The sequence below is a fragment of the Neofelis nebulosa genome, chromosome 1 (genome assembly GCF_028018385.1).
Source record: "Neofelis nebulosa isolate mNeoNeb1 chromosome 1, mNeoNeb1.pri, whole genome shotgun sequence".
NCBI classification, from domain to species: domain Eukaryota; kingdom Metazoa; phylum Chordata; class Mammalia; order Carnivora; family Felidae; genus Neofelis; species Neofelis nebulosa.
The window spans coordinates 78,324,330-78,396,418 of NC_080782.1; the positions used below are offsets into that span (position 1 = coordinate 78,324,330).

The 72,089-nt window shown below is 36.7% G+C and overlaps 1 protein-coding gene across 2 annotated transcripts; it reads right to left on the reverse strand.

Annotated features, from left to right (window-relative positions):
• Nucleotides 1-16,943: 16,943 nt before the first annotated feature.
• On the reverse strand, nt 16,944-55,294 carry FAM174A (family with sequence similarity 174 member A). Of its 2 annotated transcripts, XM_058726239.1 has the most exons (3): nt 54,663-55,257; nt 31,327-31,461; nt 16,944-17,595 (listed from the first exon to the last, which is right to left on the reverse strand). In XM_058726239.1, exons 1-3 carry the CDS (start codon nt 55,100-55,102, stop codon nt 17,592-17,594), a joined length of 579 nt encoding a protein of 192 aa, XP_058582222.1. In that variant the 5' UTR covers nt 55,103-55,257; the 3' UTR covers nt 16,944-17,591. The 2 variants fall into 2 exon arrangements, with proteins under 2 accessions (XP_058582222.1, XP_058582231.1); XM_058726248.1 differs by lacking the exon at nt 16,944-17,595 and having other exon boundaries at nt 31,323-31,461; nt 54,663-55,294.
• Nucleotides 55,295-72,089: the final 16,795 nt, after the last annotated feature.

Consider the following 72,089-nt stretch of genomic DNA (forward strand, 5'->3'; position numbering starts at 1 on the left):
ACAAAAGAAACAAATAGAAAACAAAATTTAGATATCCACTAAGGAACCCAACTTATTACCAACTTCTTAAAGGTTCCTTCGTGATATCTGGGCAAGTATATATCATCCTTCACTATTTTAAATTCTCTTTAATTAATCAAAAATTTTGGCTAAGGTATTCATTTGTTAAATGCAACGTATTGGCGATAAACTACAAAATAGATCCAAGAAGTCCAAGGTAATTTCTTTATGTACCATTTTTATGTCTGCAAAAGATAAACATTTTGCACACATTCTATATTTCATATCTTTTTATTTTAGTATTCTCCCATGAAATATATATTTATTCCTCACCATTATTAACTGAGATACCTCTGAAGCCTTAATGAATTGCATTTTAGTAGTGATATCAACTCTTTAATAGTTAAAACTTGTCTTTAAGCCCAATTTTTGTAACCTATAGAAAAAAATAGTCTTGGATCCTATGACTCATGTTTTGAATCCACATTCTATCATAATAAGATAAATTTTGAATAATTAACCAGAATAAATGCCAGAAAGCCTACCATCCTCATAATCATAATTTCAAATATTTTATATTCCCAAACTATTTTCCATCTGGAAAGCTTACTCTTAATAACATTCCCATCACTTATGGAATACTTTTATTTCTTCAAGATCACCAACCCATTGATCTCTTCAGTTGTTTACAATCCATCAAGGCTGTCATGTTTTCAGATCTCTCATTGTCTAGTTTAGATTCCATTGCTAATCATTTTAATATTCACTTGCAAATACTCTCAAATGCCTTGCCTTCTATTTTTTCTTTTGCAATCACTTGGCAAAATCTAAACCCAGTTCCATCTATCATATAAATAGCTGAATACCTAAAATAATAATTATTCCCTATTCTCTTTCAAACAGAAGTCCGTTACATTTTTTCCTTATACCCATACTACTCATCATGACCAGGTAATTTAGGAAAGGCTGACTCAACCCCAGATGTAAATTCTGATTAGACTAAGCCGACTATATATATATATGTGTGTGTGTATGTATGTGTGTGTGTGTGTGTATGTGTGTGTGTGTGTGTATGGTCAAGTTAGCTAACATGCAGTGTAGTTAGTCTTGGTTTCAGGAGTAGATTTCTGTGATTCATTACTTACATATAACACCCAGTGCTCATCCCAACAAGTACCCTCCTCAGTGCCCATGACCCACCTTCTCCACCACACCCAACCCCCCACCCTCATCAACCCTCAGTTTGTTCTCTGTATTTAAGAGTCTCTTATGGTTTGCCTCCCTCTCTTTGTAACTTATTTTTCCTTCCCTTTCCCTATGGTCTTCTGTTAAGTTTCTCAAATTCCACATATAAGTGAAATCATAGGATATCTTTTTCTGACTTATTTCACTTAGGATAATACCCTCCAGTTCCAACCATGTTGTTGCAAATGGCAAGATTTCATTCCTTTTCATTGTCAAGAAGTATTTCATTGAATGTATGTATGTATATGTGTGTGTGTGTGTGTGTGTGTGTGTGTGTGTGTGTATACACCACATCTTCTTTATCCATTCGTCAGTTGATGGGCATTTGGGCTCTTCCCATAATTTGGCTATTGTTGATAGTGGTGCTATAAACATTGGGGACCATGTTTTCTCATTCTACTTGTTGGGGAGTGGTTGAAGCATGTAATTATGACAGAATTTGGGGCAATGAAAGAAGTTTCCTAAGTGGCTTCTAGAAACAGTTTTATTATTATTAACAGTTACAAAGAAATAATGGTGTTATAGTCTACCTTCTTTGGCTAGATGTCTGCATATGGCTCTAAAGCTTCGGCAACCATTTTACATCCATAAGGGAGGCTGGTCTAAGAAAAGGTCAAAAACTTGGAGAATAGCCAAGGAAAGTTGCAAGAACTTTGGTTACTGCGACCCATTGACATAACTGGAATAATGAAACTTGAGACATCTTACTTGATAAAATAATTCCCCCTTACTGGTTAAATTGATTTGGGATTTTGTCTTACTTATAAGCAAAAGTATTCTGAGAAATGTGGTTAAGTTGATTTGGGATTTTGTCTTACTTGTAAGCAAAAGTATTCTGAGAAATGATACTAATTAGCAAGTTAATCACATACCTGGTTTCCCTTTTAAATTATGATCAATTACTCTGCATAGACACTGTATACCACTGAGCACCGAGCAATCCCATATCCTTCCTAGTAATTTTACTTTTCTACTGATTGAAAATGCTATTTTATACCATCCCCCCCCTTTTTTTTTAAGATTTCCTTATCACTTTAATTCCATTCTTACTGATCATCTTATCAAAATCACAATTTTTTCATTCCTAATGTTTCAATCTTAGTGTCTGCATCCTACTTCTCCTTCCCTCTTGTTACATCTGAAGAAAACTTTATGCTTCTATAAAGTACCAAGCCCTCCGTTGAATTCTAAATCTCCATCACCCTTGGTCTCTAAAGGACTTAGATTCCCTAAGTCTTGTTTCTTCACTCCTGTTTTCTGTAAGAAAAAAATTGTTTTCTGTATTGCTCCTATTTGATCTCAAATTCAGTCTTAAACTTATTTTTTCTGGGTTAAGTCTCCACCATTTAATTAAGACCAATTTAGCAAAGCATTCAATAAATTTCATGTTTCTCAACTCAATATATGCTTTTATGTCATGTTATTAAAAACTTTCAACAGTATCTGATAGAATCAGTTGACCACTCCATCTTTCCCAAAACATTTTCCATTTCCCTTTCTCAGCCATGGTGTCAGCCTATAATTTTTCTTCTATTTCCATGGTAATTCTTCTTCTTCTTCTTTTAATTCTTTTGCATATCTGTCTCCACTAAACCTTTAAAAGTTCAAGTTTCTCAGAGCTCAGTCTGGGGTCCTCTTCTCTGCTGAATGGACATGCTCTCCTATGTGACTGGGAACCCCCCTTCATTCTCATAACGTTTTCCCCCAAATCAAATATTACACACACAGACACATCCATATACATTTTCCGTAATCTATAATAAGTCAAGAACAGACAGGAGAATTCTTCACAAACTCTGGACATTGAGGTTTCTCAGATGATGATCTTATGACTTCTCCTCCCTAAATCTATATAATCTACCCAGGTAATTTCATTTTTACCCCATGGTAAATACTGTCTTATGTTGATAATGCACAGTATCTTTACCTCCGTTCAAGAGCCATAGACTTAGATACCAACGCTTTGTGGCATTACTCAAATGTATACTTCACCTCCTTTGCCTTCCTGACCCATACCCAACTATCTACTTGATATCCTTACTTGCTCATCTCACTGAAATCTTACAATGGAAATCTTGATATATTGGTCATCCCCAGAAAATACTTATCTCAAACATAATCTTTTGTCAATCTGCCCTATCTCAGAATACGACAACTAACCCAATTACTGAAGAAAGGAAATGGGGAGTCATTTTGACTTCTTTTTCTTTATCTCCCCAACCCAATCCATCAGTAGCTCCAACTGGTTTGTTGTGTGTATAAATTGTATTACATTTCATACACTTAGATCCATTTCACCTCTTACCACCTTACTCCTGCACACCACCTATTTATTTCAAAAGCCTTCTAACTAGTTTCTCTAATTTTCTCTGAACTCGCTCCAATGTAGTCTCCATATAACAGCCAGAGGGATCTTTTTAACACAAATTAGATTAAATCACTCTCTATTTTAATCCTTTCCGTAGCTTCCCATTTGCATTTCAGTTATAACAAAACCCAAATTTCTTGCCAGGCCTTTGTAACTGCGCAATCTGGCCCACGTTGGCTTTCTAACAGTGTACTAGTCTCTCCCACTAGCTCACTCAACCCCAGGCATTCTGGTGTTCTCTCAGTTTCTCTAATGGCTCAAATTAGTTTCTGTTTAGGAAGCTTTGAGAATGTAATTCCCTGGAATGCTCTCCCACTGGTTTTTCACACATAGATCTCTTTTCATTCCTCCAGGTCTCAATTTAAATGTACCTTCTTGGGGAAGAATTTCTTGAATCCTATGTAAAGGCGCTTACCCTGCCCCTACCAATACTTTTTTAATATAGCAACTACATGTTTCCTTCATAGTGCTTATCATAGTCAGTAATCATTTTATCTATGTTTGTGTACTGGTTTACTGTCTGTCTCCTTTACTGGAATATAAACTATATGTTTAGTTTACTCCACCACCTAGTGTGTGTGTGTGTGTGTGTGTGTGTGTGTGTGTGTGTGTGTATCCAGTCCTTTCACTTTTAGGCAGAGCGACTAACACACAGTATGTGCTTAAAAATTTTTCTGGAATTAGTGACTATATTAAGACTCAATAATATTATCCATAATTCAAAGAGAAATGTGGGGTATGATAAACTTTTTACAGAAGTCCTTTAGAACTCTCCCTGAAAAATCCTGAGATACTAAGTCTTAAATTTTCATGCAACCTTTTCAATACTTTAATATTCAGAATTATGTACATTTATTTAAGCCAAGTCTTATTCTAAAATTAAACTTCAAAATCCTAAAGTATCTTTCGAAAATATAGTAAAAATTCCAAATTGAGGAAAAAAAAAAAAAACTAAGGAAATTGCTTCAAAGTGGAACTAATGTATAACAGCAGTAACTATTACTTAGTGAGAAATGGTTTCACATAGACACTATGCTAACTATTTGCACTATCCTAAAACAGTCATCATACTGAGCTTATATTATCCCAGTTTTTCAAAATAGGAATACTGAGGTTTATGAAAATTAAGTAATGCCTATGACCACACAGCCAGTGGAGTGCGAATGCCACTAAGCCCGAGTGCTGAACCTACTATGTTGTATTTGCCACTATGATATTGTTGCTTCTCAACAAGGAAGGAAAAATGCAATAAAAACCAAGCGTGACAGATTGTACATATCTGCTTATTGATTACCCATTCTTACATGTTTTTTAGCTTGCCTTTCTGTAAAACAGACTGTAGAGCTGAAAACTGTCATCTCCAGACTGCTTTGCAGTATCAAGCAGAAGTTTGGCAATAAACTGGAACACAATCAGTCAGCCTTTGGGCAGGGACATCTGATCTGGCGTGTATAATCACAGAGGTATGTTTTTCTGGGGCAGCTGTAGCAGTTTGTTATCTAGCTCCTGGTGTCTTAAGTGTTAGGAGATGTTTCCCTTTGTACAGTTTTTCTCCGGACCTTCTGGGGATTTTATGAACTAACTGTTGCTAATTAAATTATTTAGAATGCATTGTTCATGCACCTAAGTACTGTGATTGGTTCAGTAATTGTTACTAGAAATAGGTTGCTATAAGTAACAGGAACTAAAATGTGGAATTGACTTAATGGATAGAGATGAAAATTCAGGTCTTAGATACTTGACACTAGAAAATAGGTCACACTTTATACACAATGGAAAATATTTGGTTGGACTGTCATCTGAGGAACTTTGCAAAGCAAACTATATACTGACTGAGTCCTGTTGGAAAGAGTGGGACTGATCAGAATGTTGGCTAGTGCTGATTCTATTACCACATTTAGGAAAATGAAGAGCTAGATGAACCCAGATGAAAGGTAGATAGCTTGGAGGCATGGATGAGAGGAAATGCCACTTCGGCAAGAGAAGGGCTCTCTTCTCACAGTCTGACATCTGTATTGCCAGAGAATCCTATATTTTGAACTCTTAGAAGCCCAAAACAAAACAAAACAAAACAAAAACCACACAATTCGCATCCTAAATAGAAGGCATTGTAAAGCAGCAAACTTAATCAGAGATAGGACTGGTAGGCAGCCAGGCAAATGCAGCCAGTATGAAGGCAAAAATGAAATAAAGGGATTAGCCTTCCCCCAAACATATGATTTTAAATTACACCATGGCAATAACCATTAAGTTAAAGCAAGAAGAGGGGGCAGAATGTAATGGCCAGGCAATAAAGACAATATCCACTGTTAAAAATATTGACTAGATCATATCTTTAGCTATAGTTATACCTACAGGATAGTGACTGGACCTGTATAACCTGCTAGTGTGTGACAGAATTGTACGGTGGCCAAACATCTAGTCTGGACTGTAAACTCGTGCAACTGTCATTGCTCCACTAAAAAGGTATGAAACTATTCCCAGGATCCCCCAACACACAATTGCATGTAATTATTTTTAGAAACTGTACAAGAGGCTGAACTATCAGATCTGTGTAGCCCCTCACAGGGCAGAGTTAGAGACCACAACAATGCAATGAGAGAATACAGAGTTGTCTGATCCAGAGCTTCCTCTACCCCAGTTCAGGAGGTCCCTGCTATACAGGGTCCCTGCAGTCAACAGGACTTGAAGATTGCTATGAATGCTAATTCTCTGGGTTTTTTTCTTAATCCTCTATTCCCAAATGGAGGTTTTAATAACAGGAAAAAAAAAAAAAAAAAGGACCCACATTTCCTAGTCTGCACTGTTTCTTTACCCAACTATGAAACAGTTCTGGTCAGTGAGAGAAATATACTAAGGATTTCTGGAAAATTTCATTTTCCTCAGGTCATAGATAGATAATTTCTAAGGATGGCCATGAAAATTCCTTCTTTTGCTTTATAGGCATGTTCCCTCACCCCCAAGAGGTGGAGGTTTAGTTCCTGTTTTCTTGAATCTGAGATGGCCTTAGTGATTGACTTGACTGACAGGATATAGAAGGGATATTCAGAATTTCTGAAAGTAGGGCATATGGAAACCTGTTAGCGGCACAAAGTTTAGTGATAGCATGCCAAAGTAATGTAGAAAATAGAAAATTGTCCTAATGAATAGATATATCAGGCTAAGAAAAATGCCAGGCAGAAAGCTGAACATGCCAATTGGTTTCTGTTAGATGCAGAAGATAAGATCTAGATAAAGAAAGAATGAGCTAAAAAAGACAATATTCAACATTTTATAGAGGAATTTAGAGGATAAATAAAAGAGTTAGGACTTATTGGGCTCAAAAATAGAGCTGTTTATCATGTCTAGTCTTTGCAACCTGCAAAAAGTTTCTCAAAATAAGAAACCACATCAGGGTAAAACTCAAACCCAGAATATTTCCGGTAACATGTAACAGGAGGGTAAAGTTCATTTTAGTGGTGCATTTGGAGCATCCTTCCCTGATACATAAGAAGCATTTATGACAAGCCTTCAACCGGATGAACAGGCTTCTATGAATATCACTGAATGTCTTATAGACTTTCCTAACTAAAAAATAGAGTTCCTAAGAATCCTAAAGATATGAACCCACACTATCAAGACTCTCAGACCAAAGTAGAGAGGAGCCTTTTGGGGGGGGTGGGGAGGGGGAGTGGGAATGTTGATTTTTTTTCTAATGGAGTGAACCCTAATAAAACTGGACTAAACAAAGCAGTTCAAAACTTAAAAGAGCCCTTGGAGGCTCCAGCCTTCTGAAGGCAGAAAGCAGCCTGAGAAGACTACTCAGCACAAACACAGGCCAGTTGTAAAGGAAAAGAAGGGAAGTCTTAAGAGTGCAGCACCAGAAACCCAGAGGGCAGACAACTGGCACACAGCCTCATTCTCAGGGAGCAGGACTCGCCCCCACTCAAGGAACTGTTGATTCCTGTGTGCTCAGGCAGACTTCAGACTTCCTGTGCATGAGCGACTGCTATGTCTGTCAGACCGGATTTCTTTTTCAAATTGGGAGTTGTTTTTTTTTTTTTTTTTTTTTTTTTTTAAATTGCAAATTCATACACATGCATCACCACTGTACTACTGAATGTGTCAGATAATTTATTGAGTTTACTGGGCAGACAACTTGTCTTTTTAGGCAAAAGGTTTCATTAGAGAGAAATCATGCTTGAGAAACTGCATTTGAGAAGTGAGACCCTCATCAACCCTTGATCCTGACTTAAATGATAAATCTTGGACTTTAAACCAATGTCATAATGCCTGCCACAACTTGGGAGACAGTGAAGGGCATGAGTCTACTTTGCATGTGGAAGGGACATGAATATTAGTAACCAGAGAGCAGATTGTAGTAGATACTCTCCAAAATTGGCCACCACTGATTCCTTGTCTCCATCTCCCTGTTGCTTCTCACATGATAAGCTAGGCTCTCATGACAAGCTTTCCTTCTCATGCATATGAGTACACCTTCTTTTCTAACCAAAATAATATGACTAGAAGTGGGACACGGGGGTGGTTCAATTGGTTAAGCATCCCACTCCTGATTTGGGTTCAGATCATGATCTCACAGTTTGTGAGTTTGAGCCCCGCATCGGGCTATGCGCTGACAGCATGGAGCCTGCTTGGAATTCTTTCTCTCCTTCTCTAACCCTCTCCTGCTCTTTCTCTCTCTCAAAAAATTAATAAACAAACAAACAATGTCACTAGAAGCAATGTTCTCAAACATCAGAGACCAGGTCATAAAAAGTCTTACTGCTTTGATTTTTAACACTTACTCTTGATATGCTTTCTCAGAATACAGCTGCCATGCTATGAGAAGCCAAAGCCATGTGTAGACATTTCAGCTGAGCTCCCAGACAACAGCCAGCATCAACTCAGCCATGAGTGTGTCACCTTGGATATTCAGATCTGTTAAGCCTAAGATGCCTCCAGTCCCAGCCACAATCTGACTGTAAACATGAGAAATACCAAGTAAAAATGGCCAATTGAGCCTAAATCATTACATAGAACCATAGGTGATGATACTAAATTATTTTAAGCTACTAAGTTTTGAGAACGTTTGATATGAAATAATAAATGGCAAGAACACCTGTTACCAAGACCAACTATTTTTTTCTGGTAATTTCTTCCTTCCTTTTGCAATCAAAGGCATGATTCCTACAGCTGTAACAATCATCTTGAGACCATGAAGGAAACACCAAGACATTTTTAGAGACTTTGGCCCTGAATTTCTTGATCTATAAAAGAAACACTAGCAACCACAAACCTCTTGACTTCGAGATAATGAAAAAAATAATCTATTTGGATTTTCAGTTACATGTAGCCATGCTAATAAACTGATACTCCAGGAATGAGATGAATACACAAAATGATACACCATAAGGTGCTGTACTTTGCTAAACAGGGGTTGCTGGTTCAGCTTCAAGTTTTATGGGCAAAGAAAAGTCAGTCATACAAATTACAAAATTGCCAGATTACATAAAATAAATATCCAACTAGCTGCTCAATGGTAACACAAATATTTCTGGTACTCAACTGAAGGAAATATTTATCATTTCCTTGTATAAAAACTGATGTGATGTGATGTCATATACAACTTACTCATTGTTAACAAGTTAAATGTAACCTTATCTTTCACAGCTAAAAATTTCATAATCTCTCTCTTCAGCAAAGGCATAATCCCAGATAGTCCAAAGTGATTCTACAAAATGAAAAACAAAAGCAATGAGGTACAGCTTTACAGGCTATTGGCAGTATGAATTAATCCAAGAATTGAATTCAAAGTGTAGAGGAATTGGTGGCCAGTGGTTTCTACTTCCAGTCTTCAAAAAAACTTCTTGCTAGTAAGATTTTGATGAATCAATATGATAATATCTAGTGCTGTAAATACTTTATTATTAAAGATAGATTCAAATGCTGATATGGAGACAGAGTTAACATTCTCTTATGGAAACTGAAGAGGCTAGTTAGGATATGTGCCTGGGTGGAAGACTGTAATTCAGTCCGCAGATTGGCCAAGATAGTAGTCAGTAACAGAATAAGGACTTTCTTGCAGAACATTTCTGTTCATTTTACAACAAAAATGGAAAACTGAGATATTAATAATCTAGCCCACAGAGTATAGGCCCCATAATTTTTTTATGCCCCATAATTTTAACTTGGAAAAATTAAATTTTGTACTGCCAAATGCTCTCTTTGATTATATGTATATGTGAACATGGTATTGACTAAATATGGCAGGTGAGGAAGATGCTAAGGAATTCTGGTTTGCATACTTAAGTGAATGCTGATGTCCTTCACTGAGAATTGGAACACAGAATAAGGCCTAGTTTGTGAGGACGATCATGAATTTGATGCCTCTACGGGCCATCCACATGGGGTGGGAAGTATATACAGGCGTTTAAATATATAGGTCTTAAATATCAGAGAAATTTAAGGAAATACACATCTGTGAATAACACACTGACCAAAATGGCCTTAACATTCTATTCCCCTTAACTTGACTAAAAAGAAAACTTCTTCCTAACTCATGATTCCTTACCTACCTTTTTGTTTATTTATTTATTTGAGAAAACATAATTGTAAATTCTCTCTCTGCCCCTTTGAGATGTAAATCTTTTTTTTTTTTTTTTTTTTTTTTTTCTTGTAATCTCCTGACAGTTTTACAACCCAGAATGTCTTTCTTAGGGACTTGGGAACCATCTGTTGGAAGCATAAGTAAACATCAAGGGAGATAGTACCCTTATCTCCCAGTTCTTGTGGGAGAGCAGGAGCCCAACTTTTCTGGGGTCAAGTTGCAAAACTATCATCATAACGATATGACAAGTTTATTTTTCATTTGGATAAAGTCAATTAGTAAACGTATATGGCCTATAACTTTACCAACATCCTCTAGTACTTTAGGGCTCAAGAACCTTTCTGATCTTTGTTTCAGTGGACTTTACATTTTGTTCTGGCCTCTATTCTTCTCTTTTTAAATAATTATTTATTATTTGGGGAGGGCAGGGACAGAGGGGGAGAGAGGAAGACAGGGAGAAGGAGGGATAGTGGGGGGAAGAGAGAGAGAGAGAGAGAGAGAGAGAATCTCAAGCAGACTCCACATGCAGTGTGGAGCCCAACACGGGCCTCATTCCCATGACCCTGGGATCATGATCTGAGCCGAAACTAAGAGCTGAATGCTCAACTGACTGAACCACCCAGGCGCCCTAATATTCTGTCCACTATTGTAACAGCCTTGAATGAAGTCTTCCTTGCCTGGTGCAATTTTTGATTTGACACTGTCTGTATGATAAGTGAAGTCATGAGTAGTTATGCCAAACTTATGCTTATAGCCTAAGGACAGATCAAAGTATGAAGAGGAGAAGATCTAAGAGAAACCTAAAAGTAAAAAGAACTACAAACAAAAGGAGAAAGAGAGGAGGAAAAGCAAACACATGTTGAAGAAGTGATTCCTTTTATAGGTTTTTTTAAAGAATATTTTGGTAAAGGCTGACTTAGATAACATTAAGACTTACCTTCCCGTTAGTATAAATCAGTAGATAGTTGCATAAAAACAGGATTATTTTGCTTTCCTGTGAAATTAATTTTACTGAATTATATTGGAGTGTGATGCCTACAGTCTATATTAAAAGACATTTTAAAAGATGTGCATGAGTTTATCATAAACATGTTGAAGAAAGAGTTATCAGAGGACCTTCATTATATTACTACTTGAGAACCCAGGAAAAGAAATTTCCTTCTAGTCCCTGTACTAGCAGTAACTGAATAGCTTTGCCATCCTCTTCAGTGACATTAATGGCACGCTTATAGCAAGGTATGGAATTTCATAGCATAGACATGAGATAATAAAATCATAGCATGACCTTATTTTCCTACCTATTCCTTCCCTGTATCTCAATTTTCTCACCTCTGCAAATTGATTTTATCTTTTTGTTGTATGTACGTTTACAAACAACCTAATCCTTTCTTTGGAAACAAAGTGAGATTTACATTAGTAAAAACAAATTTCTTGAACTTATATTCAGTAGACCGTTCTGCTACTTTCTAGCTCTTGGATTTGAAACAAATTTTCCAATCTTTCTAAGCCTTAGTATCCTTATCTGCAAAATTAGGATAATAATCTCTCTCTCAAAGAGTTAGTATAAGAATTGAATGTATTAACAAACCTAAAGCATTTAGCACACTAGTCATTCAGTTAGTATGAACTATTAGTTTTATGTGGAAAAGAGGAGACAGTGAAAAAAGAAATACTGGAGTTACTAAGAGGAAAATGATGGAACCAGAATTCAGTACAAGATCTGTTAGACTCTGAAGCTCTGTTCTCAATCACAATGTGATTCATCGTTAGACTGGAAAAGGATCTCAATCTGAGTTTACAAAAGAATTGCTCATGTACCTTTCTTTATTTTTTTTTTCCTTTTTCTTTTTAGTTTCTTTATTTTGAGAGAGAGTGTGAGCAGGGGAGGGGCAGAGAGAGAGAGAGAGAGAGAGAGACAGAGAGAGAGAGAGAGAGAGAGAGAGAGAGAGAGAGAGAGAGAATCTCAAGCAGGCTCCACACTGTCAGTGCAGAGAATGAGGCGGGGCTCGATCTCATGAACCGCCAGATCATAAGCTGAGTGGAAATCCAGAGTTGGGCACTTAATACAGTGAGCCACCCAGGAGCCCCAGCTCATGTAGCTTTATATTAATTTTTTTTTTTAATGTTTATTTATTTTTGAGAGAGGGAGAGAGGCAGAGACAGAGCGAGAGCAGGGATGGGGCAGAGAGCAGGGACGGGACAGAGAGCATGAGCAAGGACAGCGCAGAGCCTGTCACAGGGCTCTAACTCATGAACCACCAGATCATGACCTGAGGTGAAGTCAGCTGCTTAACTGACTGAGCCACCCAGGCACCCTTTAGCTTTCTAACTGTACAGATGCTTAAGCCACTCCCAGTGACAATATAACATGAATTCTTCAGTGTGGAACCAGCAAATGTATACTTAAAATATTTTTTTTTTTTCCATAGGCCAGGAACCATCACACTTCCTGCAGAAAAGAAATCTTCTTGCTCTTTAATACTTCTAGGAAGAGACCCCCTTTGGTCCTGCTAACAGTTCTGGCCTTCAGATCCCAAGATACAATTGTTTTTTTTAAACCATGTACATCACAAACAAATTAAAAGTAAACCTAACTGTGAACAGATACCCTGAGTAGGTGCGTTTGCTTGACAGCATACTAATTCAGGAGCAATAACCAGTGGGTTCCTATGGATGCCAGAAACAAGCTTGATTAATCAACCCCTATCTATCAAAGTCTATTTTACCACAGAGAGAAAACAAAATTACGGAATATTATGAAATAAAATTTGCGCATCCGTATCTTAAAAACAAAATACTGAAATCCATTAAAAGGTTAAGCCAAAGAATTGGGATGCTTACTTTTGGAGCCTAGCTTGCCATATTTCAAGGAAAAAAAAATTCAGAATTTATCTTTTGTGAAAGACTGCACCTATTGATTTTACCTTAGATTTTAGGGTTTGTTTAACCCATAGCATGGGTATGGTGTATTGCAAATCTGATAAGCCCTCTGACAAAGGTCACATGCCTGTTGCTTGGAAACAGTAAATCTACAGGCTTCCTGGACCTCCCTGACCACACTGGTACTAGTCTATTTAAAATTTAGCTAATTAACCCATGAGAAGCTATTAGCTCATAATAGTTTATCAGCTTACTGAGTAAAATGTGGTTCGAATTTTAGGAGATTAGACCCTGAACAGATGAAGAGTTGCAACAGACTGAGTGGGAAAAATACATAAACCAAGGGGATAAGAGCTAAAGTCTGAAGCTTAAAGACTGCTACCCTTCCTGATTTGGAGATAAAGGATTTAAAAACAAAACAAAAACAAAACAAAACACAAGCTGCACTCTATGTCAAGAACTTTCTTCAGGGAAGGAGGTGAGCAGAGTCAAAGGATGAAGTGAACACCTAATCCTTCTTAGGTAATAACAATAGGTGGAGACTAAGGCTGCTTCAAAAAGGACACTGGCAGATTAAGAACAATAACTATCAGAGATGTTTGGCTTACTTTACTTCAAATGCCTGTTTAACAAAAGCAATCTGAGTGATTTTGTTTTATTCTTGGATGACATAGCATGGGTACTGAAAGAACCTGTATAGTAAGAATGGAGAGAAATACAAATAAAAACATATTTAGAGTGAGATGAAAAAAAAAAAAAAATCAGAGCCAGACACCTGCCAATACATCCTATACTGTGGCTTTATAATAGGATCTTTTAATGGAACACACAGCATTCAAGGTTTCTCAATGAGCTAGTCATGAAAGCTTTGGGGAGGATTCCTCCCCTAATTTCTTCCCTCTATCTTTATCTCTTGCTTTGTAACAGGCTATTCCCATGGGCAGGTAAAATATATTGGAGTCTGTGGATTTAAAATGTTCAACTTCTGATATAGGAACTGATAGCGTAAAATGAGAAAATATCAAACATCTATCTTACTAAATCAAGCATAGCATCTATATTGAGAATAATTTTTGCTTGATTCTTACAAGTCACTGAAACTGTTCATAAAAGTCATTGCTGACTGGGATAGCTTTGGTGGGGTAGCCAGAGAAATATTCACGGAAATAAGTATTTTAAATATTTATGGAATGGCTTCTTTCACTACATTCATCCCTTCAATCCTTTTTTTTCTAAGTTCTTTTTACATTCCAACATAAAAAAAACAAACTATCTTTCCTTTATTGATTCACTTAGAGAGGCAAATTAGGTAAAACTATACTACATAAGTAAAAAGGAATAAAGTTAAAAAGGACCAAAAGAAAAAAAAAAAAAAAAAAAAGGATAGGTGATACAGGGTCATAGACTATACCTTCAGTGAGGCAACTAAACCCAGTTAACACCTGTGAGCTGACTCGGTGTGGTTTGAGTACCAAGCCCAACAGCTTGTCTTCACTGTATTGTAGTGACTGTCTACCTAATAATTACAAGAAATTAGGCAGAGAGAAGCTACTTAATTTTCTAGCCCTATGTGGTGATTGATCAGTTGAAGTGTATGACATCTATAAATTACTCCAAACCCATCTTTTCTCTAATTTACTCTAGTCCTAAACTATGACCACAATTATATTACTTTCCATTGATCTCTAATTCCTAGGGTAGGTTCTTACCAACAAATTATAGCCACAAATAAGTAAAAAATGAGAAAGGAGAATAGTAACAGGTTTTCACAACATCTAAGATATCACCAGGTATTTTATAATGTACACATAACTTTATAGATGAAAATCCTAACCATTTTATCAGCATGCTTGTTACATATCCAATGAAGCTAAAATCTGGCATACTATCTGGCACTTTAATCAAAGTGTGGCTTATTATGATTACTATTTAATAGATTTGCAGTTTAGTAATGATTATATGAATATAATGAAATAAGAGCATTTCTAACAAACATGCCAGAATTCCCATATTCATTTGAAGGATATTCTCTTTAAAGTAGTCACTTAGAGAATTTGTGTATTTCTAATAAAGTTGCTGCTGCCCAAACATTTCAGTAACGCCTTTTTTATTTTTTTTTAAATTTTTTTTAATGTTTTTATGTATTTTTGAGACAGAGAGAGACAGAGCATGAGCAGGGGAGGGGCAGAGACGGGGGGGGGGGGGGGGGCGGACAGAATCTGAAGCGGGCTCCAGGCTCTGAGCTGTCAGCACAGAGCCTGACGCGGGGCTCGAACTCACGGACTGTGAGATCATGACCTGAGCTGAAGTCAGACGTTCAACCGACTGAGCCACCCAGGCGCCCCAGTAACCCCTTTTTTAAACCTAACTTAGAGGGGTGCTTGGGTGGCTCAGTCAGTTAAACGTCTGACTTCAGCTCAAGTCATGATCTCGTGGTTTGTGAGATCAAGACCGGAGTCGGACTCTGTGCTGACAGCTCAGAGCCTGGAGCCTACTTCAGATTCTATGTCTCCCCATCTCTCTCTCTGCCCCTCCCCTTCTTGTGTTCTATCTCTCTCTCCTTCTCTCCCTCTCTCTCAAAAATAAATAAACATTAAAAAAAATTCTAAACCTAACTTGGAGATCATTTATTAAAATTATCTTTACTTCATCTTAAACATTATTCTTAACTCTCAGGCAGATTTGATTTTTACCTCCATTTAGTTTTAATTCAAAAGTCAGTTTATAAATAACAGCAGTTAGTAAATTAATTATTACTATTTCTAAGATACTATAGTATATGATTTTCAAGTATCACAAAATGGTAGGTAGGGGGCTAAAATTAAATCCAAAATTATGTTGTTTTAATTACATTTAAAAATGAAGAAAGTTTATATAAGAAATCTGGATCCTTGGCTTCTCTTAGAAAACTATGAGTTCATAGTACTGGGCAAGTGTTTCCTCATGGTAACCATTGGTGGGAGCTAAACTGAGGCTGCTCCCTTCAGAAGAGGAAATGTATTTTCACTTTTAAGTTCCTACTTAGACAACATATAAAAATACAGTGACATCAGGGGGACTAGACTTATTGTAGTTAATTTAAGCCAGTTAACATACTTGAGAAAACTAGGTTGGCATTTCAGGTGGCCAAATACTCCAACTTACCTCATTGCTAGAGGATTACCTATCCTTGCCTTGTTGAACTCTGGCGTAGCCTTAGGGTGTGTTTTGGCCAATAAAATGTAGATGGAAATGAAATATATCACTTTAGGGCAGAAGCTTATGAACTAGCATGTAGTTCACCACGTCTGGACATTTAGCTACGAGGCACTATTCCAGGCAGAGGTTTCTCCATCAGCACTGACCCTGAAGAAAAGACAACGGAAGAGTAGAATCACAGTTCATAACAAATGGGCAGCAATCTTTGTTGTAACCCACTGTGATCTGGGGACCATCTGTTACTACTAAACAACTTAGACTATCCTGATAGACACATATTTAAATTACCTCCCTGGCCCCTATCAGCAACTAAATTTGTGACCCATGCTTTTCCTGTAAGTTCCTTTCTAAGTTTTAGAATGTGGAAAACTGAAGCCCAACAGGGTTAAATAACTTAGAGTTAATAAAGTCAGTCTCTGTATTCAGGTCTGTCTGACTCCAAAGTTTATGCACTTACTTTAATTCCTTTTTCTCCTGCACCAAAATATATGACTGGAATGTTTTGTCATTACTTCTATGTTTCACAATACTGTAAATAAATAAAATGGCCTTGAAATTCACATTTTTCTAAAATATCTAATCAAAGAAGGTATCTTAACAAGTTGCTCAATAAAATAATCTTTTTTGAAAGATTTTTCTAGAAACCATATAATATGTATATATTAATATATAATTCTACAGTCTTTGGGTTTATTCTGTAAACATATTCTGTCTGTACCTGTTAAAATAATTTTTACATCATTTATTGTTTTGCAAACAACTCAGACATTTATTAATTTACAAAAAAACACAAATGCAAAGTAATAAATTTGGCTTCTTTTTCCCAAAAAAATGGGAAATACATCTTGGTAAAGAAATTTTAAATTATTTTTACACACCAGTTGGTTGTTGGGATTTATAGTTTTATCAAGAAAAAAAAAAGGCAAAAATCCTCCCCAAAACAAAAAGTCCCCCCCAAAACCCACAAAAAAACAAAACAATAACTGATTAATATATAAAACTGTTTACAACAATATGGTAAGCAAGAAACAATAACTGATCAGAAAACACCCTGCTTTAAAGTAATTTTCACACAGATTTCTACTATAGTGCAGTTCACTCCCAACAACTCTGAGCCCATTAAGAGCACTTCTGTACATTCAAAGACATAACAAAATGATACAGTATTTATTGCAACAACAAATTAAAGGTTGTTATAATATATATAACTTAAATACCCCGCCCCTAGTGATAAAGTGGCTTCTTATTCCTTAAACATAGAAATTCTGCTCTTCATTGTAGAAAGATGAAGTCCTTTCATCAAAAGGCACATTCTTATCTGCAAAAAACAAAACAAAAACAAAAACTATAAATGTTCATCCCGGAATAAACTTAAACACATTTTAAAATATCCCCAAAGATTTGGCCTGGCAGGAAGGTAATGAAAGTATTTAATGTAAGGGAATTACAATGAATGGCACTGAATAAAACAAATGATTATTTTGCCTATATTAATTAAATCAGACCCTATCTTTTGAATTATAATTCTAACAGTTCCAAAGAGATTTTATATGGTAGTGACATGTAGAAGAAGTACAGGCAAATCTATTTCAAATATATAGTCTCATGTGAAAACAGGAGTGACCATAATACTTAATGCTTTGATTTATTTAAAATAGGGCATGCAGCCTATTCAGCTATGTGTGCTAAGTTTAGTACTTAAATACATCACCAAACATATACCGAGCTATTATCTGTCAGAAAGAATGCTTGATACTGGGGAAGATGGTGATGACAAAAAAGAAAAAAGAGAAAAATAATAAACATTATTCCCTGCTCTTATTATAGAACCACAAATAAAGGGCAGAAATCACTCAGAGGACAAAAAACCTGGCCTAGAAAGGAAGTCTGAATTCTAATACCATCTTGGTCAATTATTTACTGGGTAAGTTCTTCTTCTTAAGAATGGTATAAAACAGGGATGCCTGGGTAGCTCAGTCAGTTAAGCATCCAACTTCAGGTCAGGTCATGATCTGGTTCATGAGTTCAAGCCCCGCAGTGGGCTCTGCACTAGTAGTGAGGAGCCTGCTTGGGGTTCTCTCTCTCTCTTTCTCTCTCTCTCTTTCTCCCACCCTCTCCCCCTCTCTCTCTTGCTCCCCCTGCCCCTTCCCCATTTGCTCACTCTCTCTCTCAAAATAAAGACATAAATTTAATTTAAAAAAAATTTAAAAATAAAAAAAAGTAAAGAAAATGGGATAAAACAGGGGCACCTGGGTGGCTCAGTCGGTTAAACATCTGACTCTTGGTTTCGGCTCAGGTCATGGTCTCATAGTTCGTGAATTCGAGCCCTGCATTAGCCTCTGCATTGACAGTGTGGAGCCTGCTTGAGATTCTCTTTCTCCCTCTCTCTCTCTCTGCCCCTCCCCTGTCCGTGCTCTCTCTCCTCAAAAATAAATAAATAAACAAAAAAATCTGCTTATTAAAGCTTTTTAAAAAAGAATGAGATAAAACAGTTTCCAAGAATTTAAGGATGTCTTTTTATGGAAACCTTCAGGATGAAAACAGAAAACTATTATAATAAGAGTCCAAGAGCTGGGAAAGAGTTGAGAGATGCAGACCAATCACACTATTTGTCAGGTGACATGGTAAGGAAGAAAAGCCAAGATTCAAGAAACAGAATTAAGGAGATTCAGTTATCAATGACAGAAGCTCAAGAAGCATTTCAGTCTACATAATCATATTCTGTTGCTCCTTATTTTACCACAGCACTCCTCAGTCATGAGGATTAGGTCACACAAGTTTAAAGATTATATCAGATTAGATTAGCTGCTCTATCGTTCTATTGACAGAATTCCCACTGCACACACATACACAAAAAACTGCTCTGTTTACATTGGATTCCTACTCATACATACCGCTCTGCAAAACAGCTACTTGTGAACGATAATTCCTTAAAACACATACATTCATTCTGTGACCTCCAAACCCAAATATTTCTCTTACTAGCTGCCGAATTTAACCTTCAGAAAACATCTTGAATAGTTAGGGTGACATATTATAAGCTGTGTATTTAACACTAATCTACTTTTTGTTTGCTGATAAAAATATTGACTCATTTTTGCCTTTGTTTTGCTAGCAAAAGGGGGTGGAGGTGTATTGGGAAGAATATAGTTCTGAGAAATTTTGACTTTCTGATAAAGAGACTGAGGTGGGGTGGGTTCTTGCCTACCACCCTCTTGTTACCCGAAACACAGATGTGGTGGCTGAAATTACAGCAGTCATATAACCAGGATAAGACAAGCATGAGGAAAGGCTGGAGAAAAGTGCATAAATTTAGACTCTGATCAAACAGCCATTGAGTCAATGTCAGGAGCCAACTACTACAGATTTCTTATGACATGACAGAAATTCTTGAATTCAGAAAAACTTCTGCTATTTTATGTTCTTTATTAAAATAGGGAAAAGTAAAAAAGTTGTAGAAAATAGTCAATCATAGAGAAGCAGAGAGTAGAATGGTGGTTGTTGGGGGCTGAGGGAGAATGAAATGCAGAATTGCTATTCTATGGGTATAAAATTTCAGTTATGCAAGATGAGTAAGTTCTAGATATTTGTCATACAGCGTTGCACCTATAGTTAATAATATTGTATTGTGTACCTAAAAATTTAAGAAAGTAGAGCTCATGTATTCTTAACACAATAAAAAAAAAATCACCATGCTCTTCTATGAGGTAAAGCAACTGTGCAGTTTGTAATAATTTTTATGGAAACCTCAGTTTGAGTACTTTTCAAACCTCAAGAATGTTTTGTCTCTTCATATTACAAAATGATGCAATAAAAAAGTCATTATTTTCAAGGACAACTTAAAAGCTACCTCAGAAAATCTTAAACTATCATAACAGCTACAAATCCAAATCAAGTTAAAAAAAATGTCTTAGTGCAGTCAAGAGTATTGTTACTCTTTATTCATTTAAATAAATTTGCAAATATTAGATGCCTGTTTTTGTTTTTGTTTGTTTTTCCTCCCAAATTCTTTTAAAGAAGATACAGTATCTATGGATCTGGAAGAATGAATAATATCTGAGAACACTAGGAAAGGTTAATGACTTAATAATTGTGTTTATAACTTTTCTGTCCATAAACTTGAGGTCTTTGTCCCTACATTGTCTTTAACCCCATTCAGGCACATCAGCCTCATGGGGTAGCTATGCTCTGCCTCCCATATCTGTCTATCTCAACTTAGAGGGACTACAATCCAAACAGTCACAGCGGGGTATAAATCCTGAACAAAAGCAGCAAGCATTTCATTAAATGGATCAACTGCTATATGGACAGAAATTTGTGATTTAACTGTTGTAGAAGTGTTCATTTAATAGAATTAATTTAAACCAGATCAAGCAAACATTTTTGCTCTAGGTCTGTTCTGTCCAACAGCCACTAGTCACATCTGGCAATTTAACTGTAATTTCAATTAGTTAAAATCCAGTAAAATTAAAACTTCAGTTTCTCAGTCACACTAGTCAAATTCAAATGTACGAGTCACATGTGGTTAGTAGCTATCAAATTAAATAGGATAACTCCAGATCATGCAATGAGATGAGAAAGGGCATTACCAAAAAATCTGATGTTACATAACATTTGTTAAAATAACATACAAATAATTCATGTTCTTGGGGCACCTGGGTGGCTCAGTCAGTTGAGTGTCTGACTTTGGCTCAGGTCATGATCTCACAGTTTGTGGTTTCAAGCGCTGTGTCGGGCTCTGTGCTGACAGCTCAGAGACTAGAGCCTGCTTTGGATTCTGTGTCTCCCTCTCTCTCTGCCCCTCCCCTGCTCACACTCTCTCTCTAAAAAAAAAATAAACATTAAAAGATAAATAAAAATAACTCATGTTCTTATGCACATTGTGATGTCTAATTAATGGAGCAAGGCAAATTTTCTTCTAAGGCTCAATGTCCACAGAAAAAACATACAACAACAAAAACAACAGGGGCATCTGGGTGGCTCAGTTGATTGAGCATCCGACTTCAGCTCAGGTCATGATCCCACTAATCGTTAGTTTCAGTCCCACATCAGGCTCTGTGCTGACAGCTCAGAGCCTGGAGCCTGCTTCAGATTCTGTGTCTCCCCATCTCTACCCCTCCCATGCTCACACTCTGTGTCTGTCTCTCTCAAAAATAAATAAACATTAAAAAAAAAAAAAACATTAAGGCTCTCTTTTATTACCTTTTATTAATTATTACTTTTATCATTTAAATAATGACAAAGATTGAATAGTACCCTTTAAATGGATAAAGTACAGACTAAACGTAACATTACCAATTTTTATCTAAAATAACCATTAGTACTTTCACATACTCTTATATTCTATTTACTTTGAATACTCTTAGTGTTTATTCTGATAATATGTTTCACAGTGAAAGTAGTGTCTTAGGAATTAGAACTATTTTCAAATTGGTAACTGAATAAGACCTTCTTAATGAGTGTTTCTGGTTAAATACTTATATATCAAATCTGCTTTCTAATTCTGATATAGTGATGTTAATATGAAAAAAATATTTTGTGGTCAAGTAACATTGAGCACAAATGTAATGAAGACATATATATTAAATTTAATGAAACAGAATAGAAGTAGCTAAGAAGCAAATTTAGGGTTTTAAAAATTACATACTTGAAAAAATAGAGGTTAGAGTGGGAGAGAGCCAAAGCATAAGACTCTTAAAAACTGGGAACAAACTGAGGGTTGACTGGGGGGGTGGGAGGGAGGGAAGGGTAGGTGATGGGCATTGAAGAAGGCATCTTTTGGGATGAGAACTGGGTGTTGTATGGAAACCAATTTGACAATAAATGACATACATTAAAAAAAATTACATACTTGATAAAAATGACTAAAACAGCCTTGAAGTGATGTAAGTGCCAGCTTTTAGAAGCTGCTACCAAGCCTGTTAAACTGTCCTGTAGTGTACATCATTATGAAATACTACTGGTTATTTTAATGTTTGGTGGAAATCAAACAGAACAGCAAGAAAGTATTGTTCCCATTTGTTGTACATTGTTTTAAACTGTTTTGGGGACTGGTTATGAGTATTTGTTTCCAATATTCTTCTTTGAGGAAAAAGGGACTTTTTAGTCAGTATATGCTGATTCTTCAACAGTTTTTCTATGCAAGAGGGCTGAAACATCCTACACAACACTTAAAAACTAACATTTGCTTTTTTAGTTTTGTGATTTATTTGTGCAAAAAATTTTAGTAACCAAACATAAGAAATCACCTCTCATTTACAAAATTAGGATATCAATAGTAAATTCAAGAGAAGTTATATTAACCAAGTTGCTCAAGTTATTTTTTTCCCCATTCATATATTTTCCCAATTTCACCATATTAATATTAATGTTTAAAGTACTACATATGAGGACACTGCTGGATAACTCCGCAATATCCACTGGAACACAAATGATAATTCTTACCTAATTATGGTACTTCCATTTTCCTTCCCAGGAGTTTAGTTTAGAAATGGCCACATGACCAGTGATATGGAAAGCAAAAACAAAAACAACCTTATTTAGAATTTCTGGGGAAACTTTTCTCATTCCTAAGAAAGGGATACAAGAGAGCAAGCCGCTAACTTCCACTGAAAGTGCCATTCTAGATATGATTGTAGAAACTGCTGGCACCGTCCTATTATCAGCCTGAAAATAAAGCCAACACATGAAGATATGCAGAACCAAGAGGACTGCAAAGAAAAGAAGCCACAGCCTTAATGTACTGTGTCCAGAGTTAACCCTGTGACATACTATTATGTGAAATAATAAATTTCCTTGAATAAATTTAGATGAAACCATATATTGGCAGTTTCATATGGTTCCATCTAATACAAAGAAACAGTGAAAATAACTACCCCAAATCCTACCAACAACAAACATTAAAATTCTGATGTATTAAAAACCAAAGTAAAAACACTCCTCTCAGAAAGAGCTGACTACAAAAAGATAGTTTGAGGCTGTGATAAAATTCTAAGCAAGGAAATTCATTTGCCTCTCTGGAAATAACTTGCTTCCTGTTATTTTGTGGATAGAATCTGGAAAATAAAGAGGAACTAATTTTAGAAAGAACTTAAACAATGAAGGCAGCATCAGTAAGAGCTGATCCCACAAGAATTACTAGCAGTTATACTCTAAGACTAATATGATTCTGCACTGCAGTTGGCAAAGTAGGCATATCATAATATTTACATTCCTTATTTTTAGGGTCCTCGTTTGCAAAATAAAGAGTAATAGCAAGTGCTGATATAAAAGACAGAATGAAGAGAATTTAGACTTATTCTATTTATTATAAAGGTATAAATCAAGTAAATATTTAAAAAATGGAATTAGGTTACAGCAGGAAGAGAAACCTATTATTTAAACTCTCTGAGACTCAAACATCCTAATCTTTAAAATAAGACCAATGTGAGAGTGGGGGGTGGCGGTGCCTGGGTGGCTCAGTCTGTTAAGCCTTGGACTTCAGCTCAGGTCATGATCTCATGGTTTATGGGTTTGAGCCCCACATCAGGCTCTGCACTATCAGCTCAAAGCTTGGAGCCTGCTTCGGATTCTGAGTCTCCCTCTCTCCCTGTCCCTCCCCCGCTTGTGCTCTCTTTCTCAAAAAATAAATAAACATTAAAAAAAAAAAAAGACCAACAGCAACTACTTTGCAAGACTGTCTTGATGATTTCATAGTACATGTAAGGAACCCAGTATAGTATCTGCTATATCCTCCACTAAAGTAGGTAAAGTAGGTACCTACTAATAAATGACTATTGTAATTGCTCCTATTGTAGTTCTCTGACCCCACTCAGTCCAGGCTCCCCACTGGGTTCATTGATAATATCCCTTATCTTATCCCTCTAAAGACATTTCTACCAATATCATCCATTCCCTTGATTTCTTCTATCATTTATACAGTAGGACTTCAGGTAAGTCTTTGGTGAAAGTCCTCTTTTAGAGCCTAAAAAGACCTTATAATACACTCTCCATAGAAGTACTGATTTTCCCTCTATATTAACTTTTTAAAAGTGTATTTGTTTGTTTTGAGAGAGCAAGAGTGCGTGGGCGGGGGAGGGGCAGAGAGAGAGAGAGAGAGAGAGATCTCAGGAATCCCATGAGCTCATGACCTGATCCAAAATCAAGAGTTGGATCTTTGACTGAGCCACCTTGGTGCCCCTCCCCTCTTTTTAATGGGAGAAGCAAATGGTATCAACCCTGATTATCTGTTACTAAAGTCAGTCACCATAAGATCTGTATGTATCTTTCCCACAAGATAAATATGAAATGTTGATTAAATTGATGGAATAATGCATGTTTAATTTCTAACACCAACATTAGAAGATCAGAGAGCTTTGCTCATTGAATCAGCTTCAAATGAAGTAGCAGAGTTTGGACTGTGTATCTCATTACAGACAATAATCTCTAAACTACAGAAGGTAACAGGAATATAAACACATAGCTAGTCACAAAGTAGAAAAGAAATGTGTCCACCTTCCCCAAAGTGAAAGACATTTCAAAAAAAGGGTCTGTAACTGTACAGACTATGAAAAAATTCAAAGCAGAGGTCTAGAATCAGTGTAGGTGTTATTTAAATGATGCTTAATATTGTTTGAAAAGGAATAAAAAGGGAGAATAGAATAACGGTTTGATGTTTGCTTCTTGGTGTATGGAAATATCCATCTCATTGTTCATTTTGCAAAAGTAGCTCTGGCCTAGTGAAGAACATTACCCCTGATTGTGCCAAGGTCAAAAACCAATTAGGTGAGGGGTTCCTGGGTGGCTCAGTTGTTAAGCGTCCAACTTCAGCTCAGGTCATGATCTCACAGTTTAGGAGTTCGAGCCCTGTGTTGGGCTCTGTGCTGACAGCTCAGAGCCTGGAGTCTGCTTTGGATTCTGTGTCTCCTCCTGTCTCTGCCCCTCCCATGCTCATGCTCTCTCTCTCTCTCTGTCTCTCAATAGTAAATTAAAACATTAAAACATTAAAAAAAAAAGGGTGGGGGGGCCTGGGTGGCTCAGTGGGTTAAGCCTCCGACTTCAGCTCAGGTCATGATCTCATGGTTTGTGAGTTCGAGCCCCACGTCGGGCTCTGTGCTGACAGAGGCTCAGTACCTGGAGCCTGCTTCTGATTCTGTGTCTCCCTCTCTCTGCCCCTCCCCCCATTCACACTGTCTCTCTCTCAAAAAAAACAAATAAACATTAAAAATCTACCAAAAAAAACCAATTAGGGGAATCTCAAGTCTAGTCAAGATTTCTTTGTTCTGTATTCCTGGCCTACTACATTGCTAACTATATAAAGATGCTTTTTTTTTTTTTTTTTGTCCAATTTTGTTCACTACCATATATCCCCACAGCTTAGTAGAGTATTTGGGGACAAATGACAGGCAGTTTATCACTGCTCTTAATGAAAAAATAAATTCATGCAATTTGCTATGTCCACTGGGATGCCTTATATTTTCATGGTTAAAACTGATTTTCACACTCTTTGACCCATAATCTCAGTACTAGAAATTTACTCTGAAAATGCACATGCACAAGGTTATTCATCATAGTATAACTTGTAATTGCAAAGTAATTAAAACTATCTAAATGTCAAAGCATAGGCAATGGATTGAATAAACCATTGTACCTATACACCATGGGGTACTATGCAGGTGTTAAAAATGAAAAATATCTTTATGAACTTATAAAGCATGACTCACAGCAGATATTACAAAGTAACAAAAAGATATAAAATATTTTATACCTTTTGTGTAAAAAAGAGGAAAGCATAAGAAATACGTATTTCTGCCAACTTCTATAAAAAAAAAACACAGGGTACATAATAATGACACTGATTACCTAAAGGGGTAAGGTGGGGAAAATGACATGTAAAGAATATAAGAGGGAATGATATTTCTGAGTGTATGTGTGTGTATATTTTTCAAAAAAAATGTGTATAGTTTTTACTTTTGGAAGCATGTTAGTACTTTTCATATTAAAAATGCCAATGAAAATGGGAAGGGGAGGAAAAATCTGAAACAGAAAGCAAACTCAAATGACTTAAATTATATTTCAAGTGATTATGATAATCACACTAAAGAGGGGAGGAAAAGAGAACCAAGCCAAATCACGTACATATCTAACTATATACTCTGTCTTGGGCAAGATGAGGTTGTAAAGAGAGAACTAACAAACTCTAAACCTTAGCTGGCTTGTTTATCATAGTGCCATAGGTAAAGCAATTCTGAAACTATATTAATATTATTTTAGGAATAAGCAAATGAGTAAATGTGCTGATGTTGTTGGGATCCAGAACATTGTTGGAAGTCATTCTCGTGACAGAACAAAGAGAATGCAGCTATGGAAAAGGAAGAAGGCAAGAAAGAACCCAGTGCCGATAGACCAGCATGATAGAATGGGAGGTATGAAGTAATACTATGTAAAGTTTATGTATATATGTGAATACGCATGTTTATATGGGCATCCGTGTGTGTGCCCACACATTTCATAGCCCTATTGGCTGAAAGGACCAAGAAGTAAGGACACACTTTAGTAACAAAGAGCTCATTTAGGGGCCACTAACAGAAACCAAAGCTCTTTGGACAAATGGCTGATTCCATCACTAGGGCAGGATAGATACAAAATGGGCCTGGAATACCTTATTAGGCCAGAAAGTAAGGAAGTGCTTTAAAAACAATGGGAGTTGGGGCGCCTGGGTGGCGCAGTCGGTTAAGCGTCCGACTTCAGCCAGGTCACGATCTCGCCGCCCGTGAGTTCGAGCCCCGCGTCAGGCTCTGGGCTGATGGCTCGGAGACTGGAGCCTGTTTCCGATTCTGTGTCTCCCTCTCTCTCTGCCCCTCCCCCGTTCATGCTCTGTCTCTCTCTGTCCCAAAAATAAATAAAAAATGTTGAAAAAAAAAATTAAAAAAAAAAAAAATAAAAATAAAAACAATGGGAGCAAATCACAAGGACACAGAAGCCAGCTTGAAGAGGCTCCCACTGGCAAGTACAACAATGAATTATACACCACTGAAACAAGAGAAGAATCATGATTCTATACTGTCAATAGTTAGATAAATGAATGCAGAAGGAACGAGGAAAAGCTCTTGCTTACACTATAGTATCAATGCTAATTGGTAAATATGAAGGAAATGTTGAACTTGGAAAATCATTACTTTGCCACTATCACAGTGAAGATCAGATCCGGCAAGAATTAAGATGAATGACTGCTAAACCTAGGGGAAATTTTTGATAAGAATATTTTCTGGGGCGCCTGGGTGGCTCAGTCGGTTGAGCGTCCGACTTCAGCTCAGGTCATGATCTCGCGGTTTGTGAGTTCGGGCCGCGTTGGGCCCTGTGCTGACAGCTCGGAGCCTGGAGCCTACTTCAGATTCTGTGTCTCCTTCTCTTTCTGCCCCTCCCCAACTTGTGCTCTGTCTCTCTCTGCCTATCAAAAATAAATAAATGCAAAAAAAAAAAAAAAATAAGAAAGAATATTTTCAGGATTTTAAAATATCTTCTTGGTTGCAGTGAGGAAAAAATTGTAACATACTAGAGAAACTGGGCAAAACTTTAGATAGGTGCATCAAAATTACTACTGCTAATGAAGTAAAGAAGGACATTGTGTGTCTCCAGATATGATAGCCTGAGAAAGTACTTCAGGTAAGAATGTATAACCTGGATCTAATTACAAGGAAACATCAGAACATTAGGTACACATAAAATGAGGGAGATGCATTTTTCTGTAGCTACACTATGAGGTAGAACACAGAAGAAGAAATGTAGTAAAATGTGTTGTTTTTATTTAAATTCTAGTTAGTTAAGATATAATGTAACATTGGTTTCAGCAGTGGAAATTAGTGATTAATCACTTAGGTACAACACCCGATGCTCATCACAGCAAGTGCCCTCATTAATACCCATCACTCACTTAGCCTATCCCCTGCCTACCTTCCCTCCAGCAACCCTCAGTTTGTTCTCTACAGTTAGTTAAGAGTCTCTTAAGTAAAATGTTAACAATAGGTAAATCTAGATTTAAAAATAATAGGATATTCTGGGATGCCTGGGTGGCTCAGTCAGTTAAGCGTCTGACTTCAGCTCAGGTCATGATCTCACAGTTTGTGAGTTCGAGCCCCGCGTCAGGCTCTGTGCTGACAGCTCAGAGCCTGGAGCCTGCTTCAGATTCTGCGCCTCCCTCTCTCTCTGCCCTTCCCCCGCTCTTGCTGTCTCCTTCTCTCAAGAATAAACATTAAAAACCATTGAAAAAAAATAATAGGATGTTCTTTGTACTATTTTTATTCTTAGGACTTTTCTGAAATTATTCCCAAACAAAAAGTTTTTTTTTTTTTCCTAAAGTAGTGCATAAATATATGTTCTTGGGGAAAAAAAAATCAACATAGAAAGATATAGAAACAAAAATGAAAATGAACTGTCAACCTCCCAATCTCAACCTTTCGTCACTAGAAGTTAACCTTCACAAAGTTAGATTTTTTTTTTCTTTTTCTGTTCTGTTTTTGTTGCTGTATTGTATCCCAGGTCAGCGCTAGGCACTAAACAGTTGCTGTGTAAATTGCTTCTCAATCATTCATTTCTTGGATTAATAAATGAATGAATAAATGAATATGTAAGCACTGTTTATTTACTGTTCTCCCTACTTTAAACATATCTACATTAAAGTTTTTTCTACGTCTTTTTTTAAATAAGTGGAGTCATACATAGTAGTAAAAGATTATCACTGGGGCGCCTGGGTGGCTCAGTAGGTTAAGTATCCGACTTCAGCTCAGGTCATGATCTCACACTCCATGAGTTCAAGCCCCGCATAGGGCTTTGTGCTGACAGCTCAGAGCCTGGAGCCTGCTTCAGATTCTGTGTCTCCCCCTCTTTCTGCCCCTCCCCTGCTCATGCTTTGTCTCTCTCTGTCTCAAAAGTAAAAATAAAAACATTAAAAAAAATAATAAAGAAAAATAAATAAAAGATTATCACTGATAATTATAATTACCCCTGAAACATGCTTTCCTATTATTATAACCATTTCTCCCGCCTTAACTCTCCAAACACAATTTCTAAATCTGGTTCCTAATACCTTTCAAAGGCTCTGGAATAATTAACTCCTTTCCATTTCTCTTGCTATCACTCTACTACTGGCCACCCCATGTACTTACGCCATCTAACTGGTCTTCCTGGTTGCCTTACTCCTTATCTTACTTTTCTCCAATCTATGTAATCTTCAAAACACAGCTTTATGTTTCCTATCTTACAATTTTCTAAGTGGCTTTTCATAACCTGTAGAATAATTTCTCACTGATTGTCATGGATCATGATCTGCCTTTTGATTCTCTGTTCTTCCTTGCTCATCACTCTTACTTTTGCATTCAAAGTTCAAAAATTATTCACTCATTCATTTATTCTCACATAGATTAACATAGCATCTATTTAACTTCTTTTAGTTATTTTTTATTACTTTTTAAACTTTATTTTTTAGAGAGAAGGAGTGAGCAATCAGGGCAGAGGGGGATGGGGAAGGGGGAAGAGAGAGAGAGAGAGAGAGAGAAACAGAGAGAGAGTGAGAGACGATCTTAAGCAGGCTCAGTGCTCAACATGGAGCCTGACATGGGGCTCAATCTCACAATTGAGTTGAAATCAAGAGTTGGATGCTTAACTGACTGAGCCACCCAGGCACCCCAGCATCTATTTAACTTATTTTAGATTCTTGAATACTCTATATTCTCTTTTGCCTCTTGTGTTGTGTGCCTGCTTTTCTCTCTCCAACTCCCATCTCTACAACCACCTTTAATGTTGCTAATTTTTGCTCATTTTTCAGTATCCATTAACATATCACGTCTAAGAGGCTTTTCTGAACCATTAGTTTTTGCTTAAGTGTTCTGTGTCCCTAGTACAAGTTCTCATACCACCCTGTATTTACTATTTATGTAACTCTAATGTCTAGCTCCCTAATAGAACACAAAATTCATGAAAAGTGGGCAACAAGAGTGGTGTAAGTATTAGAGAAAGGTCTGTGGTGAGGCAGGATACAAAATAAAAGATAACTACAGCTAATTACATCTCATGGAAACCATTCCCTCCTTTATATGCCTCCTATATTCCTTGGTTCTGTCCCTCTCCATCCTCAGCTCTTCTAGGCCACCTTCTCCACTACTACAAGACATACTCTTCTACAACATGAATCTGATTATCTGATTACATACACTCCATACAACACCAATGGTTCCCCATTGACAGCAGGTTGGTACCAAACTCTTTAGCAGATTATAAAACTACACATTTCCCTCAAAAAACAAACAAACAAACAAAAAAACCTTGCACATCCCTATGTCCTGCCAGAGCTGATCCTCCCATCCTTACATGTATAAAAATCCAAGATTTCTGTACTCATGGTATTTGTAACTAAATCTGGACTCTAGTTTTCTTTTGCCCCAAAAATCTCCTCTCTATTCCAACATGTCTTTCCCTATTAAGGGGATTTTTTTTACTACCTCCTTTCTTCATTCCATCTGCTTTGAAACTAAGTCCATAGCCATTTAACTCTGCTTATCCAAACTTCTTAGGAAGCATCTTAACAGTCAGCAAGAATAGATCTGAGAATAGATATCAAACCATTAGCTACACTATCAGACCACTAATACCACAATTTGCACAAAAACATGATCTACAAATAGAATAAAAGACTAAAATCAAAATATTTTCAGAATGCAAAAAGAAAATCAAGTTTATTAATATTTCTCTTTCTCTCTCTTTCTCACGCACATACACACACAGACTTACTACATGTTACATGTAGCAGCTGAAAGAACAAAGCTCTACAAGGAGACCTACAATGAAGATTTCTTGTGGGGATGATACTCTGTTTATACCTATTTTAGCAAAGCAATGTGCATGTGATCTATTGGTTGGGTAAAACAAAGAACTTCATTAAATAGAACTAAATAAAATCTGTTAGGATAAAAACTGCTAAATGAAATACTGTATTTTTTCTACTTTATTTTTTCACTTTACTTATCAAGAGCTTGCCTCCTAATTCATGGAATGAAACTGTCCAACACTTACTTACCTTCGAGGATGATTGGCATCAAACAAAGTGTTATCATCATCCTCATCATCTTGTTCTAAAGGTGTCAACTCCATGTTTTCTATGTTAGTATCCAAAACTCCGTATCTCCTAGTCTTTCGGTTTCTTCTTCTCATCCTATTAAATAGAGCATATTAGTAAATAAAAATTATTTGGATATGGCATAATGATCCTTATTTTATATGTAATTATAAATGAAAACTAAATTATCCCTCTGTTGCTGACATACGAGGCACTCAATATCAGAATGGCTACGTTTCAGAAATGGAAATGATCTACTACCTAGGATTATTTATGAAACAAAATCTATCCTAATCCTACATGTTGTGTACCATTTCTTCTGTCTGACACATTCTCTTCTCAATAAGCTTATGGTATAGACAGATAAACTTTTAAGCCTTAGTTTGGGTACCATGTTTTCACCGAAGCTTTCTATTCCAGCCTTTTCCCTACCTCCTCTATGCCTTCTTCCCATTGGGCAGGATTAGGTATTTTCTGCCCCACTAAGAAACTCTATGTGATACATGTTCAAATTCTACACTAAGTAGCTTACAAACCTGGCTGCATATCAGAATCACCTAGGGTATTTTAAAAAGCTCCACACTTAGTCCATATCTCCACATAATTAAATCAGATTTTCCAAGGAGAGGAACTAAGCATCAGTATTTTGTTAAAGTTCTCCAAGTTATTCCAGTGTGCTGAAAACCACTGTCAAGTCAGTGGTTCTTGAAGTGTCATTTCCTGGACCAGCAGAATCATAATCATCTAGGAATTTATTAGAAGTGTAAATCCTCATGCCCATTCAGACCTACTGAATACGAAACTTTGAACTTGGGGCCAAGAAACCTACGTTTTAACACTTCTTGTCAGTATGATACATGCTAAAGTTTCAGAACCACTGCCTTAGAGGACAGAAAATATTTTAGGGTGCTAAACATTAATCATTATTTGAATTCATATGGAAGTCTCTGACTTAGGATTGCACTCTAAGGTTTTCTCTCACATAACTTGTTCTTTTCCTTCAAATTATTTATCTCAGTTTGCATTTATATTTACTTGTGGATATGGTTATTTGAGTGTTTATTTGCCTCTCTCTTCCACTAAGTTCCAGGAGGGCAGCTATACATGTCTTGTTTGCCATTGTATTACTGCTTTGTACAGCAGTTTCTGATTGATTAAGACGCTCCTTAAATACTTGAGGGTCTGAATGATACATTCTAATTCAGTGATCCAAATCTGATCCTACAATCAATGCCTAAGTCACCTCCAATGCAATAACCTCAAATCCATACACAAGAAAATATGTTTTACACAAGTTTCTATGGGAGGTTAAAAACAAAACAGAAGATATTTCAGTAACAACATATATGTTTATGCTTCTGGGTCACTTTATATGATGTAGTAAGTGTAAAAAGATATACTATGACTACAGTGCCAACTGGGAAAAGCTATACAAGCCTCTGTAAAGATGACAGTGGATCCCCTGAGAGACAAACTGTCTCACACATACATACATACATACTCAAGAAATATTCGACTATTATGAAGCATCAAGCATTGTGCTAGCTTCTGAGGGTAAAGTCCCCGGTCTTAGTGATGAAAATTTAGAAAATACTACTAAGTCTGGACAAAAACCAAGAAAAGATCCACCAGTCACTGCCTATAGATCTATCTATATGCCTACCCAAACATGTTGGAACAGGAAACAAGAAGTTTCAGTATAGTATTTAAAACTACAAATGCAACCAATGTAAGAGTTAATACTAATGTTAAAACTAATAAATAAAATAAAATAAAATAAAATAAAATAAAATAAAATAAAATAAAAATAGAAAAAAGTAAAAATAGCAATAAGTAGTATAAGCTAGTCTTTTATATGGCAAGAAACTAAATGGTTAGGTTGTTAAATTAGTAAGCGCATCCATGTGTGCATGTCTGTATGTATGTATATGTGTGCAAGCACATTCATATACACTCACACCCATGTAGAGATCAGAAATCTAAACTTTTTCTGCAAAGGATCATGTAGTAAATATTATAGACTCTGTAGCAATCACATACAGTCACTTGTCGCATATTCACCTTAATTTTTTGCTGTTGTTACTTTGGTTTTTTACAACCCTTTAAAAATGTAAAGAAAGAAAAAAAATCTTGACTGATAGGTCTTAAAAAAATAGATCAAGAAACCACATGTGACTGATGGGCCATAGTTTACCAACCTGTGATTTAGACTAATAAAGGTATTCACAGAAAAACTAAGAAAATAAAAGTACTGATCCCGGAAATAGGAAAAGCACAAGGGAGATACACCTAACTAATGGTTCTTTTGAACTACATAATTCAATAACCTTTGTCATGCATTCCTTTGGTTTCAAAAAGTGAATACACAAGAGTAAGTGAAGGGATGTGGCAGTGTAAGTTAAGGATATTCAGAGTTAGAATTTCTCCTCTTCCCTTTTGCCAGTCTTTCATTCAATTTTCTAAATCATGTGGCTTTTCAAACATTCTGGCATTTTCACTAAACAAAGAAGAAATTAATGTCATGTGAATTATTTTTGATCCTTCCAGGTCATATATTATTTGTCAAAGAGTCAATACGTCAATAGCCTAGTCATAGTCGGTCACAGGATACCTTGGCAAGTCTTAAAAAAGGGAATGATACAAACGTAGACCTTAAGGACTTGAAATTTTATCTCAGCTGACACTCCTCTCCACTCCCAAGGTCTTCATTGTTTCTTGAATGAATCTTTCAGTGAGTGGCTGAACTAATCAGGCTAATCATGCTATTTTCTATACTTTGTATAGTGTAAATGTTTGACTATATTGGTATGAGTGAGCACTTTGTTACTTATTTTAGCTTGCACTGTCTTTTATCATTTATATAAATGCTGTCTTCCAAACATGAATCTAAGCTCTTTAAAAACAAGAAACTACAGAGAAACTACATTGTTAGGCACCCAATAAACAGGGGAATGCTGTTCAATTTAAGTGAAGTTAGCAACTTGGGGCGCCTGGGTGGCTCAATCGGTTAAAGCATCTGGCTCTTGACTTAGGCTCAGGGCATCATCTTATGGTTTATGAGATTGAGCCCTGTGTCAGGCTCTGTGCTGACAGCAGGAGAGAATTTAAAGAATGAAACTTAATTTAATAGAATTTAAAGTTGAAATGCAATTTCTCAAAAAGAAAAAAAAAAAAAAAAGTCTTTCCTAAGTCTAAAGATCTAGGCACTGATGGCTACATGGCTGTGATAGTAACATGGGTATAAAAACAGCAAATATATCCACATGCAGTGATTTTTCTCAGGGAAGGTCAAATACACTTGTAAACCTTTAAGTTATTGGGCTGATTTAATAAGCCATCTACTTAAAATAATAATAAATATTGAACATAAAATACAAAACACAAAATAAAAGTGCACATTTTAACCAAAAAGGCTACTTTTATCTTAATATGCAGTGTACCTTAGTCTTAAACAAAAGTATAAGGGGGCTTTAAAATTCATGTAATTTTAACAGCTATGGTTCTTTTGTCACAATTGAATGTTTTCTTTAAGCTCATGACATCCCATCTTGTCTACATGTATTGAAAATTACATAAATCTATAGTTACACTTTTCTATTAAACATAGTAAATGCATATTGCAACCTGAAAAAAAAAATTGTTGGCTCTCAATTAACAAAAAAATGAGGATTTTATAAATGTGTAGAGGAAAATATAGAAGATTAAAAGGGCAAAAGAAAATAGCTATATGGTTGATTATATTGAATGATATTCACTCATCACATGGAATGCACAGGTAAATGATCTTGAGATCCCTTCTAGGTAGTCAAGTTAATAGCTAACCAATATAGTTTGCAAATTCTTCAAAATTTTATTTTACTAAGGTTGGTAGGAATTATTTCCATTTAAATAACATGTAAAAGCTACAGTACAAAAATAAAACTAAACTACTAAAGTAAGCTTGATAAAATTTTATGTAAAAATGTATGAGGCTACATAAAATAAACACAACAGAATAAAACTCCATTTCATTTTACTACTCCATGAAAGAGAGAAAACTGATCAATGTAACTTGCAGTACCCATCTGGTCTTATTCTTTTTGTGTTCTTTTAAATGAAAGCCTGTAGGTATTAAGTATGGAATAATGTAAGTAATATTACTTAATTTCTTCCAAAGCATATTCAAAACTAAACTGAGGAATATATCATCTACTGGATATTTTATACACAGAAACTTCTCTATATGAGAGACATAATGATTAAGCTGAGTAATTTTAAAAAATTTTTTTCTGGGGCGCCTTGGTGACTCACTCGGTTGAGCAACCGAGTTCAGCTCAGGTCATGATCTTATGGTTTGTGGGTTCAAGCCCCATGTTGGGGTCTGTGCTGACAGCTCGGAGCCTGGAGCCTGCTTCAGATTCTGTGTCTCCCTCTCTCTCTCTGCCCCTCCCCCACTCATGCTCTCTGTCTCAGAAGTAAACATTAATTTTTTTTTTAATTTAATGTTTATTTTTGAGAGAGAGAGAGGGAGGGAGGGAGGGGCAAAGAGAGAAGGAGACACAGGATCTGAAGTAGACCCCAAGTTCTGAGTTGTCAACCAGAGCCAATGCAGGGCTCAAACTCACAAACCGCAAGATGATGACCTGAGCCCAAGTCAGATGCTTAACCGAATGAGCCACCCAGGTGCCCAAGCAGAGTAAATTTTTTTTTTTTTTTTTTTAGTTTTTTTATACGTTTATTTATTTTTGAGAGACAGAGGGAGACAGAGCATGAGCCAGGGAGGGGCAGAGAGAAAGGGAAACACAGAATCCGAAGCAGGCTCCAGGCTGTGAGCTGTCAGCACAGAGCCCGACACCGGGCTCTAACTCATGGACCATGAGATCATGACCTGAGCCAAAGTCAGATACTTAACCAAGTGAGCCACCTAGGCGCACCAGCAAGCAGAGTAATTCCTAATAAGTAAATGTACAACTACTACAAAATTTTTGACTTGACTATTTTTGGCAAAAAAGTAAATCGGTGACCAAGAATGATTTTGAAACTGATTACTTTGCCATTGTAACATAATACAAATAAAAATTAGTGAGCCACAATTTTAGCCGCCTATGATTTATCAAGAAATCCAACTCAATTGGATATATAACATATTATAAAGATACTTTTATCTGTCTCTCTCTGTCCATATCCCATTGCCAAAACCGAATCCATCAGTTATCACTTCAAGTTCTTCAAGAAGTAGACACCAACAAGAGATAAGACTATGTTATGGCTTGAACTGTGTCTCCAAATTCATATGTTGAAATCCTAACTCCTAGATCCTGAGAATGTGACTTTATTTGAAGATAGAGTCTTAACTAGTCAATTAAGTTAAAGTCATTTAGAATGGGCCCTAATCCAGTGTGACTATTGTCAAAAGAAAAAAAAAAAAAGAAAAGAAAAGAAAGAAAAGAAAGAAAGAAAAGAGAACAAAGAAGATGAAATTTGGAGACAGACTTCCAAGTGAAGATGAAGAGTCAAGGAGAGAAATGAGAAGTCTGGAACAGCCTTCCATATATTAATCTGCTCAGGCTGCCATAATGAAATACCATAAAATTAACTGCTTAAACAATGGAAATTTATTTGTTACTATTTTAGAGTCATCAAGGTATAAGCAAGGTAGGTTTCATTCTGAGGCTTCTTGGCTTGTGGGCAGCTGCTATTTCACTGTGTTGCCCACATGATCTCTTCTTTGTGTGTACAGGGAGAGAGCTCTTGTATCTCTTCCTTTTCTTATAAGATGCACCTGCCCCATTGGATGAGGGCACTGTCCTTACGACCTCATTTTACTTTTATCCCATCTTCAAATACAGTCACATATGAATTTGGGGGGTAAATAAACATTCAGTTCAGAATATTCCCTCATAGCCTTCAGAAGGATCCAAGTCTGTTAATTAATAGAGTAGAGGAGATTTATTAGGGGGAAGGCCTCTGAAGGACAGATGGAGAGAATAGGAGATCCTACAAAGGCTAATGCAGGCCTTAGACCTGTGCAAGAGAGTGGAAAAGAAGCATAATTGGTTAGGAAGAGCAGTAGACAATAATGCAATTATGAGAAAGCTTTGACCAGGACAATGGGATGTCCTCACACAAAGGCTGCCCATTAGAGGAGGGAGTCCTCTGTTAATCAGGATGGCCAGATTTAGCCACAGTCAGTCACTGGCTGGAAAAGGCCTAAGAATTATGGCTCTGGCATGGATGCAATGATGGATCCAAAGCTGTGGCAGCTGGAAGTTGTTGGTCAACTATGCTTCCTACAGCAGGGTCTCTTAAAGGGAAGTCTATTCAGTGTAGCTTCATGGCTGTCACAATCACAAAGTCCTATTGATTGTACTTCCTGAGAATTACTGAAATCCACTTACGGTCTTCACCACTGCTATCACCAATTGCCTTGACTATTAAAATAGTTTAATAACCATAGCACTATCTACTCTGGCCACCCACTAACCTTCCCTCCATTTTATAAAATCTCCAACAATTTCCTTTAGCTTAGCAGTGATGATTGTGTAATACGGCCTATAGAGTCCAACAAAGCATGGCTCCTAACTTACCTTGCTAGCCTCACCTTGCTGTTTACTCTACATTCTGCTTCACCTTCTGCCCCCATCCACAAAGCCTTCTAACTTATTCCCATATAATGGCCATACGTGCTCTGTCATTGGCCTCATACTCTTCCCCACATACCACACTGTTGCTGAGTTAATGCCTATTCATGTTTCAGCTCCAGCTCAGTTATCACTTTCTTAGAGAAGTCTTCCTTAATCTACCTAACTAGGTCATACATAAACACCCAGTCCTGGCTTCCATAGCACCCCTGGTACATGTCCTTTAAAGTATTTATTCATGATATACTTGTATACTCTTTTGTGTAAACTATTTGTGTTCCCTACTAGATTTCATTTCAGGGGAGCAGGAAGTAAATTTGTTTTTGCTCACCGTGATAACCACAGCACACAGGGAATGGCATAAAGCAGATGCCTACTATCCGTCAAACTAAAATATATGGATTCACATATATATTGCATTTTCTTTTTTTTTTTTTTTTCAACGTTTTTTAATTTATTTTTGGGACAGAGAGAGACATAGCATGAACGGGGGAGGGGCAGAGAGAGAGGGAGACACAGAATCGGAAACAGGCTCCAGGCTCCGAGCCATCAGCCCAGAGCCTGACGCGGGGCTCGAACTCACGGACCGCGAGATCGTGACCTGGCTGAAGTCGGACGCTTAACCGACTGCGCCACCCAGGCGCCCCTATATTGCATTTTCTATGTGTACCAACAAAACCTACAATTTTATATGTTAATCATCACCTCTGGGGTAAGAGAAGCCTGAAAAGAACATCATCTCCAAAATTATACCAAAACCTATAGGAGTTAGCCAATTGTTAAATCAGAATTACACATAACAGCCTTCTGGCTTGGGGGGGGGGGTGGGGAAAGGACTAGAATAATTAAACATATCAAACATGCACTCACTCCAGGACTTCTTAGATACTCATTTAGGATGTTTTAAGTTGAGCCCGGGTGATTCTCATACGCTATCCAAACAAGAACCACTAGTATTCAGCTTGCAACCTGTACTGAGTAGTTTCATTTTCATCTTTTGGGTATGTAAAATTACCATGTTGTAATGTGTAGTTATACTTCATTTAGATTCTAAATAATTGAAGTTTATCCATTCAAAGCCAAACTTACTTTTTCTTTTAAATTCTCAGCATTCTATATGGAGATACATCCAATGCTAACAATATCTCTACCCTATTATACAGGATAAAATGAGCTAATTCTACTATTTTAGATGTCTCAATATTATTATGATTATTCCATTTTGCTGTAAAACAATAATGCTCTCAGGAGCAATTGACCCCATGTTGAAGTTCTCAGACTATGGTGCTTTTTAAAAATTCTTTTGGCTTCCTTTCATAATTATAATTGGGTCCTCTCTATTGGCCTATCAGCTACCAAGCTCTGTCACTATCATGACCTTGACCAAGTGCAGCACTAAATAGAAAATTCCCTCAACAAAGTATCCTGCCATTCTTTATCTCCAGTAAAATGTTCACTGCTAACACCTAAAAGTTAAAAAAAGATCAAATGCATGTTCATCTATGTTTAGGATACTGCACTATTTTCTCTGATAGATCTCTTCTCACCCAGCTCCCTGTAATTTAGCACATACAATCAGTTCCTGTGTTTAGACTTGTCTCCTATTTTATGTTATAATGGTATATAGCCCCAGGTGAAGTAAATCCTAAATAAGTATCATATAGCTTAGCTAGGACATGTCATGTAGTAAGTGCATAGCACATAGCTCCCTTGTTCATTTCTTGCCTTGGTCTTTACATGGATATCCTAGTGTTCTTTTCCTGGCACTAAAACTTGGGATGTGAGGCTTGATAAATTCTTCTGACGTCCACTTCTAAGAATTCGGCATGGAATTATTCCCCAACTAACTTTAAAGTACTATTTACAACTCAGCATTTCCAAAATTCATCCTATTTCACCTCCCACTCTAAGACCAACCCCTCTAGTGGATTTCTCTTACAATCTCCTCAGCTCCCACCCTGTCTCTAATAATCTTGCCAGTCCTAACATCTTGCTGATCATAGGTATTTTAGGAGGTCAAATACTACATGTATAAAGAATGGTGTGAAGAGGTATCAAAAAACAGAGTAAAAACCCCAAAATATATTACCATTACAACTCTAGACATACAAAATCACTAATAAGGTTAACATTTACCCAGTCTGCACATATGACAGGCAGTGAGCTACGCAGCTTACAAGAATTACCTGATATAATCCTCACAACAATCCTATAAGTACCTTCATTTTATACATAGAAAAGCAGGGCTTGGAAAAAATTAAACTTGAGATAGTAAATGGTAGAGCCAGGATTCAAACACAGGCAATTTGGCTCCTGAGTCTGAGATCTTAAAACATTAAGCAAGACTGTCTTCCTAATGAATCAAAGTAATTTTAAACAAGGTCACAAAATCAGTTACCAAAACAGTCTTCTGATCCCTAATATAATTATCTCACACTATACCAAAATGAACATATTATTTTAGTGAACTGCATTTTCTGGTTCATCCTTTTGCAGTAAAACTAATAACCCAGTAGCTACTTGCATTAACAAGTACATTTATGTTTTGGTAAGGCCATCTCTTAGTTCTGATCACAGAAACAGAATCTGCTTTTTGTTTATCCAAAAGGAAACCCTACTTTGCTTTAACAGAATCATGATTTTGTTTACAGAGCAATTGGGCCCAGCCCTAAGAGATACATAATGATCATAATAATTGGTGTAAACCTATCATGGAAATATAATTTTCCTTTTGCCAGTCATTGTTTAGGGCTGAGCAGATAAAGCAGTTCAGACAAATGAGATAGAAGGGGATGACTCTAGCAGTGTGGTTTCTGGGAAAGGCCCCCTTCTTTTTTGTGTTTGAAACACTACTGTGTGAGAACAGAATGCTTAAAGCTGAGGTAGCCATCTTATGAAGAGACAAGGATGGAAAAAACCCAGAATTCTTGATGCTATCACAAAATCACAGAACCATGTCTGAGCCTTGTTCATATTCATGACAAGCAAATAACACCACCACCAAAATATGTCTTTATTTTAAAGTCACTTTTAACTGGCATTTTATTACCTACAGGTAAAAACCTCCTAACTGATCAGGGCACCTAGCATCTTAGCTTCTCTGAGATGGGCTGCCAATCTTCCATAACTCAGATGTGTATTTCCTTCTGATGTTATTCTTTTTTAAGAATCTTTTAGGTTCTATTACCAATCCCTCCATTCTGAATATATTACTCACCTTTTTTTCTTAGCAGAGTTCGATAAAAAATCAGTGCCACATAATAAGCCCACTATAACTTTTCACTTTCATTCTACCCTTGTTTTTCCAGTAATTCAGTAGTCTCAGCTCCATCTAGATCATCCAAACCTTTTCAGTTTTTTCTCTCCTCAGAGACTGAGCAGCCCAAATTCATGAACACAACAGTTCTTAAATTGGACTCCTCAGAGTGCTAGGTTTCAGTGGAAGTATAGCCAGTCTCTACCACTAAAAAAGATAGAGCTCTAATATTAGAACAAGGCCTGCTATCATGAGACCTGTCATGTCTGCTGTCCCTATCCTAAGAAAAATTACTTTGCCTACAAGCTTTTTTGAACGAGTAACAACAGTTAATGGTATATTCTACTGTGCAAAAGTCCCCTACTCTCAGCCATAACTAAAAGCATCCTGGGATAGATACTTTTTTTCAAGGGCTATCGGTCAATCTCTAGAAGGGATTGTGACCCATGATGTGGCCTAGCCCATAAAGATAAGCCAATCAGAATACTCTTTAGGGAGTCAATGTAGAAGAAAACACACGCAACTATGTGCAAAAATGAACATGAGGCAATTTGAAGCTGCGATGGAGATTAACTCTTTCTCAAGAGTTAGTATAGTTAAAAAAAAGAGGATAATCTTCCAGTGGGGATCAATGTGCATCCATTATAATGTATCCTATGGGTAAGAAAACATCGGGAAATAGTACAGACTAAGCTAACTGCAAAAGCGTTATTTAATTGTTTATTATTTTCAGTATCATTAAGAATTTGTTTTCCTGTTCTGTAAAATACAAATTCATCCCAATGAAAAAGTGATCAATCAATCACTTCAAAACCTGCTGTGCAATATAGAAGGGACACCAAAAATAGAATTCAAACTCTGGATTCTGCAGGAACTTGGATACTTTGTAGCTCAATGACCTTTGATATATCACTTTATATGGCAGACATTACTAGGGCTCACCAAATCTGGAACACACACACACTCTCTCTCACTCTGTCACTTCTCAGCTCATCATACAGTTAGGCTACTTTCCAGGCAGAGGCAATCAAAGCCCCTGGGCATTCTTTAGTCTCTTTTACCAAGCTCTGACACTGTAGTGGGCTTAGGTTGAAAGGGCAAAACCCTAAGATCAAAGTCAGCCAAACTGCTGAGTTGCTATGCAGAGGACAACTGTCCTGGAGGAGAGCCCAGGCCTGCAGCTGCATTTTCATAAGGGAGAAATAAACTTTCATTGCATTAAGTCATTGGAACTGAGACTGTTTATTATCTCAGCAAAAGCTATGGTACCCTGATTAAAATATTCAGACTCTCATATGCATTCCAATATCTGTAAAATCATCTACATAAGAGGTGAGGATAAAGTAATATAATGTTGATTTAAAAAAAAAAAAACTTTATAGTGGTGTCTGGGTGGCTCAGTCGGTTAAGAATCCAGCTCTTGATTTCAGCTCAAGTCATGATCCCATGGTTCGTGAGATGGAGCCCCATGTGGGGCTTTGCACTGACAGCATGAAGCCTGCTTGGGATTCTCTCTCTCCCCCCTTTCTGCCCCTTCCCACAGCTCATATGTGCTCATGCACTCTCTCAAATAAAAAAAAAAAAAATTAAAAAAATTTCTATGAAAGTTCTGCATAAACATATATGAACTAATATGAACTATATGTCTAATATGCCTAATGAAAAGAAAAAGGATATAATTGATAACATAGGATTATAATTATTCAAAATACAGTATTGCTAACATGAATTGATATTTACAGGCTTGAGTATAAAAGAGGAGTAGAAGCCTACATGGAATAGTACACACGTACACATTTGTATGTACGTACGTTAGCCAGTACAAAAGTTTATTTTTCACCTTTTGTCTTATTACTGAGAAAATCAGTGAATAAATAAAATTATAATATAAACTAGAAACAAGCCACAGTGCATTTTTACTTTAGAAAAACATAACACAGTTTGGCTACCTCAAAGGAATAACATTATCTCTTAAGTAGACTCAGTATCTTCATGTTATTCTGAGAATTGCCAAGTCTATGCCTATTTATTGGTATAGAAAAAAAATAATATGAAAGAAATTAACAGTAAATATTTCTGAAAAATAACTAGGAAAAACCTAAATGATTTATTTTAAAATGTTTTGTTTATTTATTTTGAGAGAGAGAGGAACACAAGCAGGGGAGGGGTAGAGAGAGTAGGAGAGAGAGAGAGAGACAGAGAGACAGAGAGAGAGAGAGAGAGAGAGAGAGAGAGAGAGAGAGAGAATCCCAAGCAGGCTCCACGCTGCCAGTACAGAGCCCAACACGGGACTCAAATTCACGAGCCATGAGATTGTGACCTGAGCCAAAATCAAGAGTCAGTCGTTTTAACTGAATGAGCCACCCAGGCACCCTGGAAAAACCTAAATGATTTCTTAGGAAAATGATTTTAATCACTATAAGATTCCAAATTTATGATTGAGGTATTTTTCATGCTATGTTTTACATCATACTGAGCAATGCAACTTATCAAGACATACCTTGCAACCCAACTTTAACTTTTTATTGTCTTTCTCATATTTGAGAAAAGAAAATTAAAGTAAATTAAAAACATAAATTTGACAGTATCAAAAATAAAGTTAAAGGCAAATGCTGTAATATAGAAGATAAACACCAACAAGGGCAATGGACAAAACAACTCAAACTCTGAAGAGAAGGAAAAGCAGAGGTTGTATTCTAGATAATCAGCTATTTAACAACTGCAAGACGTAGAATCAACTAATCAAGACAGACAATGGCTGTAACAATTGGTCCAAATATACTGGAGGAGTATACTGGAATATACCATCTGAATATTAGTACTAAAGTTTCATAATTCTATTTGTTGATTATTTTATTTTCAGAAAAATTCCGTTACAACTAACAAGATGCTTCTCAATTCAGTTTCTCCTGTTTGTCCCAAATCCAAACTTTCTTAGTTACCAGAAAATGCATCTCCCAATTACACTTATACAACTCATCCTGATTACTGCATTTATCTTAGATATATGTAATGAATATTATCTTGATTAAATATATACAAATATTTATTTATTTTAAAGGGCCCCAACTGACTTTTCTGCACAGCCACAGATGCTGAGTCCACAGCTCTTCAAGTACAGAAAATATGTGAAGTGGGGCACCTGGGTGGCTGAGTCAGTTAAGCATCTGACTTTGGCTCAGGTCATGATCTTACAGTTTGTGAGTTCGAGCCCTGTGTTGGGTTCTGTGCTGACAGCTCAGAGTCTGGAGCCTGCTTCAGATTCCGTCTCCTCTCTCTGCCACTCCCCCACTCATGCTCTGTCTCTCTCTGTCTCTTAAAAACAAATAAACATTAAAAAAAAAATAAAAGAATCAATAAAATCAGCTAGGAGACACTGTTTATGAATCAAAAACTAAGCTTTAGCCAGATACCAAAAATGTCAGTACCATGATGCTGGACTTCCAGCATCAAGAATTGTGAGAAATAAATGTCTGTTGTTTATAAGCCACATGGTCTGTGGTACCTTTGTGATAGCACCCTGAATGAACTAAGACAACAAAGGGGTCTGGCACCACAAAGGGTTTTTGATACAGCTGATGTTTTATTTCCATCTTAAAAGATATGTTAGATAAAACAAAGAATGCATGCAATCTCTTTGTTTGAAAAATACATTTCCATAAAAATATGGCCCATTTGAGACTAGAACACAAGATATACATGAAAAATGATGAAAAAAAGATTGGGGAGGACCTTACATGCTAAGCTAAGGAATATGAACCTTATCCCATCAGATGCCATAGAATAACAATGCCCAACAGAACTTTCTGCAATGATGGAAATATCCTATACTGTGCAGTCCAATATGGTAGCCAATACACTCATGTGATTATTGATCTATGAAATGTGGCTAGTGCATCTAACAAACAGAATTTAATTCTAATTACTCAAGTTTTTAAAGCCACATGTAGTTGGCTACCATATTGCACAGCCATAAAGCACAAATTATAAGCACAGAGAATGATTGGATCTATACTTCAAAAGGAATGCTAGATGTTTAGAATGTAGGTTGAAAGACAGATATACTTGGGAGTGAAGAGACAAGTTAGAATAGTACCACCAGTAGTCAAATGATATGAGCCTAAAGGAACGTGATATTAGTGAAGCTGGCCAAGTGGTAATGTAGTCAAGAGCTATTTAGAAAATGAAACTCTATGAGTGGATGTAGAAGGTAAACAAAAGGGAGACTTGGCATGGCTCAGGTTTCTAGTTCAAGAAACTATGTATATGGTGATACCATTTACCTTTAGAGAACAGTGAGGGAAAAGTTTGGGGACAAAAATGATGGTTACAAGTTTCAACTTTATGAGTTTGAATCATACATCCAGTAAAAGTTGGGTGGTTATACATGATGGAAACTCAGAGGCAGTTAATAATTTAGAGGTGGTATTTAAAGAAGTGATTTTTTAATGGATCACTCAGAACACATGGGCAGTCAAACTGCAGAGTTAAGGAAAGGACCTAGAAAATTCCCAAATATAAAAGAGGTGAAAGTCATTCTCTTCCACAAACATTTAAAAAAGTCTTTGTCTTCCAGGAACTGGGTGGGGTCTTTAGGGAATAGATATGAATAAGATATGGACTGTTCTCCAGATTAGAGGTGTAAAAGAATTCTAAGAGCAGAAAGAAGAGTCCTTGGAGAAATAAGTTCATGGATAACATGGACAACAAATATTGAAAGAGTTAAGAAAATCAGAAGATGAAATAAGAGATAAAATATTGAGTGCTACAGGAAAGACAGGAAAAGTGTCCATGAACTGATGTGAAAAGGTTATTAATTATCCCCTGCAAGGGCACTTTTAGAATGGTAGAAGTAAAACCAGACTTCAACAACCAGAGGAGGAAATGAAAGGTGTGAAAATAGGGACATTTCAATGGAGGTTATCTCTCCCTTCTCACCCACGCTATTCCTACACATTGGTTTTATTCAGATTCTTTCTCTCCATGATTTCTGAAGGACCTTCCTTTCCTTTAACTTCAATATTTCTTTTTCTACTAGCTCTTTTCCTATTACTAATATCTAAATATACTTCAACATTACATTCTTAAATGAATACTCCTCTCTCTCTTCTATTCAATACTTCTCCCTGACAGCATAGCTGAGATTCTTAAGAGTGACCAAAACATATCCCAGGAGAAAAGGCCAACTGAAAAGTAGATTCAGTTATAGGGAAAGTTTTTAGATCATTCATGTTGATTAGGAATAATAAGACTTCTATTCAAATTTAATAGTTTTTGCTGTATTAAGTGACTGTCCAAATAGTTTTGTCTATGGGAATGAGATTTCCAAGCAACCCCCACCAACTAGCTTGATCTCTTGCAACATACTCCTAAAAGTTCAATGTGTTATCACAAAAAGCATCTACTTTACCCTAGATGTTAAGCTCCTTGAGAAACAATATCACCTTACTTATCCTTTAAGATCCAATGCCCAGAACAGTTTATGAAGTGACATAATAGTCACTCAAACTTATCATGAAATGATTTGACTGGAATTAAATGTGGCCCATACAATAACTTGTCCAACCACTTCTTTGCATAGTCCACATACATCACTATTTTACAAACACTCCCCAACCACTGTGCCACATATGAAAATGGTTTACTGATGTGCCAAAACAAAAATACCCTCAGCCCTTGGGTTGCTATCAGGGTTCAAGGTGGACAGAGATCAGGGTAAATAGTCTCAAGCATTTACCCCACATGGATATTAATTTCTAAGTGTGGCATGACATGGAAAAGGTTGGGAAGCATTGCCCTGGCCCAGATACCCCCAACAAATTAACCTCATTGCTTTTGCCTCCCAGAACTACATACCTGATGAACACTGCTTAAATACAGAAAATCCTGTTATCAAATGTAAAAAAACAAAAACAGAGGAAAGAAATAGTTTTAAAAGCATTCCCTAAAGCCAAGATTATTACAGGTGAAAACAGAAAAGACAAGTGGAAGAGATCAGAAAAGAGTAATGAAAGAAGAAAAATAATAGTCATCACTATTAAAATTCATTAAGCAGTTATTATGCCCCAGGAACTGTGTTAAGTGTTTTGTAGAGATTCTTCAAAAAATCCTTTCTGGTATATACTATCATTTTCTCTATTTTGCAACACCTAAGCTAAACCTTAGGGTTGCCATTTAACTCACCCAAGGATATACACCAAGTGTATTCTTATAAAAAGCTACTATAAGAACTCAGGGAATCTGACTTCCCATCAGGCTACACTGAAATGGGATCATGATAGCATAATGAAACAGAAGTCAGGAGAGGAAAAATTACTCAAGAACTAAATGATAACAAATACAGCCAAACTGTTCAGAATAAAGACTCTCCTCGTAGAATAAAGAACACTTGGGGAGCGCTGGGTGGTTCAGTCAGTTGGGGGTCCGATTCGGCTTAGGTCATGATCTCACCGTTCAGTTCGTGAGTTCAAACCCCTTGTCGGGTTCTGTGCTGACAGCTCAGAGCCTGGAGCCTGTTTCATATTCTCTCTCTCTCTCTCTCTCTCTCTCTCTCTCTCTCTCTCTGCTCCTCCCCTGCTCATGCTTTGTGTGTGTCTCTCTCAAAAAGTTAATAAACATTAAAAAAAATAAGAAAAAAAAGAACACTTAGTAATTTGAAGGTAGTGACTTTACAGACTGGTGGTAAAATTGCAGTATACTTTTTGAGCCAGGCATGAGAACTGACACTTTAAACTGATGGATTAGGGCGCCTGGGTGGTTCAGTTGGTTAAGCATCTGACTTCTGCTTGGGTCATGATCTTGCAGCTCGTGAATTTGAGCCCTGCATTGGGCTCTGTGCTGACAGCTCAGAGCCTGCAGCCTGCTTCAGATTCTGTATCTCCCTCTCTCTCTCTCTCTGCCCCACCCCCACTCATACTCTGTCTCTCTTTCAAAAATAAATGTTAAAAAAAAATTTAAACCGCTGGATTAAAAAACATCTAGCAAGATGGGTGTGAATAATTTATATTCCTCCTTGAAACCTAGAGCAAAGATGGATCAGGGAGGTAAACATCTGTTGTTTTTGGTGACTGCATCCTTTTCCTGTTTGCACTCATATTCCTTTATTGGTAGTATCTCTACCACAATAGTCTGGTGAGATATTAGGATTGCTACCATCTCTGCTAAAAGATAGGCCAAATTTATGGGGCGCCTGGGTGGCGCAGTAGGTTAAGCATCCGACTTCAGCCAGGTCACGATCTCGCGGTCCATGAGTTCGAGCCCCGCATCAGGCTCTGGGCCGATGGCTAGGAGCCTGGAGCCTGTTTCCGATTCTGTGTCTCCCTCTCTCTCTGCCCCTCCCCCGTTCATGCTCTGTCTCTCTCTGTCCCAAAAATAAATAAAAAACGTTGGGAAAAAAAATTTAAAAAAAAAATAAATAAAAGATAGGCCAAATTTATTTCTCCATCCAAGGAATTCAATCCCTGAGCTGAGGGACAAAAAAAATTGAAAACCACTGCATATCTATACAGTAGGTGGAAAGAAACTTCTGTTTTGGGTTCTTATCTCCTAGGCTGCTTTTAGTCCCTACCTATTAACAAAACCTGATTCTTTAGTTACTCTTTGACTTTTTGAGATATAAATAAATAAATAAATCCCTTCTAGTTTAAGTTAGCCAGGGCTGTTTCATGAAACCATGTTTTATGGTTACTATTTCAACCAAAATAGTAAGTGATACAAGCAGTAACCTAATTCTTTAATATTAGAAGGAAGCAGGAAAGGAAAAGTATATATAAGGAGATAGATGAGGGATGTCATTTCTTTCTTTCTTCGAGGGAGGGAGGGATGTTATTTCTTTTGAGAAACCTAACGACTATTTTCCCTAACTAAACATTTATTTTCTTAGTCTAGTCAAACCTATTCCATTTATTAAATATCTGGGTGCAAATACTATGCTTAGTCCTGGATGAAAAATAAGTAAATTGCCTCTGCTCTCATAGAGTTTCTCTAAGTTTTCCATCAACTTCATTTCTCAATGATCCTGGACATATGAGATTGGTATATCACTGATACATAATCACCTTGACATTTGGCATTTGACCTCAAAGCCAAATTAACATTTTACAATATTTTAAGTGTATGGCTAAACATTTTGGGAAGGTTAAGTTTCATCTGTGCAAAGAATATCAATTCTTTAAGAATGTATACTTGTTAAATATATTTCCAAGCTCTGAGTCTTTGTATAAAACATTCCATATATACTACCTAGCTGAACAAATGATGCCAAACCAGGACAATTTGTACATGTTGAGAAAATTCCACTTTCCAAGAATGCATAAACACATAGAATGGAGTCCCAAAAAGGCAGAGACTTCTCGCATCTTGAGCCCTGCTAATTCTCACCACAGGGCCCACTACTGACACAATTTAAGTGCTCAAGAGTATTTACCAAATAAATGGCAGTGAGAAAATATATAAATGTTAAATAGTGAAAGTATTCCCTATTTTTGCCTAAAATGAGTGATTCCTATTGATGTCTTATGATTTTATAAGCTTCTTGTAAGTAACCAGACGGGAAAGATATTACCAATCCCACATCCATAATTCAATAATGAATTGCTCCAGGAGGAATTGAGGTAGAAATATGTATGATTAGATTAATAGAAGTTGCTGTAAAATAACACTACTCCCAGACTGTATCTAGCAAATCAAGAAAACCTTTGGAGGAGGGAAGGGAAGCAGGGAATTGAGGTAGGATATTAAATTATTTGAGCTTGGCACAGACACAATAATCAATAAATGCCAAGGTTAACTCACTTTTTAAAAATAAAATTTGAGACTTTTAATATTCACAAAACTCACTATGTTTTATTTTTTTTTTTTTTTTTTTTTTTTTTTTTTAATTTTTTTTTTTTTTTCAACGTTTTTTATTTTTTTATTTTTGGGACAGAGAGAGACAGAGCATGAACGGGGGAGGGCCAGAGAGAGGGAGACACAGAATCGGAAACAGGCTCCAGGCTCTGAGCCATCAGCCCAGAGCCTGACGCGGGGCTCGAACTCACGGACCGCGAGATCGTGACCTGGCTGAAGTCGGACGCTTAACCGACTGCGCCACCCAGGCGCCCCCAAAACTCACTATGTTTTAAACAGAAAGATACTGTGCATATAATATTCACTTGTTTTTTGTTCGAAAATAAGCTAGCCATCCTTATGTACAGTATCACTTTAAATTGGTTACTTTAAGTAATCACAGGAAGCAGGATGGTTAGTAGGCATGTTGGAAAAGTTCAGACAGAGCTAGGTTTCAATGCAGTTTTGCCATGGCCCAACCATGTGTCCTTGGACAAATTATTTAAAATAATGTTAAAAAATAAAATAAAATAAAATAATTATTAAATTAAAATAAAATTAAATTAAAAAATCATGTTTCAGTTAGAAAGTAAGGTTATTTTAAAGAAAACTAATTTTGTGTCTTAGCTTATTGGTATAGGAACAATTAAGATTAAATTAATATTGTGTAATTACTGGACACTAGGTATTAATAGTACTTGCCCTTTATTACTTTTTCATAGCATCCTGTGTGTTCTTCATTATAACAATTGTTTGATTAGTGTCTCTCTGCTCCTCTAGTCTATAAGTGCCATGGAGGAAGAAATGTCTATTTCGCTCACAACAGATTTCCCAGTGCCTAGTTATGAGCAGCTGAATAAATACTGACTGCCTAAATAAAGGCCAGCATACTAAATTTCATGCTCATCTCCACTATATAAAGTACCTTTCTTTCCCCATTTTTAATGAGGAGATCTTACACTGGAAAGGTTAAGTGACTTGCTAAAGATCAGAAAGGAAGAAAGGGTCAGGATTGGAATCTAAGCCTTGGTCTCCTAATATACCATATTGAATACAAAATGAAAAAGCATCAATGCCATGGCATGAAAAAAGAAATAATTTCCTGCTTTTAAGGCAAGGACCATTCGTCACAAAGTTATACCAAAATTGCTTATAATAATTGTTTATAATAATCAACCTACATGCTAAAAAAATAATGACCCTACAATTTTTTTTCTTGTTTTATAGATTTTACTATGACAAGAATGTCCTACAGAGAGAAACGAAATCTAAGTATTAATGGAGATGTTCACTCCTCCTTATTCTATCAATAAGAAGCAAATACCATTAAATTGCTAAATCTTCACCATCTATAACAATATAAAAAAAATAAGAATGCTCATCCATTAGACAACTACTTATACAACGCCTATCATATGTTGTACATAATATTTAGCACTTAGGATATAGCAGAAGATAAGACAGACAAGGAGCCTCTTATCATAGAAACTGGGTATTTTTAATATTAGGAAGCCTACTCTTTCCTTTGTAAACATTTTCCAATTTCTACTGAGATAATCTAACTGTTCTTTGGAATATTTTCAGGTTCCAAGTGAATGTTATTTCTAGTTGCATATTCATTGTAACTGAATTAGATTAAAACAAAACAATTTGGAAATTTCATGGAGTTCAAGTATTTTACAAATAAAATATTCTCCTCATAAATGTTACCACATAAGAGTTAGGGAAATAATTTTCACCCATTCTTTCCCGTGACACAAATAAACTAGCACTGGTGTGCTGTGACAAATACTTTTAAAGTGGGGAGGCAAAATGAGCATTCACCAAAATAAATAATTCACCAAAATAAATAATTTCATCCCATAATCTGGAAGCAAATATATGAGTTCTGAACATTGCCCAAACACTGTCAGCAACAATCAAGCTTTGGACATCAGGAAGCCAGCTAATTTTAGGACTTGAACTAAATGAATATATTAGATGCTGGTTAAAGAGCACAGTCTTCCTAAGCTATAGTTCAGAATTTGGCTTTTAACATACAATATGTTAGTGAGTTATCCAATAGAATCATACCGAAAAGTCTGTACTCTTCTGAGCATTATAGAAATGAAGACAGAAAATCAATGGCAATAAACATTATATATAAGATTTATAAAAGCAAATTATAGAAGCAAAATAAAAACATAAGGATCATCCCAAAGTTATCATCAGGCCCATAATTTACAAGTATAAGAAATATAATACTCAGGGTACTCTGGACTTTCATAGGACTATACAGATAGCACTAACTAACAGATAGTGAGAAAAATAATTTCTGCTTCAATCTTTATATCAAAATCTTCTAATCTTTATATCAAAAACAAAGTCTCAGTTTGGTGGTAATATGTCTTTAACACCTCACGAATATTTACTTACTTCCACTTTAACAGAAAGTGGACCTGGATTCACTAGATTCACTACTATTGGTTTGTGAACCAATAGTACCCACCTCAGATAATGCGATTTACACCAGTGGTTCTCAAATGTTTTGGTCTTTTACATTCTTAAAAATTATTCAGGATTCCAAAGAATTTATATTTATGTGAACTATGCATATCAATATTTAATGTTAATTAAACGTAAGAAACTTTTAAAATATCATTTAAAATAAATCCATTACATGTTAACTTTTTTATGAAAAATATATTGTCAAAAAGAAAACCAAAAAAGTGAAAAAGTCACACTGACAGACTTTTCCAAATCCCTTTAATGTCTGGCTTAAATAAACAGAACTACATAGAAAAAGATAAACTGCCAGGTTTTCATATTTTCTCCTGCAATCATTTCCAATGTGTTTGGTTGAAATATATGAAGAAAATTGCGGTTCACATAGATATGAACTTGGAAAAAGGAAGAGCATTTTAATAGCCTTCTTAGATACTAGTGCGTAGTTTGTTTTTTAATACTACACCAAAACTCCACAAGAGGTAAAAACTACTTAGTGCTTCCTCAGCACTTTTCTTGGACGGATCCTTCAAAGAGTGAAGCCTTGGCTCTATAAGTCAACTCTTCAGAGAGGGAGTAACCAACGAAGCCACTTTAATCATCTTATAGATTTTCAACCTTGTAAGTCTTATTACAGATTTGTTCTAAGTCAATCTTATAACATGGAATATTTAAATATTATGATTGATGCCATAAAACAATTTACATCAGTAATAAAAGAATGTATCAAATGAAGGTTATCATAATAAATGTCACCAATTGGATTATATCATTCCTTTTCAACTTTATAAGGCATTAAGTAGAATATTAAGTGGCAATCAATCATCTACTTTTATTCATAACCTGATATTTACAACATAATGACCTGGTCTACTTAATCAAAAGTCTGATCATATGTCAGACCTAGACATCTTGTTAAAGGGGAAAAAAAAGAGGGAAAAAAATTCAAACAAAGAGTGGAATTTACAATCCTGGATTACCGTTAGACCCCGTGGGACACTAGATAAATCACTTTACTCTCCTGAGTCATCTTTGTCATATTTAAGGTGTCATTTAAGTCATCATTTCTGTTCCAAATCGAATATTTAAAGAACTCCACAATCTAGCATTCTATAGTAAGAAGAGGCTCAAAAAATTTATTTTGTAAATTTAAACTTTTGAATGACTTAGAACTATTATTTATAGATGAATTCATTTTAGAAAGGATTTTTCAGAGGGTGAAATATCAAATTTATCCACTAATTCAAAATTTGGTATATATAAAGTCAGATATATTTAGTTTTGTTAGGTATTAAATAATTGCTCCAATATTAAAAGTGACTATATTTGCCTTTTTTTTTTCCTTTGCCACATAGGAAAGGAAATGTTATCATGCAACTGATAACATTGTGCATTTAAATACTTTGTGCCATGCAAAATGAATGCTAACTGTTTCTGACTAATGGGGTATATGACATAGATTGAAGCATACAAAATTGTTACTTTTCCAGGTCGAAAACAGTGGAATGCAGGAAACCTCATATAGTATAAGCAAATTACTTAAGGGAAGATTAAAGACCAATAACAAGAAAATGCTGGTAAGGAATAACTTTTCTTCTTTTAAATTTTATGAGATAAAATATTCATAAGGTTTTTCTGCACTACTATTATTCCAAATAATAATGATCTTCTAGTAAGTAACAGTACCGTACAAAGAACTCTAGGACTCACAGACACTACTAAATAGGAATCCTGCCCTTAAGAGGTCTGCATTCTGATAGGCAAAATGAAAGTACGCAACAATATATAAAGCAGAAAGACAGAAGTATTACAAGATAGTGTGGTCAAATACAAGATTAGTTCCTAAGCGGAAAGCATGCCCTTTGAACAAGGTAAAGAGATTTGGAGGTGAGGTATTAATTTATAATTTATAAATGAAAGCGAGTAACTATTTGGTTGTTTAACTTCTTATGGTACATAGGCTTTTAAAGACAACCGTCATGATCTCAGGCAGGCACCCTTGATAATGGGGGCAGGGAGGAGTAACACCAGGTCAAAGAAATCTGCCTTGCTAGGTCACCAGGCAGCCCATCTTAGGCCTGCAGGGAAAGCTCACTGAGGCTTCGCCTCACCTGACCGTCCTGACGACGAAGTACACCAGCACCGCGCCGCTCACCACCATCAACACGGTCAGGGCCCGCTGGGTCATTGGCTTGTCGCCGGGGTTGGGGCTCACAGCAAGGCTGCCACCCAATGAGTCTTCTTCCCCGGCCTTCCCTCCTGAGTCTTCTGACGCAAGTCCTGCCCGGGGGCTGCTGCCATTGCCGCCCTCAGAGCCCCGCGGCCCTTTAGCTTCTGCGGGAGCGCGGCCCGTGGACTGGGCAACGGCAGGACCCGGAGGCACGGGCGACAGGGTCCGCGGCCCGCGGTCCGGAGGCCCGGGGTCCGGCGCGGCCTCGGCCGCCTGCAGCAGCACAGCCAAAGGCCCTCCCAAACCTGGCAGCAGTAGCAGAAGCAGGAAAGCGGAGATCAAGAGGGGACTGAGGCAGCAGTTGCAGTGCGGGGCCTTCATCGTCCCCGGACCGTCCTCTCACCACGCGGGAGCCGCCAGGCTCGCCGCCCTGGCTCCAAGAGGAACCATGGGCGCAGTGGAGAACGAAGAAGAGGTGACCAAATCGGGAACTGAGGCCCAGCGGTGGCAGGTGGTAGGGGCAGCAACAGCGGCAGCGGCAGCGGCCAGGAAAACCGGAAGTTCGTACATCTCAGCAGCCAGTGATACTACGGACGCTTTAGGTTGCTAACAAGTAGGGGCAGGCGCGTCCAATGACGTCAGGCGCGCCTGGTAGTCTGCGCACGCGCTTTGCCAGGACAAGGGCAAATCTTTCGGTTTCGTCACAGGTAAGAAAGTAAACACGAAAGGATGGTGTAAAGTGTGCAGCAACTCTGCTTGGGAAAACCATGAGAAATTGGAAGCTCATAATTGAGGTCCTTGGTGCAAAACTGCAGAAACACAGCTAATCATTGATCAAGCGAGCTTGACTTTGCCTCAGCTCAGGTACAAATTATGGTCATGTTTTCGACTGTCTCTAAGACCCTGACTCCCTTTCCTTAGTGCATTTACTTTAGAAACTTGTGATTGTAAATTCATTCTCTGCCTTTTTGAGATACAAATCCTTTTAAAAGTTCTTGCCAGTTTTACAACCAAAGGCTGTATTTCTTAAGGAACATCTTTTTTGAAATGTGATCAACAAAGACAGCCACCCTAATAAGTCCCAGGCTCTGTGGAAGGGTAGGAGAGCCTAACTCAAGCAGGCCCCTTGACCAAGTTCTAAAACTACCTTCTGTCACAAAACTATGAGAAAAATTAACCATTTCCCTCCGGGAAGACCAATTAGTAAACACAGGTGTTCTATGATGCACCCTACCTCAGCTTTTAAAATCTCCAGCTGTTTCTGGGGACTTGAACTAGAATAGAGTTGTGCGATAATTTTGAGTAAAATCTTCCTTATCTGTTTAACTTTAACATCAGTAATATAGAATGTTGGTTTGAGCAGATAACTATAAACAAAAGAGGCCGGACCGCAAGCCAAAGTGAATATTTGTTCTTATTTAAAAAACTTACTTATTCAACAAATTGATTAGAAATTCTACTCCTTGATTAGCATTGTGGTAAATTATGTGTATCGGACAATAGACAAATAAGATTGGATCCTTGCTCTTATAGCACTTAAGTTCAGGTAGAGATAACACAATGAGCAGTTACATTAATTCTGAATTCTGAAGTGTTACAAATGACAAGTACAGATCTAGGGTAAAACTTTTGTAAAGGGCTTTTGTAGGTAGTGTAGATAGGATAATATCTTTTAGCCACTTGGAAGTAACAGAGTAATGCAATTGCTCCTGCCTGGTAAAATTACAGGGACTAGACATCTTAATTCTGGGTTGCAGTGTGAGGGAGAGCATTAGTGACACACCCTAATTTTAGCTTTCAACCTGGCACTTATCAGTAATAAAATGGCTGTTTGGATTTTCTATCTTCCTTTATTCACAATTTTCATCGGAGTCGTATATAGAAGAGTGTTGGTATTATATGCTCTCCACCACCTCTCAAAAACCTCCAGTATACAACACATCAACCCCCCCACCCCCCAAAAAAAGGTATCATCTTTCCTTCCTTAAAATATATCATTTAACCAGTGTGTACTTTATTTTGATTTGATGGCATTATTCTTCTCCAAGATGCTCAAGTATAAAATCGGAGTCATCCTTTACAATTGGTTTACCATCTGCAGCAGTCTTTGCCAGTAACTGGAATATACAAAGTACTAAATAATTTAAATAGCAGAGTCAAATTATTGTTTCTAAATGATTAGAGTATGTCATGTTCTGATTTTTTTCCAAATATTACTCTCAGCCACCTGAATCAGAATCTGAAATGGAGTATGTTTAAAATGCAGGTTTAGGTCACTATTCCAGAAATTCTGAGCTAGAATTCTTGGGATTGGGGACAAGGACCATCTGCATTTTTACTAAGTTCTCAGAGTGATTTTCATTTGCATTAAAGTTTAAGGATCTTTTTCCTTTCCCTTGCCACATGCATCCAGATGTTGTCAAATCTTACCCACTTCCCTCTCATCTTTTTCATTAATTCTTTTTTGTGCTTCTGACAGGGAATCATTTTTTTATATTGCTAGGGCTATTATGTTGGTTATTTGGGTCCCAGCCCTTTTTACCTTTAATTAAACTTTATGTACTACTGCTGGGGTAAACTTTCAAGCTCATATCTCTTTTAAAATAACAACACCAAGTATATTTTTACCCAGAGATTTTTAGTCCTCAACAACAGTGAGGACTGAAAACCAGCTACAAATTATTGAGTTCTTGGAAGAACACTATTATTTCCAAAGCATAATGAAAAAAAATATTTTCAATTTCATCACAGGAACTAGGAGCAAGTTTCCCAGGAGAAAATACTATATTTTGCTTGTGTATAAAATGACAACTTGAGCCACACATGTCTATTTAAAAAACATTATATAATTATACCCAACTATATAATTAGTGTTTCTGAATTATCACTATTAACAATAAAACTGCATGTTCATTTCCTTGTTTTCATTTGGCTTGTCAACAAGTTGTGCCGACCACTAGAGATTTAGAAACATATAAGTGAGAAAAATTCTTATAACAAAGAATTTATATAAACTTACTTAAGTTAATATGCATAATGGGAAAAGGTTGTCATTATTCTGATTTATCAAGGAATACCTCAGCTGACCGACAACAGTCTTCCATGAAAATACAGTGGCCTGCTGAGTAAAGTCTAAAGCCTACAGTCTGGTATTGAATAATGATACTGAGTACTAATTAAGTATCTATTGTGTGCTAGAATTCATATTATCAAATGTTAAGCTATTATGTGTTTAATCCTCACAAAAAGCCATCATTATTCCTGTTTCGTAATTAAGGAAACTGAAACACAGGATCATCATTTGGGTGAAAATCCATTTGAGTGAAAAAGAGCTGGGCAGTCTAGCAGCAGAGGGGGGCTATTTCCTCTTACATTTTTATCTTCTCCTAATTAAGAGTTTCCAATTTTTGACCCTAGCTTATAGTCTCAACCAGCTTGTCTCGAATCAGTGCTCCATAACCAATAGCAAAAAGATCTCAGTGGCATACAGCAAAGAGGCATTTATTTTGCACATGTTTGATGAAGCTGAGGTTGACTAATTTAAGCTGACCTTGTATAGGCTTGGTTCCAGGCCAAAGACTGAGTTCACTTTTACTCCAGGCACCTCTCATTCTGGGATCTCATGGCCTCCTGGGTCATGTCCTTCACAAGTCTAAGATCAGAACTTCACGAAGCAGAATGGGTGAGTGGAAAGGCAATAGGCATAATTCTCAAGGAGACAATAGGCATAATGAGAAATGAGGAGCCATGCGCATCTTTTTTTAAACGAAAACAACTGGTTACCGCAGAGTCCTACCTTATGCCCTTGACATGCATTTCATTGGAAAGAGATGTGTTACATGGGCACTTCTGGCTTTCAGGAATCTGGGAATTTTAATATTTAGATGGATGTTTTCTAGTCTCTAGCCAAATTGTATTTATGCTAACAAAGAAAAAAAAGAAAGTTTATATTGATAGGTATTTCATTTTTAGTTCAATGTAATGGCAAGCAAGGCTCAATAAGTGTTCCCTGGTGTTAGAATCCCCTTGTCCACTAAAACGAGGGAAGATGGGAGGATGGCTCAACTGTAATAGTCATTCATAGTCATATCTGACTGAAGGAATCTCTTACCTTTTAAGGGGCAGAAACTTCCATATCAGTGGATTGTCTATATTCTGAAATCCAAAAGTTAACAGAGTCCAATTGTCCAGAAAAGAGAATATGAACTGATTACATAACCAAGAGGCCAAGAGAATTTACTGAAACCTAGAGTATAAAGGCAGAATTAGAATGTCAGTTAGACAACCAAAGAGCAATAGTCAAGAATAAGGGAACAGTAACAGTGCTATTGGGATAAGCGCAGCGTGACCAAGTAGGAACATGAATAAATGTTAGAATTAAGTGTCTAAAAGAAAATTACCACACTAATGGGCTATGGTTCCTGAGAGGAAAGAAAAAGGTGAGCCTACAGTTGCTCTGGACCTCTGTTTGGGGAAAATTTCCCAGCTCCAATGCAGTGATCTGAAATTCAGTCAGAATTTGGAAGTCTTTCTTATCTAAGGAGGCAGAGATGAATGAGAGTTTGAAGTGGTTGGAATCTGTGGGGCAGGGATTAAGAGAAGGAGTCTGTAGAGTTATGTCATTCATATGAGGGTTCCCCATAAGTCCTTTACTGAGAGCTGGGCTGGACAGCCACAGGCATGGCCCCTCAACGCTTACAGGAGAGTAACTGCTACAGAGGTGAGAGCAGAACAGAGATGTTAAGACATTAGAGTGCTGAGGACCTTGAAATTTTGGCCCAGACATACTGAATAGACCTTAATAACTCCTACCAAAATGGAAATCAAGCTGAGTCACTGCTGAATGATAAAGGCCACACCCAGAGAAAGGCCCACTCTAACAAAGCTTAAAACCAAGGCCTAATATGATTCTTAGAGGACGCAGAGTTTGGAGTTCCAACCTCTCCAGTTTAGAGGGACTTAGAACATAGAAAATATAGCCTCAGGAACAGAGATATAAAGATTCAAGAAAAGTGAACAGAACCTCATGATCTTAAGGGACACTATTATATGATTTAATATGTGCATTGGAGCTCCAAAAGAATAATCAGAATATAGTGAGGCAATAAACATTTTTGAAAAATGAGAGCAGAAAATGTTTACTTACAGTGCCAAAAGGATCACATCAGAATACAAAGAAAACTACCTTTAGGCATATCAGACTCCTATAGACAGTCACAAATATAATCCAAAATAGAATATCTTGAAGGGAGATATATAAAAACAGATGCATTACATTCAAAAAACAATGATAGAAATGAAGGCATACATTTAATTAGAAACAATATAGACTAGGAGACAAATGTAAAGACATCTTTAAGTTGCTAGAAAAATAAAACAGCTATTAATCTTGAATTAAATAGGTGATAAAATTAACTTCTAAAATATATGGTGAAATAAAAATATTTTCAGGCAATTGAAATACAGATGCCATTGTATAACATTGGGTCAAAAGTTTACAAATATTAGGTTACAGCAAATAATTACCCTTCAATAAACAAAATACATTTTTAAAAATCTCTTCATCAATAGGGAGTAAATAACACAAAACTATTCCATATGATATAATCTACACTAGTTAACCACAACTGTATTACTGGTTTTCATTGGACACAAATTGGCATATCTAACTTCTCTGCCAGGCTTTATAAAGAAAAATAGTAAATAATGACAATGTGTGAGCTCACATATGGTAAAGGTAGAAAATCATTGCTCTGAAAATAATGTTACTGTAAAAATTCATGATCTTAATTTTACTTAATTGTATCTGAATTCCATATGTCTAGTGTAAATTTATCCTTAAAAAGTTCTGCCAAACAGGTAAAACAAGAATGTCTAATTGTGCAGAATTCGTCTGTATTATGTACTAACAAATCAGGGTCTTTTTATATCATTTTACACAAAATTGTTGCCTTCCAAAGTACTCCTTCCAAATGGGACAGTGTTATATGAGTGAGATTTTAATGTTTCTAAAATTCTCTTTTCTAAAGACTTTTAAATAGATAACCTATAGAAATGAGATTCATACAAGAATGCCTATTGGATTCAGTGCAGCTTGAAGTTAAGCTAGGATTTCAAAATATTTGAAGCTGAGAAAACTGCTAAGTGCTTGTTTTTGATAGCACAGAATGGGTTTAAAGATTTTTTTTTATCATTTGGGAGGGATTTTTTCCATTTATTTATTTTTATATATAACTTATTGTCAAGTTAGCTAACATACAGTATATGTAGGGTGCTCTTGGCTTTGGAAGTAGATTCCTGTGATTATCACTTACATAAAATACCTAGTGCTTATCCCAACAAGTTCCCTCTTCAATGCCCATCAACCATTTTCCCCACGACCTCCTCACCCCAATCAACTCTCGGTTTGTTCTCTGTATTTAAGAGTCTCTTGTAGGGGTGCCTGGATGGCTCAGGTCATGATCTCATGGCTTGTGAGTTCAAGCCCCCTGTCAGGCTCTGTGCTGACAGCTCAGAGCCTGAGGCCTGCTTCAGTTTCTGTTTACCTTTCTCTCTGCCCCTCCCCCGCTCACACTCTGTCTCTTAAGGGTTGCCTCCCTCTTTGTTTGTAACTTATTTTCCCTTGCCTTCCCCTATGGTCTTCTGTTAAGTTTCTCAAATTCCACATCTGAGTGAAAACATATGAAACCTGTTTCTCTGACTGACTTACTTCACTTGGCATAATACCTTCCAGTTCCATCCGCGCTGCTGCAAATGGCAGGATTTCATTCTTTCTCATTAACAAGTAGTATTACATTGTACATATAAACCACATCTTCTTTATCCATTCATCAGTTGATGGACATTTGGGCTCTTTCCACAATTTGGCTATTGTTGATAACGCTGCTATAAATATTGGGGTACATGTGCCCCTATGAATCAGTGCCCCTGTATCCTTTGGATAAATTCCTAGTAGTGCTATTGCTGGGTCATAGGGTAATTCTTTTCTTAATTTTTTGAGGAACCTCCACACTGTTTTCCCCAGGGGCTGCGCCAGTTTGTATTCCCACCAACAATGCAGAGCGTCCCCCTTTTTCCACATCCTTGCCAATATCTCTTGTTTCCCAAGTTGTTAATTTTAGCCACTTTGACTGGTGTGAGGTGGTATCTCAATGTGGTTTTGATTTGTGTGTCGCTGATGATGAGGGATGTTGAGCATCTTTTCATGTGTCTGTTAGCCATTTGGATGTCTTCTTTGTAAAAGTGTCTATTCATGTCTTCTGCCCATTTCTTCACTGGCTTATTTGTTTTTCAGGTGTTGAGTTTGGTAAGTTCCTTATAGATTTTGGATACTAACCCTTTATCCGATATGTCATTTGTAAATTGACATAGTAATGAAAAGCCATTCTGAGGAATACTGTATTATTGAAGATTGGTAGTGAGGACTGGGAAATTTAATCTCATTCTGGAAAAGAAACCTGGAGATTTATACTTTGAAGTGATAGAGAGGTAAGTCTACACAAACTGCAGATTCTTGGCCAATTCAAATTAAAGCAGGTATTAGACATTTATTTCTAGTCACTAGAGAGTGGTATTGTGTTAAACATCAAGGTAAAGGCAAATGTGTGTAGTAGATACATTAGGAGAATTTCAGAATTAGATTTTAGTCTACTGAGATGAAATCAGAATGCGTATGAAGAAAATTGCTTATCACAAAAAGATAGGAATAGCGGAAAAGTATATTATTAACTGATTTCAATTTTTAAGTGTTCATTTAAAAACACTGTGTTATTGGGACACCAGGGTGGCTCAGTTGGTTAAGTGGCTGTCAGTTCGGGTCATGGTCTTGTGGTTCGTGAGTTCGAACCCCGCGTCAGCTCTGTGCTGACATCTCAGAGTCTGGAGCCTGCTTCAGATTCTGTGTCTGCCTCTCTCACTGCCCCTCCTCTGCTCACACTTTGTCTCTCTGTCTCTCAAAAATAAGTAAACATTAAAAAATTTTAAAAAACTGAATTATTAAGAGACAAACATATATTAGTTTAAGAAAGATACATAGTGTATGTACATTTCCTATTCCTGTGATAAGCTGAAAATCCTTTTTCACACTAACATGGAGAGTAAATCTAGAGCAGACTTTGGGTATTAGTCATCTTGGGTCTCAAAAGCTTGGGAATAACCAGTGAGCCCCAAGCAACCCCATTTCCTCTTTGCGTCCATGAATCTGTCATCCTCAAGGTACTCTCATTCTCCCAAACCTCCATCCCCAACATGTTCAAAATTTGATTATAGAAGTAATGCCACTAAACCTGGGAGGAGATACCAGGGAAATGACTCGTTAGTGGCTACCTGAGAGAATAAGAGATTTTATTTCTAGAACTTCCTTTCACTTTAGTTTTTATTGTGTCAATTCTGATATACTCTTCCCCTTTGCCTATTCTCCAAAGAGAGCACACCATCTTAAATTTTTGTTTTAATCTTTTTAAATCTTTTCATGTGTCTCTTAGTCATGTGGATGTCTTCTAAAGTGTCTATTCATGTCTTCTGCCCATTTCTTCACTGGATTATTTGCTTTTCAGGCACTGAGTTTGGTAAATTCTTTATAGATTTTGGATACTAACTCTTTATCTGATATGTCATTTGCAAATATCTCCTCCCATTTTGTTGGTTGCTTTGCAGTTTTGCTGATTGTTTACTTTGCAGTGCAGAAGCTTTCCATCGTGATGAGGTCCCAGTAGTTTTTTTTTTTTTTTTTTTTATTTCCCTTGCCTTCGGAGACGTGTCAAGTAAGAAATTGCTGCAGCTGAGGTCAAAGAGGTTGTTGCCTGTAATCTCCTCTAGGGCTTTGATGGTTTCCTGTCTCACATTTAGGTCTTTCATCCCTTTTGAGTTTATTTTTGTGTATGGTATAAGAAAGTGGTCTAATTTCATTCTTCTGCAGGTTGCTGTCCAGTTCTCCCAGCACCATTTGCTAAAGAAACTTTTGTTTTGTGTTTTTTTTTGTTTTTTTCCACTGGATACTTTTTCCTGCTTTGTTAAAGATTAGTTGGCCATACAATTGAGGGTCCATTTCTGGCTTCTCTATTCTATTCCATTGGTCTGTGTTGTTAGTTAGTTTGTTTTTTTATTGCCAATACCATACTGTCTTGATGATTACAGCATTGTAGTACAGGTTAAAGTCCGGAATTGTGATGCCTCCAGCTTTGGTTTTCTTTTTCAACATTAGACTGTTTGGGATGTTTTGTGGTTCCATACAAATTTTAGGACTGTTTGTTCTAGCTCTGAGAAGAATGCCAGTGCAATTTTGATTGGGATTGCATTGAATATGTAGATTGCTTTGGGTAGTTGTAGAGAGACAGGTCCTAAAGGTGTGGTGAGGAGAGAATTAGAAAGCACGGGGTTAAGACTCTCCAGGAGACAAAGCACCGCACCGGTCTCCTGGCTCAAGCCTCGTTTATTTTTGCAAATTGTCTGATAAAAGCAAGCACATACAACATAGTATGTGGCATCCTGATGTGTCGTGCACCTGCAGTGTATTCCATACTGGGTCATGAGTACATCTGGCACCAGACAAAACATTCCTATCCCAGGCCTGGTGCCCATATGATGTCTTTCTGGAGAGAATGCACAGTCCTGGCGGCTTTCCACCTGGGAATGGAACTGCTTTAAGTTCCTTGCTGCTCCATCCCTTTCCTTCAAGACATTCTTACAGTGCCTCTGGCTTCTTGTCCTCCAACAAGTATTATTGACATTTTAACAATATTTGTTCTTCCAATCCATGAACATGGAGTGTTTTTACATTTCTTTGTGTCATCTTCAATTTCTTTCATAAGTCTTCTATAGTTTTCAGCATGCAGATCGTTTACAATCTTTGGGGTTTATTCCTAGGTATTTTATGATTTTTGGTGCAGTTTTAAATGGGATTGATATCTTGATTTCTCTTTCTGTTGCTCATTATTGGTGTATAGAAATGCAACTGTTTTCTGTACATTGATTTTATATCCTGTAACTTTGCTGAATTCATATATCTGTTATAGCAGCTGTTTGGTGGAGACTTTTGGGTTTTCCATGTAGAGTGTCATATCATCTGCAAAAAGTGAAAGTTTGACTTTTTTTGGCCAATTTAGATACCTTTTATTTCATTTTGTTGTCTAATTGCTGAGGCTAGGACTTCCAACACTATGTTAAACAACAGTGGTGAGAGTGGACATCCCTGTCTTGTTCCTGATCTCAGAGGGAAAGCTCTCAGTTTTTCCCCATTGAGGATGATATTAGCTATGGGCTTTTCATATATGGCTTTTATGATGTTAAGGTACATTCCTCTATCCTTACTTTCTTTAGGTTTTTTTTTTTTTTAAGAAAGAATGCTGTATTTCATCAAATGCTTTTTATGCATCTATTGGCACGATCATATGGTTCTTATCCATATATATATATATATATATATATATATATACACACACACACACACACACACACACACACACACTACACACCCTAGGTTCGGTGTAGTGCCACTCTGCCCAGCTGACAAAGGGCCTCTGGCTGGTGGGTGCCTGCAGGGTCTTTTGTCCTTGGAGGGGCTATATGCCCTCTTCCCACAGCACTCGAGGAAGGGGACTGCCCCCTCTGACTGCTCCTGTGAGCTCACTACCAAGCCGGAGCTGGCTTCCCCTTCCCCCCAGTGCACACAGGACAGCCAGCCCCAGTCCAGAGGAAGTCCTACAACCCTGGACCCTCATTGTTAAGGCTATTTGCAAGTTAGAAATTGGTTCTTTCTCCATTTTTTTTTTTTGTTTTTTTTGTTTTTGTTTTTGTTTTGTTTTGTTTTCTGTTCCCTAGTCCAATCTGTGGTCTGGGGAGGTTTCTCTCTTTTCCAAATACAATCCTAGGCTTCCACAGCCTTTCTTTCTCTGCCTTTGTCTCTCCACAGAAGGGGATACCTCCCCTCCATGCCTACACTGCCCATTTTATCTCTCTCAATTTGCAATCATGCACCTGTGGCCCGCCAGGTTGTCCCCATGGGCCCCTGGAGATGTTTCTGTCACTCTGTAGCCCAGATTCCTGGAATTAAAAGTCTTCTGGCCTCAATACTGCTGTGTTTGAGGGACTAGGGAACTTCTGGTCCCCCGACTTCACCATGTTGACCTATTCCCCCTAATTTTTTTTTAATGTTTATTTATTTTTTAAAGAGAGAAAGAGACAGAGACAGAGAGTGTGTGAGGGAGGGGCAGAGACAGAAGGAGACACAGAAGCTGAAGCTGGCTCCAGACACTCTAAGCTGTCAGCACAGAGCCCAACGTGGGGCTCAAACTCATGAGCTTCAAGATTATGACCTGAGCCCAAGTCGGATGCTTAACCGACTGAGCCACCCAGGCACCCCAGTACTATTTTTGTACATTTAAAAGAATATACATGTTTTGTTACAAAAGTCTAGTAATATTGAGGATGATATTCAAATCTCTTGTATCATTTCTTTGACTCCTCAAGCTATTGAAGTCTGAGATAAATAAGTTGTTGTCTCCTACCATTAAGTTGTCTTGGAAGGTGGGAGGGTGATAATCTTTGTGTCTAATATTTTTACTTTATATATTTTGCTTCTACATTAAAGGGATGTGTGTTTATAAATGGTCATAATTTTATAGCTTTTCTTGTTGTGACAGATTTATACTCATCCCATGAATACAATATAAGACATTTTTCTTGAGTACTGTGTCATTTAATATAAAATTCCCATTTTAAAATATTTTTATTTTCCTTTATCTTCTTTTTTGCTTCTGTGTTACTTATTTCCTTAGTTTTAGTTTTCTAGTATAAAACTACCCGCATTTTACTTTCATTTTCTTCTTCAATAATATGTAAAAGGTTTTTAATCTTAATTTACACTTACCGTAAGCTCTTACTTAATTATCTTGATTGGTTTTATATTCCAAGCTATTAGGTTTCTTGTGGGTTTTTTTTTTATCATTTATGAATTTTGCTAAAATAAGACTTTTATTCATTCCATTTTTCTTTTACATAATTGGAATGTTTTTGTGTCAAATTTGTGTTTTCATAGGGGTATCCTTAATTTTTTAAAATGTATTTATATCTATAGATTTTAAGAAATGTGATGCTTTTCTGATCTTCTTTATGTGTAGTCTGTTTTTCTATTTAAAAAATATTTAAAAATAAATTTCATGTTACAATTGTTCTGAAATGTCCCTATGTAATGGTGAGATTTTTGCATATATCATTGTCATAATTTATTAAAAAGTTGTTATGATTATTCTCACCTTTGTACTCTTCCCAGAATCTCAAAACTTCATCTATGAATGTTGAAACTTTCTCTTATTATCCCATTGTAGCTGTGAAACAGCAATTTATGTCTGACCTTTTATTTCCAAGAAATTCTAGGCAAGGAAGTCTCTAGAGGAAAAAGAGGAGATCTTTGAATATGAATACCTGACTTTTGCCCTGAAAACTTGTCAGTTTATTTTGGAAGATGCACATATAACCAACTTATTCAAATCCATATATATCAGTAATGAGTAGAGATGAACTGGGGTCAGAAAAGAAAATAAGGACAGAAGGAAGAACTTAAAAGAATAAGAGAAAGTGTGAAATGACTGGCATATTCACACACTAAGTAGTGATAGAGTGAATGTAAAGACGAAACAGCATGGGACTGAGTGGCAAGGGATCTAACTAGGAATGATAATGGATATGTGAATAAGAGGATTGGGACTATGAACTTCATCCTTTATGCAGTTAGAATAATTGAAAGCTTTTGTTCAAGGGAATGATATGAAAAGGCTTACGTTTAAGGATAACTCAGGTAATGAGTGGAAAGTGACTTAGAACTGAGATGAAAAGTCTGTGAACAAGGGTAGGGAAGAAAAAAATGGAAGCAGAGAATTTACTTAAAGACATTTTTGGTACCAACTTATCGAAATTCATAAATAAATTGCATGTGGGTATTATTGGAGATGGAATGGTCAGGATTATCTATTGTACTTCAGGTATGAATAATTGTTGGATGCTGTAGCCATTAACTGAGCTTTGAACAATGTGGGAAAGGAAGTTTCATTGTACATAATTTTTTTTTAATTGGGAAGCAGTAGAATTCAGCAATAAAATTCAAATGAAATAATGAATTAAAATCATTGCACTTGCTTTTACTGACTTTTTGACATTGCTCACATTACTTAACCATTTTTAGTTTCATTCATCAAAAATACATAGAGTAATTCCTTTGAAGGGATTTTTATAATATTAAAACAGATAGTATTTAATAAATCCATTACTATTTCTATCATAACAATATAATTCACTATTACTATTTTTTTACATAATATACCTGAGATTTCTATTGGAGAGCTATATAGAGTTTCAGAGTTTTTTTTTTTAATTTTTTTAATATAATTTATTGTCAAATTGGTTTCCATACAACACCCAGTGCTCATCTCAACAAGTGCCTTCCTCAATGCCCATCACCCACTTTCCCCTCTCCCCCGCCCCCCATCAACCCTCAGTTTGTTCTCAGTATCCAGGAGTCTCTTATGGTTTGCCTCCCTCCCTCTCTAACTTTTTTTTTTTTTCCCCTTTCCCTCTCCCATGGTCTTCTGTTAAGTTTCTCAGGATCCACATATGAATGAAAATATTTGGTATCTTCCTTTCTCTGAGTTATGTCATTTAGCATAATAACCTCCAGTTCCATCCACATTGCTGCAAATGGCATGATTTCATTCTTTCTCATTGTCAGGTAATATTCCATTGTATATATAAGCCACATCTTCTTTATCCATTCGTCAGTTGATGGACATTTAGGCTCTTTCCATAATTTAGCTGTTATTGAAAGTGCTGCTATAAACATTGGGGTACATATGCCCTTATGCATCAGCACTCCTGTATCCCTTGGGTAAATTCCTAGCAGTTGCTGAGTCATGGGGTAGTTCTATTTTTAGTTTTTTGAGGAACCTCTGTTTTCCAGAGCAGCTACACCAGTTTGCATTCCCACCGATAATGCAAGAGGGTTCACATTTCTCCACATCCTCGCCAGCATTTATAGTCTCCTGATTTGTTCATTTTAGCCACTCTGACTGGCATGAGGTGATATCTCATGGCTTTGATTTGTATTTCCCTGATGATGAGTGACATTGAGCATCATTTCATGTGTCTGTTGGCCATCTGGATGTCTTCTTTGGAAAAGTGTCTATTCATGTCTTCTGCCCATTTCTTCACTGGATTATTCGTTTCTTGGGTGTGGAGTTTGGTGAGTTCTTTATAGATTTTGGATACTAGCCCTTTGTCTGATATGTCATTTGCAAATATCTTTTCCCATTCCCTCGGTTGCCTTTTAGTTTTGTTGATTTCTTTGCAGTGCAGAAGCTTTTTATCTTCATGAGGTCGCAATAGTTCATTTTTGCTTTTAATTCCCTTGCCTTTGCAGATGTGTTGAGTAAGAAATCACTGCAGCTTAGGTCATAGATTTCTCCTCTAGGGTTTTGATGGTTCCTGTCTCACATTCAGATCCTTTATCCATTTTGAGTTTATTTTTGTGTATGGTGTAAGAAAGTGGTCTAGTTTCATTCTTCTGAATGTTGCTATCCAGTTCTCTGAGCACTGTTTGTTAAAGAGACTGTCTTTTTTTCCACTGGATACTCTTTCCTGCTATGTCAAAGATTAGTTGGCCATACATTTGTGGGTCCAGTTCTGGGTTCTCTATTCTATTCCGTTGGTCTATGTGTCTGTTTTTGTGCCAATTAGAGGTTCAGAGTTTAGTAGTTCAACCAAAATGAGCCTTCCATCCAGGAGAAAGTTAAATACTGGAGAAATAATTTTGTATAATGGATATTATGGGAGAGACTGTATAAAACCATAACATGAAAAAGATGGTCATCTGTGGATAAGAGAGCATATGAAAAACTAATGCTAAGCCAGCCAGAAAAATAATTGTAAGTGTTAAGAAGGAAAATCAAAATAGTACTGCCAGTTAAGCCAGAAAAGAAGAGAATATCTAGGAAGACAGATATCACAAATAAATAAAGGCAGGCGAAAAATGAAAAGTCTATTTGACAATCCAGGAGTCAACTTCCAGTAGTTTCAGTGGAGTGGTAGAGGGAGAAAAATACAGTGCAGTGGATTCAAGACTCACTGAGAGGCAGAAGAGTGAAAAAGGTGGTATAGATTGCTCTTGAGAGTCTATTGTCAGAAAAGAGAAAGAAGTAGAAACTGAAATACACTGATCATTTTGTTCATTTTCTGGAAGGAGTGGAAAGGGCTAAACATGTTTGTAGGCCAAGGTGAGGGTATCAATTAAGAGATAGGCTAGGGACTCAGGGAGTGTAGTAAAGGTACAGTGAAACCAATAAAAAAAATGGGAAGAAGTCAATAAGAAGATGTTGACTTATGATCATATACTTACATGCAAAAGTAGAAAAAAGAAAAAGATCTGCATTCAAATAAGAATTGAAATAACATCTCAACACAGAGCTCTGTATCTTATATTTTCTATAGTTTCCATTAGTCTTTCCTGTTATAAGATGTATATATCATTTCTATGACCCTCACAAGTATGACAAAAGCCATATAATACTCTCTGATTTTTAGATTTTGTTTTTAACTTCTTTTCTCACCATTTATTATGCCTAATCCATCCTATATTTGACTATCCAAGTTTCCAAAGCATGCACATTTCACAAAGGAATATATTTCCATTTTCTGCTGCAGGCACATATTCTGTAGAATGTTACATTACAAATGCAAACTTTGGGAAAAGGTGAAGAGTCAGTAACTCTGATGGGCGATAGAAACAGGTTAGAAAACAGTGGATGTAATCATCTGTTTTCTGCCTCTCCTTACTGACAAGATGGACTAAATTAGCATTTATTGACTTTGAGAAAGTTGTGCTTGTCAGATGCAGCATCTGAAAAAGAAAAAAGAAAGATAAGAGTTTTCTTTGGTTTATTTATTCAATGGCTAAATAGTTAACATGTAGGATTAATTTAATTTTTGCAGTTCTGTTACCAACTAGAATAAAAATCGCAGTGAATTAACATGATATTCATTAAGTAAAGGGATGTTTGTGGAATCTTTTCCTTTACTTAATTCTACATAAGCAAAATTATTATCCCTTATAGTGTCAGGAGACATCTAAATTGTGATTGTATTGTCAGACATTTTTATTGTGATTTTTGTCCTTGGTGATCCCTGCATTTTTCAGTACTATTGGGAAAGCTAATTTGGAGCATATAAAATCGCATTTACCAATATTGAGCTGTAATGATGTAAAAAGTTTCGATTCAGTAGTTTTGTCATATTTGGTCAATTGCCAGCAATTGCCATTAGTGAGAAGTGAAGCACCTACAAGAAGTACCAAATCGGTATGGGAGACAAATCAAAAGGAGATGAAATGATCTGTAATGAGCAGAGAAAAATCAATAAGGGAAGAAAAGAGCCTCTCTCTAAAAATGAATGAAGAAGAGTTGGGCTGATGTTTGAACTACATTTATCCCATGTAAATGGTGACTCTGAGCAGTAAAGCTTCACACAAAAATACCTGTTCCTTGTTCTAATTCTCCCTGATTGTGAGTCCATTCTAAAACCATACATTCGCTGTACCTGGTAATACATTGAAAAATCTGTGTCTTATTAAAAAATCCTGTTTAAAGGGGCAAACTTAAAGCAAGATCTACACTGTATAAAACCGTCTCTATACAATAATGAGCAATGCACCTTATTGTCATTCTAGACAACACAACTCCTACTAGCCTAGTTAAGATTGAATAAAGAACAGCATGTGAATTCTCAGCCTGGTTTGTAGGTTCACCTTGGAGCTAACTTAATTCAGTGTTCTGTCTTGAAGCATATACAAAACTTCTCAGGGAAACATCAAAGAAGAATTCATACATTCTCAAAGAGCTAAAGTATTTCATGGATCCCAGGAGGATAAATGGGAACTTTGACAAGAATGGAGAATGTAGCATCTCAGAGGTGCAATTGCTCTGCTGTTCTGTTCAGCAGCTCCCATTAAGAAAACTGCTTCACCTTCTGATTAACAATAGGCTTTTCTAGTAAATTCATTGCTTTAACTAGAGAATGCACAAAAGCAGAATTCAGGATTTAGGGGAGCATTCAGTGCATCACTTCATTTCTCAAATACGCTATTACTTTTTGTCTCCCAAGGATTAGACAAAATCAGGTGTATCCAGTACCTTTAAAATAGAAGGGCAAGGGTCATCTTTTCTAATCACAGAAATTTGGGAGAAAATAGGGAAAGTGGGTTTCATCCTTCATTAACCCAAATCTTTGGGTTCCAAGTCAGGGGCTTTGTGGTAATCAGCCTTAAAGATGGCCTCTAATGCCTCTTGGTAGTCACACCTTTGTGAATTGTACTAGAGTTGGTCTGTTT

Excerpts from the sequence above, each read along its gene's own strand:
- FAM174A (XM_058726239.1), bottom strand. The coding sequence starts at position 55,102 with ATGAAGGCCCCGCACTGCAACTGCTGCCTCAGTCCCCTCTTGATCTCC. Across the intron at positions 31,462-54,662 it reads TTCGTCGTCAGGACGGTCAG|GATGAGAAGAAGAAACCGAA; the intron begins GTGAGGCGAAGC and ends TCTATTTAATAG.